Raw genomic sequence first — 72,089 nt, forward strand, 5'->3', positions numbered from 1 at the left:
TTTTTTTGGGGGCAGTTCCAAAAGGTGGAATGGGAATAGCCAGAAAAAGAAAAAAAAAAAAGAAAAAAAAAAGGAAATCTATCCATGAAATATGAACCAAGGTTTTTTTAAAAAAGTCTAGATCGAAACCAGCCGATCCAGATTGAGAACCAGTTAGGTCATCTTAGTTCTTATAACATATTGGGAACTGGTTGCTTCCCTTTATGAACGGGTGGGTTCAGAGAATCGGCCAGAACTCGCCTCACTTTTATTTTTAATTTTTTAATTTCTTATTGGGTGGTACACTTTGGTGGATCGTTCATCTTAACCACCGATCCGTCGAACTAGATCACTTTTCTTAGATGGCCGATCCAGGTCACTATTCCATTGTTTTAAATCTTATTGACCATGCAATTATAGTGTATCTTTTTTCTGGTCCCAGCATAAAATTCTCTATTAATGAACATCATGATTGTAAGGACATGGTTACTTTTAGTTCATGTAAAAATGAGTCCCCTCTTAAAAATCTATTTATGCCATGGATATTTTGACCCAATTTTTAAGGACATATATTTTTTAATATATTCTCTAATATGGAGATCATGAAAAATAAATAAAATTTAAAAATAAAAAATAATAATTTTATAAACAAAACATTGGGACGATAATTTCAATTGCTTTTATTGCTTTATACCTCAGGGGATGCATATGTAGAAATGTGTCCCCCCAAAACAATTTTCCTGATTGTAATATTTTTATAAGGAAAAGTATAGTGTGAGTCAGCAGGTCAGCAGGCGTAAGAGCCCGCTCATTGGCAAATGTCCATCCTAAAGATCGACGTTGTGCAACATAAGTACATAAGTAATGTATGGACAGTTGTCAAAATTATGCCAAAAATATATTTTTAATTTAAAAATTTTATTTTTCTTTTCATATTGATGATCACCTTGGCTAGATGATGAATTTATGAAAAATTAGTTAAAAAATCTATGTTTAAAATGGATTTTAGAAGGGGGTCGCATGTGTACATATGAGTTAGATGACTCATAAAAAAAGGAACAAATTACAGCTCACGTGATCCCAAAGGATCACATGTGATTTCTTTATGGGTTATATCTTTTCTTATGGGTTAAATCTTTTCAAGGCGCTTGCTTCCTGTTAACGAAATTCTTATTTTGCATCTAGAGTACAGTATTCCGCATCGTACACCCATCATCGGATCCATAATCAGGATTTCGCATCATCTACCATATGCTGAACAGTTGGGCTATTAAATTTTGGGATTCGACACTAGAAGACCTTTTTTTTTTTTTTTTTACCAGGTTTCTTTGCAGCCAAGCGCACACATGTAGAAATGCGATCAAGCCCACACAAGATAAATTTTGTTTTGCATATTGTGCTTAGTCAATGTCATATTCCCAACTATTCGATCTTACATCTAGCAATCAATAGTAGTGACCAGTGTTGGAAAAAATCCGGCGACCTGACTAATAATTGCACGATGTGTCTGGTTTCGGTTTTGGTGATCGTCCAGGTATTTTTCAATTTTTTTTTTAAAAAATATAAAATCCCAAAATAAAGGATTTTGTTTGTAATGTAATTTTTAATGTTTTCCATCATTATGGCAAAGATTGGAAATCACTAATACTTATTTAACATTTTTCCATCTTTCTTAAAAAATTTCAAAAATACCCCTTGGCACAAATCGGGTATTTAAAATCTTTTTTTCATCAATTTCCAAGTTTATTTGGATGTGCTTTCTTTAATTATTATTTAAATATATTATTCATATTTTATTAGATTATATATATATTTATTTATATATATTTTTTGACTGCCTGGGATTTGCTGGTTAGAACGCTTGAATCGGTTGGTTTACCGGTTAGGTCGTTTAAACCGCTTTCAGGCCCATGTCCAGTTAACGGTTTCGATTCGATTTTTCCTACATTGGTTGTGACCTCCTACACACGTAGGTATGGGAGGGACTCATTAGGATCATTACTATATATATATATATATATATATATATATATATATATATATATATATATAGGGAAACGTTTATATAAGGTTGCAACTTTAAAATGTAAAATCACAGATGCACCTAAAAAATATATTGGAAGTGTTGTTTTAATGTTGACAAAACACTCTAGTCGATCATCTCGACATCGAAACGTGTGACTATGAAAAAAAAAAGTTTTTGAGTCTCAGAAATAGTGCCTCTTGCAACAATTATCTAAACCATCCATTTTCAAGATTTTCATATATTTATAGATCTACTTGATTTTAACCATTTTTGGAATTTAGAATTTTCTAATTAGATATGAAAATAGATTTTAAGATAATATTAAGAATTTTTTACAACAAAATTACATGTTATGATAAAATTTTAAGGTGCACTCTAATTGGATTGCTTAAGGTTGCAACCTTATAGAAGCTGCACCCATATATATATATATATATTATTTTGAGAGCTATAAAGCTCAATTTCATATCTAATAGGAAACATCTAATGGTCAATAGTAATTGTGAATGGAAAACATCTAATGGGCAAATAGTAATTGGGACTTATATTATGTTTACTCAATTGTACCTTAAATGATCTACTGGAGGGTCATTTGACTTCCATTATAAAGGATGGATGGTGGAGATTAATTGTAGTACCCTTGTAAATTAGCGGACATACATCTAAACTGCGGTCCATCACCAGCATCCATCTTAGAGGACGTTGATGTTGGACAATAAATGGCTGATGTATATGCAATGATTCAATATAAAAACCATGGCCAAAGGATATTACACTCCCTTGGGGGTAATACTGTCCATCTACTCACCTTGGAATAATTTTAGGAACCCACGCTTTGGAGATATAACATGTTCAACCCATAGATTAACTAACCTCAACAAAAAATTTTTATCCGAATTGCACCCTCTGCACACATGAAAATAAAATAATGTCTCAAGATTGAATAGAAACCATCCAATTTTTAGAGTGTGAGATCTAAGTGTTAGAAAACTTAAATTTCAATTTTTTTCTTCTACTTTTAGGAATGCATGTGCCTTCCCCCACCTCCAATGCTTTTCATACACCCTAGTAACCTCAACACTCTATATTTTTGTATCCACACCCCCACCCATAAAAAAAAAAAAAATAGAAAAAAAAAGAGCGAAAAGTTGATTTTTTATAGACCAAAATACCCTTTTAAGAAAATCTCTCTTTCTGTCTCTCCCTAAAGGAAAAAGTTATACAAGGTTGACACCTTGACTTGTTGAATTAAAGTGCATCTCAAAAATCATAGGAAAATGCGGTTTTGCAATTGGAAAACTATTGAATTGATCAGCTCGTTATCAAGATTTATGGATATAGAAAAAAAAAAATGATTTCAAGTCCCAAAAATAGTGTATCTTATAATGCATTATCTGGACTATCCATTTTCAAGATTTTCATACATTTATGGGTGTGTTGTCAGATTCGCTTTGGAGCTAGTCCGAAAAATAAAGTAATTTGGTACTTTTGGTCAATTCGGAAGAAGACGTCAAAATTTTTAAATTTTTTAATATAAATAAAGTATATAAAATATGTTAAAATAATAAATTTTTAAAATAAAAAATTCAACGAAAATAAAAGAAGAAAAAGGCAATTTTGTGCTTGGGCTGAAGAGGCCAATCAGACCAAAGCAGACATAAGTCTTCTTAAAAGACAATTATGTGCTTCAGCTGAATAGGCCGAATCATACTGAAGCTGATGCATTGGAGCTTCACTTCGCTTTGAGTCTATGCCAAAAATTCAAAGACTTTGGCCTGTTTGGCTGAACTGAAGAGAATACGATAACATTGGATTTACTTGATTTAAATCATTTTTTAGTCTAAATTTTTATAATTAAATATGAAAATAGATTTTATGGCTGTCCTAAAAGTTTTAGACACCAATATTGCATTTTATGACTTAGTGTGGAGGTGCGCCCATTTCCAAACCTCACCCTTTTAGAAAACTTGGTTTTTCTTCCATCAGATAGGTCCCACATGTGGCCTCTCTCTCTCTCTCTTTTATGTCATGTGGACCTATCAAAAAATAATAGAAATGACCAAATTCCTCTTATGTAAGATTGGGAATTAGAAAAATTAAGAGTATTTTGGTAATTCTCCTGAGAAAATACTACAGATACCCCTCATTATTCAAGGTCAGTAACATAAAACTTCCGAATTATAAAAATATCCCAATTGTTCAGTATTTCAATTTAAATGCATATTTTATGTTGATAACATTGAACAACCAATTGTATTTTCATCATTTGACTCACTAGGGAGCCGATAGTATTAAAGGTAAGGTAGGCTCTAATTTGATTGTTTATGACAGCCGATACTATTAAAGGTAAGGTAGGCTCTAATTGGATTGTTAGTGCCTCGGCTATGTACAAACCGCACCCGTGTAAAAGAGGAAGGAAGGTCGCCAAAAGCCTGTGATTATGATTTGACTGGACATGGCATCCAGCTGCCGCATGGCTATTTATACTCGCCCACGTATTTCGCTTCACACTACCTCGGAATATGGCCCTCGTCTGCAATCTCCAAGTCCAAGGTACTCTCTCTCTGTAACTCTTTCTCTCTCTATTTTGTTTCTGTGATTTTTAATGATGTTCTTCAAAGGTTGTTCTGATTTTCAGTTATTTTTTGGATGGAGCTTCTGTGATTGTTCAAGTTTTGTTCTGATTGTTTAAGTTTTGTTGGGAGTGTACATGCGTATTGATTTATGTGCCTCTCTCTCTCATGCATTCAGCCAACAACGTTTGATCTTGTTTCCTGTGCCTCCCTCTCTCTCTCTTTTTCCTGTGCCTCCCTCTCTTTATCGCTCTCTCTTTCAGTATCTTTCTCTCTGATACACCTGCCAAAGACGCTGGGTCATGTATCTGGTGCCTCTTTTTCTCTGATATGAAGTTCAGTCATGGTTTCTTCCTTCTCTCTCTCTCTTTCTCTCTGATACACCTGCCAAAGAGGTTGGGTCATGTATCTGGTGCCTCTCTCTCTCTCTGACATGAAGTTCAGTCATGGTTTCTTCCTTCTGTCTCTCTCTCTCGTTCTCTGTGATAGACCTGCCCAAAGAGGTTGGGTCATGTTTCTAGTGCCTCTCTCTCTTTCTCTCTGACACAAAGTTCACTCTTGGTTTCTTCCTTCTCTCTCTCCTGCAGGCAGTTAGTTCTTCTGTGCATGTTATTTCTTCCGATTTCTGATGCTCTATGAGAGGTTTTTGGATTTGGATTCTTGGCCTGTTTCCTGCTGCTTCTGTGGTGAAATTTTTTCTTATAACTTTTGCATTAAATTTTTTTTGTTGTGTTGATCCTTTATGTGCAACTTGTTTGATAGCTGTTTCATATTTATTGAAACTTAATTATGTAGAATAATTTTGATCCTCTTTTTAGGACATTCCATTCAAAATGTTTTTACCCACGATTAATCTTTCTCTCTCTTTAGAAATGCCACACATCTGTGTTTTGTTTGTGTTTGTGTGTGAGTTAATGTTTCTGCATTGAGGTTCTGCTATTTCTCTACACCACTGTTTTTCAGAAAACGACGGTTTAGAGAGAGAGAGAGAGAGAGTTCACAAAAGGGTAGAAACACTTTTCCTTAAAAAAATCCTTTTGGGTGTGATTTCTATATAAGGTTGCAACCTTAAACAATCCAATTAAAGCGCATCTTCAAATTTTATTATAATGTGTAATGTTGGTGTAAAAAGGATTAGGATTGTCTTAAAATCTATTTTCATATCTAATTATAAAATTTTAAACTTCAAAAATGGTTAAAATCAAGGAGATCTAGAAATATATAAAAATCTTGAACATGGACGGTCTAGATAATGTGTTACAAAATGCACTATTTTTTATGGCACCAAATCGTTTTTCTTTTGATATTCATACATCTCAATATCAAGATGATCAATTGGAGAGTTTTTCAATATTAAAACAATATTTTTTATGGCACCAAATCGTTTTTCTTTTGATATTCATACATCTCAATATCAAGATGATTTTTCAATATTAAAACAATATTTTACGATAGATTTTTGAGGTGCATACCGTAATTCTACGGTTTAAGGTTGCAATCTTATATAAACTTTTTGTGCTTTTACCCTTTAAAGACACTCTCTCTCTCTCTCGTGTCTCTACGATGTAAGGTTTGTCCACCTTACCTTATACTATTAAAGCAAGCAAGATGCACCCCAATATTCTTTTATAAAATAGTGATATAAAATAGTGTTTCGATGTTTGAAAACCTTTTAATTTGATCATTGTGCTTTATTGATAATAATAAATAAAAAATAATTTTAAGTTTTAAAAATATTATATTTTGCAACAAATTATTTGGGAAGTCTATTTCAAGATTTTTTTTAGTGTTTATAGATATGTTCAATTCGCTTTTTAATTTTTTATTTTATAAATAAGAATAAAAATCGATTATCGTGTAATTACAAAATTTTTAACCAAGTAAATATGTCTCCAATAAAATTTAGAGATGCACATTACTTCTACCGTATAACCTTAAAAGGGTACCTTGTACAAACCTCACCCACAGTAAAATGATGCATTACATTTCTCCTCTCTCCATTTGTCATGTGCCTTCCCTAGTAATTATAAAATTAAAAGTTTCAAATGGTAATGATCAAGCACATCTAAAAACATTTGAAAAATTTAAAAAATGAATGGTCCAGATAATGTGCTAGAAGATGAACTATGTTTAGGACTAGAGATCCACTTTTAAAAATGAATGGTCCAGATAATGTGCTAGAAGATGAACTATGTTTAGGACTAGAGATCCACTTTTTTCATGTCCAAGAATATGGAGGTCGTGATGATGGATTTGAGGGTTTCTTCTCTAGTAGGCTTTTTAGGTGCACCTTACTCTAATGGGGTTTTTAGAGTGCATCTTACTCTTATAGTATAAGGTTGACACTTTATATAAACTTTTCCATATGAAAAATAAGGAAATATTTAGCATCGTTCATGAGATATGAACTATTTAGCATTTAACCCATTTGTTTGATACCCATCAAAAGACATGTGATCAAGAGTAAGAATAGTTACATATGTGTAAAATGTTGAATATTTTATCTCTTATATATAATTTGATAAAACTAAAAAACAAAGGGATTTGGGTGGTTTGGAAGTTAAGAGTTTCATGTTTCTAAAACACTTGGTATTCTTCATTTCTATTTTAGTTCGTTTGATAGTTGGAATCTCAAATCGCCTAAATACATCATTTTTTTGTGTTCCGGGAGGTTCAAAGTTTAGACTTTTAAAGCCCTCAAAATCACCCTACACATTTTTTTATTTTTTTGGGGGGCCAGTTCCAGAAGGTAGAATGGGAATACCCAGAAAAGGAAAAAAAAAAGAAATCTAGCCATGAAATATGAACCAAGGTTTTTTTAAAAAAAGTCTAGATCGAAACCAACTGATCCAGATTGAGAATCAGTTAGGTCATCCTAGTTCTTATAACATATTGGGAACTGGTTGCTTCCCTCTATGAATTGGTTGGTTCAGAGAATCAGCCAGAACTCGTCTCACATTTATTTTTAATTTTTTATTTTTTTAATTTCTTATGGGTGGTACACTTTGGTGGATCGTTGATCCTAACCACCGATCCGTCGAACTAGATCACTTTTTTTGGATGGCCGATCCAGGTCACTATTCCATTGTTTTAAATCTTTAGGACCATGCAATTATAGTGTATCTTTTTTTTGGTCCCAACATAAATTTCTCCATTAATGAACATCATGATTGCAAAGACATGATTATTATGAGATCATGTAGAAATGAGTCCTCTCTTAAAAATCTATTTATGCAATGGATTTTTTGACCCAATTTTTAGGGACATATATTCTCTAATATGGAGATCATGAATATGAAAAATAAATAAAATTTAAAAATAAAAAATAATAATTTTATAAACAAAAGATTGAGACGTTAATTTCAGTTGCTTTTATTGCATTTTACCTCAGGGGACGCCTGTGTAGAAATGTGTCCCCTGACTCATGAAACAATTTTCCTGATTGTAATATTTTTATAAGGAAAAGTATAGTGTGGGTCAGCCGTTTAGAAGGCGTAAGAGCCCGCTCATTGGCAAACGTCCATCCTAAAGATCGACGTTGTGCAACATAAGTACATAAGTAATGTATGGACAGTTGTCAAAACTATGGCAAAAATATATTTTTAATTTAAAAATTTTATTTTTCTTTTCATATTGATGATCACCTTGGCTAGATGATGAATTTATGAAAAACTAGTTAAAAAATCTATCTTTAAAATGGATTTGAGAAGGGGGAGATGACTCATAAAAACCTCACCCTTTTTCATAACTAGTGAATCATTTGCACTAGTCAGCACCTCTGGAGTAAAAAAAGGATCAAATTACAGGTCACGTGATCCCAAAGGATCACATGTGATTTCTTTATGGGTTATATCTTTTCTTATGGGTTATATCGTTTCTAGGCGCTTGCTTCCTGTTAACGAAATTCTTATTTTTGCATCTAGAGTACAGTATTCCACATCGTACACCCATCATAGGATCCATAATCAGGATTTCGCATCATCTACCATATGCTGTACAGTTGGTAGATCTACTAGAGGGTCATTTGACGTCCATTATGAAGGATGGATGGTGGAGATTAATTGTAGTACCCTTGTAAATTAGCGGACATACATCTAAACTGCCATCCATCACCAGCATCCATCTTAGAGGACGATGATGTTGGACAATAAATGACTGATGTGTATATGCAATGATTCAATATAAAAACCATGGCCAAAGGATATTATACTCCCTTGGGGGTAATACTGTCCATCTACTCACCTTGGAATAATTTTAGGACCCCAAGCTTTGGAGATATAACATGTTCAACCCATAGATTAACTAACCTCAACAAAAAAAATTTATCCGAATTGCACCTTCTGCGCCCGTGAAAAAAAAAATAATGTCTCAAGAGTGAAGAGAACCATCCAATTTTTAGAGTGTGAGATCTAAGTGTTAGAAAACTTGAATTTCAATTTTTTTCTTCTACTTTTAGGAATGCATGTGCCTTCCCCCACCTCCAATGATTTTGATACACACTAGTAACCCCAACACTTTATATTTTTGTATCCACACCCCCACCCATAAAAAAGAAAAAAAAAAAAGAAGCAAAAAGTTGACTTTTTATGGACCAAAATACCTTTTTAAGAAAATCTCTCTTTCTGTCTCTTTTTAAAGGAAAAAGTTATACAAGGTTGATACCTTGACTTGTTGAATTAAGGTGCATCTCAAAAATCATAGGAAAATGCGGTTTTACAGCTGGAAAACTATTGAATTGATCAGCTCGTTATAAACATGTATGGATATGGAAAAAAAGAAAATGATTTCAAGTATTAAAAATAGTGTATCTTGCAATACATTATCTGGACTATCCATTTTCAAGATTTTCATGCATTTATGGGTGTGTTGTCAGATTCGCTTTGGAGCTAGTCAGAGAAATAAAGTAATTTGGTACTTTGATCAATTCCGAGGAAGACCTCAAAATTTTTAAATTTTTTAATATAAATAAAGTATATAAAATATATTAAAATAATAAATTTTAAAAATAAAAAATTCAACGAAAATAAAAAAAAAAGAAGACAATTTTGTGCTTGGGCTGAAGAGGCCAATCAGACCAAAGCAAACAGAAGTCTTCTTAAAAGACAATTATGTGCTTCAGCTGAATAGGCCGAATCATACTGAGGCCGATGCATTGGAGCTTCACTTCGCTTTTGGTCTATGCCAAAAATCCAAAGACTTTGGCCTGTTTGGCTGAAGTGAAGAGAATACGATAACATTGAATTTACTTGATTTAAATCATTTTTTAGTTTAAAATTTTATAATTAAAGATGAAAATAGATTCTATGGCTGTCCTAAAAGTTTTAGACACCAAAATTGCATTTTATGACTTAGTGTGGAGGTGCGCCCATTTCCAAACCTCACCCTTTTAGAAAACTTGGTTTTTCTTCCATCAGATAGGTCCCACATGTGGCCTCTCTCTCTCTCTCTTTTATGTCATGTGGACCATAATAAGCAATTATCTATGCTGATATTTCCTGGAGTTTAAAATTTTGAAAACCATACAGTTGGGGTCTCTCTCTTTGCCTGTGTTGGGTCACTTGTCTTGCAGTTTGGTAATGTATTCTTTTCTGCATTTTAGTCGTTCAATCAATACTCTCTCTCTCACTCTCTCTCTCTCTCACTCAGAGCATGTGTTTGTTATCTGATTTTCATTGATTTAATCCCTTCTAACTCTTTCCCACCGCCTTCTCTCTCTTTACAAGTTTTGGAGTGCTCATTTGATCCGGCGTTTTCTTTATTTTATCAATCCCTTATTGACACAATCTTAATTTTTGTCTCCCTCAATTTCGTTTGATATGCCTGCTCTCGATGAATATCTGCTCTGTTTTATCTTTGCCTTGTTTCGATCTTTGCATAACTTGCTTTTCTATTTATTCTGAAATTTTCAGGTGAGCTTTCATGGAAATGTGCCGTCGAACTAGATACTGGTTCAACCTGTATTTACAGAGGTGTAACAGATGGTATAAATCTCTTGTTTGTCACTGTTCTCTCTCTAATTTGGTTGTTTTCAATTTTTCAAAGGCGATCAATCCATGGGGATGTACCCAAATCTCCCTTCTTCGTAGTGGTTTCAGCACTATGCTCTATTATAGCCATTGCTTATTTTGTCTTCGCGTTATGGCCTTTGGTATGGAAAAACAATGCACCCATGAATTTGAATTGGGTTGTTTTATTATTGAGAGGATTGGTTTGGGTGGTTTTAGCACTCTCTCTCTGCATTCAGAGGCTTAAATGGGCGAGAATTCTGAGTTTGGTTTGGTGGGTCTGTTTCTCTCTTCTTGTTTCGGCTCTAAACCTGATGCTCTTGGCGAAAAGACAGAGAATTCCAGTCTTGGAATTGGTTTCGTGGCCTATAAACTTTTTGATTCTCATTTGTGCTTCGAAGCTCATCAGGCACTTTCTCTCTCATAAAACAGTAGACCAGAGCTTATCACAATCTCTACTGAGCAAAAATGACCAAAAAGAAACAAACCCAAGTGGTGGAATTGGCTTTTTAAGCTGGCTAACATTTTCTTGGGTCGATCCTCTGCTACGTTTAGGCTACTCGAAACCTTTAGCTCTTGAAGATGTTCCCCCTCTAGAATCAGAAGATGAAGCTATTCTAGCATATGAGGCCTTTGCTAAGTCATGGGAGTCTCATAAGAAAGGGAAAAACACCGAGAATTCAGTCTTCAGAGTGTTAGCTACCTGTTATACTAGAGAGATGTTGGTAATTGGATTCTATGCCTTTCTTCGAGCCACCACTACTTCAGCTTCGCCCCTCTTACTCTATGCCTTTGTGGAATTCATGAGTGAAGAGAAGCATCATCCTTATGACAAGTACTACTTAGTAGGAGGCCTAGTTTTGGTGAAATTGGTTGAGTCTCTTTCGCAAAGACATTGGTTTTTCAATTCGAGAAGGGTGGGTATGAGGATGAGATCAGCTTTAATGGCTGCTGTTCTCCGAAAACAGCTTAAGCTCTCTAGCTTGGGTAGGAGGAGACATTCAACAGGGGAAGTAGTGAATTATATTTCAGTGGATGCTTATAGACTTGGTGAATTTCCATGGTGGTTCCACATGGCTTGGAGTTCACTTCTCCAACTGTTCTTTGCATTGTTGATTCTCTTTCAAACTGTGGGTTGGGGGGCACTTCCTGGCTTGGTTCCAATCTTCATTCTTTCTCTACTAAACATACCCATTGCTAAGATACTCAAAAACTGCCAATCCCACTTCATGCAAGCCCAAGATGAAAGGTTGAGAGCCACTTCTGAGGTCTTAAACAACATGAAAATAATCAAATTGCAAGCTTGGGAGGATAAGTTCAGGGGCCTAATTGAGTCTCTAAGGGGTGAAGAATTCAAGTGGTTGGCTTCAGCTCAAATCAAGAAAACTTTTGGCGTTATTTTGTATTGGATGGTGCCTATGCTTGTTTCAGCTGTGGTATTTACAGGCTGTGTTTTACTGGGGTCAGCGCCATTGAATGTTAGCACTATTTTCACTGTTTTAGCAACTGTTAGGATTATGTCGGAGCCCTTGAGAATGCTTCCCGAGTCTTTTTCTCTCTTAATTCAAGTTAAGGTCTCATTGGATCGACTCAACCGCTTCTTACTAGATGATGAACTTAGAGTAGTGGGTGTTAGGGGGCACCCAGTTCAGAGTTCTAACTACCATTTGAAGATACAAGGGGGAATTTTTAGTTGGGATCCAGAGGCTGCTAATCCTACATTAAAAGGCATTAATTTTGAGGTCATGAGAGGGCAGAAGATTGCTGTTTGTGGATCTGTTGGTGCCGGGAAGTCTGCACTTCTATATGCAATACTTGGAGAAATACCCAAGATAGCTGGAGTGGTAAGCCTTTAAAAACTTTTCCTTTGGTTTTTCTTTATAAGCAATATGTTGTTCATGAATAAAGTTTTATGCAATGGTATACAGTGTTTATTTGTCAAATCATTTATTTGGTTGGCAATCCTAGCATATCTTGTGGGGATAGTTTCTCAAGTAATATACATTGCTATTTGTTTTCAATGATGCTAAACAATTTGAGAGCCATATACTTGCTTTTATGGGATAGATATTCTGATTCATTTCTTGTCACTCACTTGAGGAAAAAAGCTACCAACTTCAAGAGTCCGTGTACCATAGTTTAAGCCCTTCTAATGCTGAATTTAGGAAGTGCATTCTACCTTTTGGACATAGATGCTGACATCCATGTGCTTTGAGTAGCTTTAACTCAAATTGTGCTATGATGCATTATAAATGGCCTTTCTTGTCAAAAAATGTGAACATGTTCTCTAAGTTCAACATTAGACCGGTGCAAGATAGAAAATCCCAAACTCCACAAGACACCATGGGTAGATAAACCCGATGCACATGCAGCTTGGGATAATCACTGTGCCTGGGTAAAGGAATCATCTGGAAAGTCTTAAGCATTTGCATGATGTGGTGCCAAGGGTTTAGATCCCACTGATCCAGATCGGGAATTGCTAATCCTGATAAGGAATTGGAGGGACCGAACTGGTTAGGGAGAAGTATCAGTACTGGTTTGCTTCCCCCCCACCAAACCCACCCACCAAAAAAAAAAAAACCCTATTTTATTATTTTGTTATACTTTTTCTAGTATTTTTCTGGATAGCCGATTCGTACCTATCTAGATTGGCAGTCTGGCGGTTTGACACATTTGTTAGATGGATGATCCACCCCACTGATCCGGGTTTAAAACACTGTGTGGTAACCATACATAATGGTTTTCATTATCTTTGATAAGCTTATCAGTAAAAATAAATGATAAGCTCCAATTGATATTATATTGACCATTTGGCTGTTTCCCTCTATAGACTTGAATTACGGACTGTGTTTTTTGTGTAAAATTGTAGGTTGAGGTCTATGGATCTATTGCTTATGTTGCTCAAACAGCTTGGATACAAAGTGGGACTATCCGCGATAATATACTCTATGGGAAGCCAATGAATAAGACCAGTTATGAGAATGCCATAAGAGCCTGTGCTTTGGATAAGGATCTTGAAAATTTTGATCATGGCGACCTCACAGAGATTGGAGAGAGAGGACTCAACTTGAGTGGGGGTCAGAAACAAAGGATTCAGCTTGCCAGAGCAGTGTATAACGATTCTGATATCTACCTTCTTGATGATCCTTTCAGTGCAGTCGATGCCCACACTGCGGCGATCCTTTTCAACGTAAGAAAACCAGTTCCCTCAGCGACAAGTATTCCTTTATTTTTTATTTGGTGGAGTCTTTGGGTTTATAATGATCCATACATGTGCTTCTTTTCATTAAAAAACTTTTGCAATTAGGTACAAATAATGATCATGCCATATCAAACCGGTCAAATATAACATAATAGATGAACTATATACTCATAGACATATTCCTTTAGGGTGATCAACATCAAATGAATTGATAAATGCTTATGGAGAGAATGGGATAAAACAAAGGAGAACATGATACCAATTGTGATTTCCACTCTCTCTCTATAACTGTATCATTTCATTTGAAGGTGATTACCCCCAATGGATTAGGGCCTTCTTGAGTTATTGCATTATAGAGTACAATCTTCTCTTCTTTCATTTGTTACATGTGGTGGTATTTGTATGAGTCACATAAGCTACTGCAGGATTGCGTCAAAAAGGCCTTGGAAAAGAAAACTGTGATTCTCGTGACTCACCAAGTCGAGTTCCTGGCAGAAGTTGATGAAATTATGGTAATCTTTCATTCCTTATCACTCTAATTTTACTAGTAAATGTTTTCAAGAGTTTTCTTATGGTAATTTAATAAAATGCAATATTTAAGTATTAACAAGTCTATCCCATAATTTATGACTAGAATTTCATCAGTTAAAATTGACTATTGTGTTTGAGACTTTCCTTAGTTATGATGTCATGGCTTAGATTTACTATTAAGTTTGTCAACTTTGAATATAAAAAATTGCATTTACTAGTAACTATATTCCAAGCTCTGCAAGTATACTTTATTGATTTTCAAACTGCCATAAGGTTTTGGAAGGTGGAAGAATCACACAGTCTGGAAGCTACAATGATCTCCTGAGGAAAGGGATGGCTTTCGAACTGCTTGTAAATGCTCATCAAGAAGCCATGACAGCCTTAGAAAATCCAAATAAACAAGATTTGCTTGAAACACATAAGCAAGGATTGGACCCACCCAATTTCTTCCCAACTTCACGAGGAAACAGTGAAGTGGAAATTAAAACTAGTGCATGCTCAACTATCCAACTGACCAATGAAGAAGAGAAGGAGATTGGAGATGTGGGGTGGAAGCCTTATATATATTATATAAGAGTTGCCAAGGGTTCTATTCTTATTTTTCTTGTTATACTTCTTCAAAGTGGTTTTCTTCTATTACAGTCCATAGCCACTTACTGGCTGGCAGTAGCTGGTATTCTTCCCCAGATTACAAATGTAATTTTAATTGGAGTATACACTGGGCTGTCCAGTTTGAGCATTGTCTTTGTTTACTTCAGATCTTGGTTCACAACACATCTAGGATTACGGGCCTCAAGGGCCTTTTTCTCTGGTTTCATGGACTCGGTGTTTAAAGCTCCCATGCTATTCTTTGACTCCACACCTATTGGGAGGATATTAACACGGGTAAGGAGTCCCTGACCTTGTGAATTGTTGTTTTGTGTGTGTGAGCGTGTGTGCATGTCTTTTGATTTTGTGATCTAATCGATAATCTGGCTAGTTTCGTAGTAAATAATTAATTGCATAAAAATAATCTCCTTGACTTTGCAGGCATCCTCGGACATGAGCTTACTAGACTTTGACATACCATATGCCATTGGTTTCTCTGTGTGCACTTTGCTTGAGCTGATATCGGTACTTATCATAATGTGTATTGTGACATGGCAAGTTCTGGTCGTGGCTATTCCCGTCATGTTACTTACATACTATCTTCAAGTAATCTCTCTCTCTCTCTCTCTCTCTCTCTCGCCCCCCCCCTCTTAATTTTCCTCTTTTCTTTTTGTGAGCGGGTATCTTGGATTTTCGATGGCCATCCAAGCATTAATGTGTGGGGGGAAGTGAGATAGGTATAGAATTAGTGATGAATAAACATCGTCTATCGAGAAAACCAAACCAATGCAAGATTAACATTACAGAAAAATTGTTTGGAGCTTATTTTATTATACCTAGGTTTGCTGGTTTGATTCCTGAACTCACTAGCAGAATGAAAATATCATCAAGCTGTTAGTTGCTTGAAACTTATTTTTGGGAAAGTTGAATTTTGAGTTTTCTTATTGCCCAATCTAAATCTCAATTTAACTTGGATTTACTTAGTATATATTTGGAAAATCAATTTATCATATATGTCAATTCGGTAAAGCTTAATTTTGAGATTTCTTATTGGGCAGTCTTCAGCATAGTTTCAAGACTAGGCCAAGTCAACTGAAGACTTGGCTGAGTTCACTTGAGACTTGGCCTAGTTATGGCTGAAACTGAATTGGCCCGAGTTTATGTACAACTCGGGGTGCATAAAAATATTTAAAAATAACCCCAAAAAATATAGAAAAATATGGGATTCCCTTACTAAATGTTTATATATGATTTGGATCTCTATTGGCAAAGTTTGGTGAGATTGTTTTTGCTATATTCCCCATTTTTTATTTTCCTTTTTTTTTGGGGATTATTTACTTGTAATCTTTTTCTTTTCTTTTTTTTTCATGGATTTTTGGCCGTGTACAGTACTTGGTTGCTTGGACTCACCTGAGTAACTCGCCTCGGGCTAGGACTGAGTACCTGGCCTGAGGCGAGTTTGGAAACACTGGTCCTTAGTTGATGAAGTGAAAATTTTTATTTGTACATAGCTAAGCTTTTTAATTTTGCAAAATCTATACTAAGCTTTTTATTTTTGCTAATGAAGAGGTACTACCTATCATCTGCAAGAGAACTAGTAAGGCTTAATGGTACAACAAAGGCACCTGTTATGAACTGTGCAGCAGAGACGTCTTTGGGTGTGGTTACAATAAGAGCATTTTCAGTCATGGAAAGGTTCATCCAGCGAAATCTGATTCTTATAGATACAGATGCAAGGGTCTTCTTTTATACAAATGCTGTCATGGAGTGGTTGCTTTTAAGAGTGGAACTACTACAGACTGTCACCTTATTCACTGCCACAATTCTCCTTGTTTCACTCCCGAAGGGTTCCATAACTCCTGGTATGCTCTCTACTCTGTGATATGTTTCTACATTTGCATGAGAGAGAGAGAGAGAGAGAGAGAGAGAGAGAGAGAGAGGGGGAGAGGGAGAGAGAGAGAGAGAGAGCTATCTATTATAACTCCTTTCATGCTTCTTGTGGTGAATTAGGAGTGATTTCTAACCCCTGGTATGCTCTCTACTCTGTGATATGTTTCTACATTTGCATGAGAGAGAGAGAGAGAGAGAGAGAGAGAGAGAGAGAGCTATCTATTATAACTCCTTTCATGCTTCTTGTGGTGAATTAGGAGTGATTTCTAATTACATTTTTGCTTTCATTTTACTTTTGTATATACGTTATTTTGGCTTTCATTTTGGACCCATTACCTGTTGGTGGGCTCGTGTTTACAGGATTTGTGGGCCTCTCTCTCTCTTACTCACTGAGTCTGAACACTTGCCAAACTTTCCTAACTAGATGGCAATGCACGCTCGCTAACTATATCATCTCAGTTGAGCGTCTAAAGCAATTCACGAACCTTCCTTCTGAACCAGCAGCAATTGTAGATGATCACAGGCCACCACATTCGTGGCCTGCCAAAGGGAGGATAGACTTCCAGGACCTCAAGGTGATGAAAACCTTTTGCCAAGTCCTGTATTAAGCACATTCCTAATCAAAATCTTGTTTCTCTCAAATTCTTGTCATGTGCATTGGCTGTTGTTTACTCTCGTCTACTGACTCGCTTTGCCAAAGATAAAGTAGTTTGCAAACATTGTAAATGTTTCTCTTTTTTAAATTCCTTTTATGGCCGCTCATTAACACGTGACTAATATTCTCTGCCATCTTCTAGCTTTCTTTGCTAAGTAAACAATACTTCTGATTTAAACTTGTAAACAGCCTAGCCATGGGAAATCTTGACACGGAACCACCATTATGTTTCTATGTTTGCTATCCATTTTATGATAATTGTGTTATGTATTCATTTGTCTACTTTCTCACAGATAAAGTATCGTCGTGATTCTCCACTAGTTCTTAAAGGGATTACATGTGCATTTGAGGCTTGCAAAAGAGTGGGAGTGGTTGGAAGAACAGGTAGCGGAAAAACAACGCTGATAAGTGCCCTATTTCGTCTGGTTGAACCGGCAAGTGGGAAGATCCTTATAGATGGACTGGACGTTTGCTCCATTGGTCTTAGGGATCTAAGAAATAAGCTTAGCATTATACCCCAAGAGCCAACTCTTTTCAAGGGTACTATAAGGAGTAACTTGGACCCTCTAGGCGTATACAGCGACCATGAGATATGGGAGGTGAGTTTAAAGAACTGCTGGCTTAGATACCAATCCTGTTCTGGAAAAAGATCTCAACATCGTATTCAAGCTGTTTCATTAAATCGAAGAGGATAATTTTCCGTATAATATTTATGCAATTCTGTTGCATATTAATAAAATAAATAGAAACAGACCTTCGATGGTTCGATGTACAAGACCATGATCAGACTCAAGCTTGCAAAGTCAGACTCGCCTTTACATCTTAATCTCCAAGCTAAAATTTAAAAATCTTATGCATTGCCCGAGTGATGTAACTTGTATACTTCTCCAAGCTGCTCTTTCACTCTACACATATATCTAAGGTGACACACAAACACACCACGGTTGAAAACACATGCGCACACACACCCCCCCCCCCAGTCAACAATCACTGGAGACCCTTAGAGGTGTTATTTTGGAAAGGACGATCTCGACTCAGAAGATGTGTTTCTGTACAGTCTTAACTGATGAATTTGAATTCATAATATTATAGGAGTGAGTACAATCAGCACCAAAATATGGCTGATTTTCAGTTTTTCAGGATATATTTATGTGTACCAACATTGGACGATGTGTTCATTTGGTATTTAATTGTAGATAGTTGAACTTATCATGTATAACTCTGCTGGTATGATTTGTTTCAGGCCATCGAGAAGTGCCAACTGAAGACCACCATCCAGGGCCTCCCAAACTTGCTCGATTCAACTGGTACGGTAATTTTTCGATGGGATCATGTGGTTCTTTTTTCTTTTTAGCTAGAGAATGCTAGGACCTTGAACTTGAGATTTACCCTTTGGGCCCTTTGCTTTTGATATTGACAGTGAGCGATGAAGGAGGGAATTGGAGTGCAGGGCAGAGGCAGCTCTTCTGCCTTGGAAGGGTCCTTCTAAGAAAGAATAGGATATTGGTTCTTGATGAGGCAACTGCATCCATTGATTCTGCCACTGATGCTGTTCTTCAAAAGGTCATAAGAAAGGAATTCTCAAACTGTACGGTGATAACAGTGGCGCATAGGGTCCCCACTGTCACTGATAGTGATCTCGTCATGGTTCTTTCTTATGGTATGCTCTCTAGTATTCTTTTCCTGTATATTCCACAGGCATACACACACATAGATAGATACATATCAATATTGGTTTAACATGCTTTTAATTATGTGAAGTATTCTGACCTTTACCAAAGATTTGGATGGCAGCTACCATTCCCCTTCAATGCAAATAAAAATTTGTTAATTTACCTATGCAAGTGTAAAAGAACACATTATAAAGTCCAATGAATAGGTCCTTGGTCTGCTTGCTAAGGGTGGCAGAGCCACATTTTGGCATCAGGAGTTCCATTCCTACCCCATTAACATGTCACCAAAAAACATATATACACAAGGCGTAAGCACACACTTTCGCCCAAAAAATGTTAGCCAGTCAGATGAGTTATTAGAACTCACAACATCCATGTATTATATTACTTCGGAGAGTGGGCACCTCAAATTATGAAACAGTACTAAGTCCTATAGTCACCCCAAAATGGTTCATTCATGAAAACTGTATGATCATGGTTGAATTGGATTGGCCTGTTCCCCAGTTTTCACTTGTTATCTACTTAGTTTTTCAGAATAAACTGATTTTTACTTGAGCATCCAATTTGATGCATATTGTGTTGAATTGGTGGGCCTCATCCAGTTTTTATGACATTAATTTGGTCATCATAGTAATGTTCTTACACAAATATAGCCACTCCCTATTCTATTCAAGGGACGCATTTTATTGATTTATTTGTTAAGAGTTTTTGGGGTGAATTTCTTGCATGAAAATGAGTCAAATTTTGGCAGTAACAAAAAGCTTTAATCTGTCATTCATTTGAAATATACTCAAAAGTGTCTAAATTTAGCTGGAAATGCGGGTTCGATCAAATTTAGTGGAAATTCATTTAAATTTTTGGATTGAAATATCTCTTCCTAAATTGGAGGTAGAATTATTGGTAGGGTTTCCCCAGTTTCCCACAACACAGCCTACCAATATTTTCAGAAATTTGGAACCTTGAGCTTGCTTTCAAAAGTACGATCATGTACGAAATAGAGCTGTCAACAAGCCCAAGAAAAATGTTTTTTTTTTTTTCAAAATAAGTTGGGGTAGATTTGTTATTTTCCTTTTTCTTTTATTTTAAATTTTATGGTTTCTCTATCTGCATAAAACTATTATGCTTGGTTGATAAGGACGACATAAACCCAGGTTTTTATAACTAAGTTTTGCATGACTTGTGTTGACAGGTAAGCTCTTGGAATATGATAAGCCGTCAAGACTCATGGAAACCAACTCTTCCTTTGCCAAGCTTGTGGCTGAATACTGGGCCAATTGTAATACAACCACCCATTAGAGAGAGAGTAGTATGTGAACCATGAGAGAGAGAGAGAGAGAGAGAGAGAGAGAGAGAGAGAGAGAGAGAAGTGTGTAAGTTTGGTGAGGGAGAGAGAGGGAGAGAGGTGCATTTGGAAGTTTGATGCATGCCATCGCGGGAATGCATTGTAAAATTAGGGTAGCGCAGGGTCTCATAGAAAGAATGGGTTTGTTTAGCATTTACAGGGTTGATATAATGTAGATAGCACTTGGCATGCTTCACTGGCCTTGAACCATCGCCTTTATTTCTCCAAATTTTGATATCAGTTGACTATATACTTTCTGCAACGTAATGTTTTTGAACCCCCTACCCCTCTCCCGCCCCCTCCCCCTTTCCGTTTAGGTTGGGCAATAGAGGAAGACTTGTACTAGGACCTGCTGAAGGTTGAGTATGGGTCCAATATTTGAATTTGGTAGGTTGGGTCCAGGTCCAAAACTTGTAGTTTGGGTCCGGTTGGATCCGATCGGTGCCTGTAAATTATTGGAGATAAAATATTTCAAGCTTTATTTGTTTGAACGTATTGAGGATCTTATACAATAAGAAGGTATAATCATCTTTAGCTATAAATGACATAAGATGGCTTGAAAGCAAATGGTGGATGATTGTTATGTTGCCAATAATTTGGGAATATGATGGTAAAGAAAGGGCCAAAAACAAAAAATATTCATAGTGAGGGTGGTAATGGACCCAACCATTGGGACCCGTTGGCTATGGGTATGGTTTTGGACCTTACGGGTCAGGTCTACGTCTAAAACCTCGATTCGATTACATTCGGGTCTGGGTCCGAGTCAGGGTCCAGTCGGTTTGACTCATGCCCGACTTGTTGCCACCCTTACTTGTCTCCACAAATTTTTTTTTTTGTTGTTATTTGGATGAGCGCATTTACAATAGAATAAAAGAAGAAGGTTGTCAAAGAAGAAGACTATCACGGAAGTTAAAATACAGTGATGCATCACGTGGTTATCACGGTATTTTAAGTATCGTGGTGCTTTTACGGTCATATGACTACCGTAAAGGTTATTTTGAAAAAAAAATTGTAAAAAAAAAAAAAAGGTATAGTGGAGGTTTAGAAAAGTATGAGGTTTTTTTTTTTTTTTTCTAATAAACCAATAAGTAAAAAATTGAGCAATATTTTTAAAACTCTTCCCAACGTTTATAGGTAAAATAAACAGTAATTTTGTCTACTCTCATCACCATTCAAATTTTATCGCACGATCATAGTTGTTCGTTAGTGTTTCAATTTTCAATTTTTTTTTTACAAATTTAAATTATTTGAAATTTGTAGCGTGAGTACATCTTAGTAAGACGTACTTAATAAAAATATTAAAAATATAATTTACAAAATATAATTTGATCAAAATACTCGTTAAAATTTTCTGAGGTATTTTGGTTAATTTATATTTTACGAATTATTTGTTTTATATTTTATTAGATGTGTCTCACTAAGATGTACACACGCTCCAAATTTCAAATCATTCTTATTAGTAAAAAAAGAAACAAAAATTGAAACACTACCAGACAGTTGTGACTATGCAATGAAGTTTGGATAGTGATGAGGGTAGACGAAATCAGTGTTCATTTTCGTCTATAGGCGTTTGTAGTATATATATATATATATATATATATATATATATATATATATATATATATATATATATATATATATATATATATATATATAGGTGTGGTTTCCATAAGGTTGCAACCTTAAAACAATTCAATTAAGCCACACTTCTAAAATCTATCATAACATGTAATTTTGGTGAAGAAAATTATTAGGTTTATCACAAAATCTGTTTTCGTATCTAATTATAAAATTTCGAACTCAAAAAATGGTTAAAATCAAGTAGATCTATGAACATATGAAAATCTTGAAAATGGACCGTTTAGATAATGTATTTCATGATGCATTATTTTTGGGACTCAAAATCCTTTATATATATATATATATATATATATATATATATAGATGTGAAAGCTTTCTATGTTTCCTCTACAACATAGAAGTTCAATGTTACCCCTGCCATCTAGCCGTCCATTTTTTATCAAGAGAGCACTCACCGTTTGATCGTAGATCCGACGTCTCAAAGTATTTTATTTTTAGTTTTTTAATACAATTCTTTTGAATATGAAATTTGGTACGTGCCATCTTCTCATTGAGGTGCACCTATAAAAAATATTAACAATATTTTTTCTATAAAAAATAACTATCAAAATACCCTTTGAAACTTTTAGGAGTATTTTGGTCATTTTATTTTATTGAAAATATTTTTTTTTATATTTTTCGTTAGTGAGAGTTTAATATAGGAATGAATGTCCAAAATTTGGTGTCAAAATAGTTTATAGAAAAAATTAAAAATAAAACAGTGTAAGACGTGACATTGTGATTGGGGCAATCGTAGCCTTTATTAAAAAATGGACGTTTGGATAAAGGGAACATAGAACTTCTGTGTTGTAGGGAGAATATAGAAAGCTTTCCCAGATATGTATGTATATATATATATATATATATATATATATATATATATATATATATATATATATATATATATATATATATATATATATATATATATATATATATATATAATCAAGTAGATCTATAAACATATGAAAATCTTGAAAATGGATAGTCTAGATAATGTATTGCAAGATGCACTATTTTTGGGACTCAAAATCTTTAACCATTTGATGTGAAATTTGATAGATTGGATGTCACAAAAAAAAGTTCAATTTTTTTTTTTTTTGAAGTTTGAGCTTGGTCAATAATAATTGCACCCATCCAATTTCACATCCAATGGTCAATATTGATGTGACCATCTTGTATCAAAGACAAATGGTCTCACTCTATACTTTCCCTAAAAAAAAAAAGAGTTAGAAAAAGAAAATACCAAAATACCCTTAAAACATGCATTAGTATTTGGTTAGTTTATTTTTTTACAAATTATTATTTTTTGTATTTTTACGTACGTCAAAGTATGGCACGAATACCTTCGAAGTTTCATACTAAAAAGTAGAAAAAAGTGAAAATTAAAATACTGCATTTGATCATGGCCATCTATTTTTTTTTCCTTTTAGTGTTACCAGTTAAATAGTTCTTGCGCACCGTTTAATTGTCCACATCATATAAGGGTAGCAATGGCCTGGGCTAGCCTTTGCCCTAGCTTGGCCCTTGCCCCCATCAGGATGGCCTAGGCCCTCTAGGCTAGGCCCAAAAAAAAAAAAAAAAAAAAAAAAAAAAAAAAAAAAAAAAAAAAAAAAAAGACAGCCAGGATGGGCCAAACTAGGCCATCACGGCTAACCCGCCCCTCAATAGTTTGTGGCCCCAAGCCTACTCTTTTAGGGCCGGGCCGTGTGACAAAGCACAATGCCATCTCATAATGTGGACACTACACCATCCTTGAAAAACAAAAATTCCCCAAAAAGCATGAATGCGTTTTTTAATTTTACACTATATCTATTAGAGATCAAAGTTTTGATACAAAACAAAATTGTCCCAAAAAATTTGGCCTTTTCTTAAGGCTCATTCTTCTCAAAATGTAACAAATTCCAAGGTGGTTTTAGTTTTGTCAAGTACTTGAGTAAAGTAAGGATAATCTATGGAAAGTCAAATTTTCAGGTTCCCATGTCTTTTATGGCGCTTAAGCAATACGATTTTATGAATTTCAAGAAAAAGATATTACTCTTAGATATTAATTTTTAGGGAAAGTATCTCTATATTCTATATTTTTAAGTTTTATTTCTTGATAAACTTAATGTTTTAAATGATATCTTCTAACCCCCCATCACTTTAAACCAATTTTTTAACCTAAACAAATATGAGAAAGACATGCTTTTTTTAAACCCAATCTTTCTCTTTCTTCACTTATATATCTGAAATTTATTTTTTTCTCTCTCTTCGTGCATCTCACACTCTCTCTCCTCTTGTATTTCTCCAAACACCTCTCTCTCTCTCTCTTATTGATAACCTCTTACCTATGTGAAATCCAACCCAATCATTTTTTTCTCTTCACTTATATATCCCAAGATAAGTGAAATATTTACCAATTACCACCAGAGAGAAGGGGAGATAGAAGGGTTGAAATCTTTTTGTCTTAATTCATATGATAATTGGCTTTCTTTTTCACAAGACAGAGAAAGAGCGATGAATCTTGGAAAATCTCCCTCTCTGCGGACAAATGGGAAATGAATTAGAGAGAGAGGTGTTGGCAAATCTGGGAATTGTGGGATCTTCTCACCAGAGAAAAAGATTGGGGTGTCTCTATGTATACGATGTATTTGGAAGGAGATAGAGGGCAAAAATAGAAAACATGGAGAGAGAAAATATGGGAGAAAGAAGGACTAAGACATCTTTATGTATACTGTGTATTTGAGAGGAGAGAGAGAGGGGAGAGAGACGGGAAATATGGAGAGAGAGGGAGGAGAGAGAGGGGAGAGAGACGGGAAACATGGAGAGAGAGAGAATGGGGGGAGAGAAAGATGGAAACATGGAGAGAGAATAGGAGGGAGAGTGAGGAAGAATGGGAGGAGAGAATGTGGGGAGAGAGATGGGAAAGATGGAGAGAGAGAAGGGGTGCAGGAAGGGAGGAGAGAGGGGAGAGATGGAAAACATGCAGAGCGAGAATGGGAGGACAGAGTGAGGGGAGAGAGATGGGAAATATCGAGAGAGAAGGGGTGCAAGGAGGGAGGAGAGAGGGGGAGAGATAGGAAATATGTATAGAGAGAATGGGAGGAGAGAGAGTGAAAAAGCTTGGGGCGTCTCTTTGTATATTATGTATTTGAGACGAGAGAGACGGGAGAGAGATGGAAAACATAGAGAGAGAACGGGAGGAGAGAGAGAACAGGGAAGAGAAAGAGTGAGGGGGAGAGATAGGAAACATAGAGAGAGTGACCCAGATGAGAGAGAGATGGAAAACATGGAGAGAGAAAACGGGAGTTTACTGTGTATTTGGGAGGAGAGAGAGAGGAGAGAGAGATGGAAAACATGAAGAGAGAGAATGGGAGGAGAAGAGAGAATATGGAGGAGAGAGTGAGGGAAGAGAGATTGGAAACATGGAGAGAGAGAACGAGAGGTAAGAGAACAAGGAGGAGAGAGATAGAAAACATGGAGAGAGAGAATAGCAGGAGAGAGAGTGAGGGGAGAGAGATGGGAGAGACGGAGAGAGAAAGCATGTGGGGAGATAGAGAAAGAGAGAAGTTTAGGATGATGACTTTTAGAAAATGTATGTTTTTTTAGATTTGGTTGGCTAAAAAAAAAACAGGCTTCAAGCTATTTTTTAAAACTTTGGGTCTATTGTGAAATAAAATCTTAAAAATTGAGGGTATGAAGATATTTTTCCTAATTTTTATATCCTTCACAATTTTCCTATCGGTGAATCTACTTTTTGTCCATTAACAGGAGACAAGAGTTTGCAAAAAATATCTTATGGATCACAATATTGGATTTTGAATTATTATTATTATTATTATTTTCAAATTGAGAAGCATTGGCCCCTCAAGCAATCCAACTTGTGTGCTCATATGCCAAAAAGTCTCGTTTTTAAGATATATTTGTATTAAAATGTTAGGGTAATGAGTCATTAAATTAATGATTTTCTTTTATGGTGTCGATTATTTTTTAAATATTTCTTTTTGTGAATATTGCTTTTCAAAAAATTATATCTAGTTAGTTTTATTACTTCGCCAAATAACCTCCCAAGAAACCTCCATCTTTCTTCTCCTCTAGGTAATTATTCTACTCAAGATTTTTTTTTTTTTTGGAGAATTTGTTTTTGGGTAATTCAGTGGAAAGACATGCTGCTATCTGTTTTTTCAAATAGATTAGGATTAACTTTTTGAAAGTATTAAGTGGTATCAGTAGGATTAGAAGCCACAATGTGATAATTAAATATAGGGATGCTGCCACCACGACCGAGCCCTTTCCCACTCAAGATTTGTTTGGCAGCTATTAACTTAGAAACAAAAACTTATAGAAAAAAAGTCAAATTTATGTTTTTTTAATTATTAATACTTGATCAACACAAGGGAAATTACAGCCTGTTCATATTACATGGTGATGAAATGAAATGGTCAGGGGTGCCAAATTATAAGCTTTGATAATATTGAAATATTGATGCATTCACGTGATTCTTCACATGGTTTTATTTACACAAAAAATGTCAAATTTCTGATTTGATATTTAAGAAGATTCTTCAACGAAAGCCACAGTACAGTACATGATTGTATTATATAACCATAGAAAAGCTATGGTCAAAGGTTCTATCACCGTCTGATCAAGGGATAGACCGTGATAATACAAAAATATTAGGACCTATTATTAGAATTATTATTTTTAATTTTTAAATTTTTATTTTATTTTTTCATATTCAAGATCTCCATGTTAGATATTATATGTCCTTAAAAATTAAGTCTTAAAATCCATCTCAAAAATAGATTTATTAATAGGCTCGTATTTCTACACATGCGGGCTTGTTCGCATGGAAACCGGGTCCTTTAAAATGTAGAGCTGAACTCAAAATCTTGCAGTAGCAGTTTTTGCGTATTAAATTATGTAATTGTATTATTTTAACATCGACAATTATGGATGTAAAAAAAGATATATAATTTAAGTCATAAGATACTATAATATAAAAAGAAACAACTTGCAAAATAATTTGTCTTGTAGGACAATCATAAGCTTTAAATTTCATGATATTGGGTGGAATTAATTTTTTATACCATGGTTTTTGCATCAAAAGTACTTTTTCCTTCGTATTTTGGATGTATAGGAGCATTCTTTTTTTGGGTTTTCTAGGCGACTCCATCTCATGGGTTATTTTTTTATTTTTATTTTTCTAACCTATTCAACATTCTCTATACAATACAAAGATCTTTTGAGTTTAAGAAGATCTATTGAGTATTAGACTTTTTACTTCTTAGAAGAGGGCAATATCATTTTATTAGTTGTTAAAAATGAATTAATGCCCCATATAATTGTGTTGCATCCCAAGTGATAATGTCACATTTATATGAGTTGTACGAGTGATGTCACTTCACACAATACATAATAGATATCTTTATTTGAATAATGTATTATTATCCTAATAGTGTGTATTGATGGAGTTGGACAATACCTATATTTCGTTGAATGCTAAGGACGAGATAATATGGGAGATCGAAAGTGACAATGTTTTTTTTGTCAAATCGTGTTATAATCTTCTCTTTCACGACCACTGGAGATAGTATTGTTCTCATATTGCTCAAATTTGGAAATGGCCAATTCCTCACAAAGTTCAAGTTTTTGGTTCGATACACGGAATAAAGTTTTGATTGTTGATAACTTGACTAATAGGGGAAAAGTTATGCCAAATGGATATGTTTTTGTTAATCTGATGGTGAAACTAGTGCTCACCTATTTATCCATTACCCATTTACTGTGAGAATTTGACATTGGCTGTTTGGTGTTTTAAGGATAAATATGGTGCTTCCTCAACCTATAGAGGGGATAGTTTCGCAATTGGCTCTACCTCATTTGCCTAAAACGGGTAATGTAATTTAGAAGAGAGCAAAACGTGTTATTCTTTGGGAGGTTTGAAAAAAGAGAAATATAAGGTCTTTTGATGAGAATTATATTTCTTTTGATAGACTAATTCATATCATAAAACTTTTTATTTGGTCGTGGTTATCAACTACAAAAGAGGGATGGGGTATCTCTCTGGTAGATGTCATGGTTAATCTCAATAATCTTTTCCTTCCTGGTATTTCTAGCAGTAGACTGAGATGTATCTGGAATGCGCATTGTCTTGGAAGTTTAAAGCTCAATTTCGATGGAAGCTCTTCTGGTAACCTTGGTTTAGCTGGGATTGATGACATGTTGTGTGACTGTTTTGAAAATATTTTATTTACCTATGTGGGTCCGATAGGTAATACAACCGCTAACTTTGGCGAGCTTTGTGCATTGCTTAGTGGGTTGAACATTTTCATTGATAGAAATCTTGGTAATAGCTACTGGATTTAAGGGGATTCTATGAATGCGATTAGATGGTGTAATAACGCGCAGAGAGTTTCCATGGAACTTCGGTCATTATGGTTGCAAATTATGGATTTCGTAGCTACTCTGTCAATCTCATTTTCCCATGTTTATCATGAAGCGAACAATGTGGTTTATGCTTTGGCTAAGGGTGGAGTCTCTTACCTTCACTTGATGTCGTCTCTAAAGAAATAATCTATTTTTGTAGTTATCAATAAATCTAGAAATATTTGTCAAAAAAGAAGAAGAAAAAGATATCTTTATTTCTAAGGAAAAAAAATACTTTGCTGTTGATAAATACATAGAATACCCCAAAAGAAATTCCTATATTAACAATAGGGTCGGCAATAGGCTGGAGTGGCTGAAGTGGCCGTGCTAGGGGCGTGACTGATTCATATATGTTTTATTTTTCACTTTTGAGTCTATTAGGCCGGGCCTAGATAGGGCCACGGTCGTGCTTGCGCTAGGGCACCTTTGGCCTGGCATGCGCTAGGGCACCTTCGGCCTAGTCTACACAGGGTGGGCTTGAACTGGCTTAATAAGGACAAATGATGGGTTTGAGCTAGGGCTGGCTCAGGCCAAAGTTATCCCATTGCCAGCTCTAAGAAAGGGAAAAGTAGTTTATTAGTCTAAGCCAGTGTAGGAAAAATCGAACTGAAAGGACTTATCGGAAATAGAGCCAAAAGCGGTTCAACTGGCCTAAGCAGTAAACTGGCTGTTCAACTAGCCTAATTAGACAAAGTTCCAAGCAGTCAAAAAAGTGTTAAAAAAATAATAAAAATGCAAAAAATTTAATAAAATATAAAAAGTATATGTAAAATACGATTAAACAAATCACATCCCAATCAAGTTGAAAATCAATGAAAAAGTAAATAATCGATTTGTGCCAAGAAGTATTTTTAAAATTTTCTTTAAAAGATGGAAAAAATATAAAAATAGGTATTAATAGGCAAAACAATTTCTAATACTTGCCAAACTGATAAAACTCATTAAAAAATATATTACAAACAAAATCCCTTATTTTTTTGGACTTTATAAAAATTTTTTTAAATATTTTTAAATTACCCGACCATTTCACCAAAATCGATCGAAACCAGAACCAGCCAGTTTCGATCTAATTGAGCGGTTTTGATTTACTTTGTCTGACTTTTCCTGATCTAAACTGTTTGATAGTATCTCTTGCCACATCAAACATTCCTTTACTGCTTTTAAAATTTATCTTTTGTGTTCATGAAAACTATCGTTCCGATTACAGCTCTTGAAATTTTGGATTGAAAAACAAAGAAAACATGTAAAGGAATGAGTTGGTTAACTCAAACCCTAATAATCTTGATAAATAACGTTTTCAAGTTTTAAATATATTGGGCAGGTTAAATAAATGAGATTGTATACACAATGAGATCATTTATCTCTAGTACAAAGAGGTCAAATTTGATAGATTGAGTGTATCACAAAATTTTAAAAAATTTCTTTTAAACTTTGAGTTCTGTCAACAAAATAAATACAACCATCTAATTTCACATTCAATAGTCAACATCAATTGTGACCACTTTATACCAAAAATAAAGGATGTCATTGCATATTTTTTCTAAATTATTGCACTAAAAGGAGTTTCCTAGCAAAGCACTCATTTTATTAACATAATTGAGCTCTATTTCTTGTGATTTTGCTAATAGAGCCTAGGCTCTAAACAATCAAATTAGAGCCTACCGTATAGTGTCGAGACATGCAGTTTTAGTATTGAAAATATTTGTGGTAGTCTTCAAATATATTTTCATTTTTATTTATAAGGTTTAAAGCTTCAAAAATAGTATTGATTGACATATCTATGAAAACTTGAAAAGTGATGTTCCAAAAATGTGTTAAGAAATACACTATTTTACAAACTTGAAATCCATTTTTTTCTCATGCCCATTCATCTTGTTAACGAGATGATCAATTTGAGGATATTTGAACATCAAAATAACATAGTGAAAGTTTTGAGATAGGCTCTATATTAAACTTTTTCCAAAAAAAAAATATCATAGGTAGAGTTAAAAAAGAGAGAGAAAAAGAGATCTAATGAATACATCTAAGAGAGATCTAATGAATACATCTCTCTCTTCCTTTTCTCTCTCATCGTGTTGACTATACAATATTTCGTTAATTTTTTCTCTCCTTGTGTTAACTATAAAATATTTTTTCAACTTCTCTCTCCTCATGTACCTCGTGTAAATTACAATATTTTTTTTTCTCTACTCGCGTCCCTCGTGTTGACCGTTTTAGCGCTTTATACTTTCCAATCTACACACGTTTGGAGAAAAGTCTATTAAGTGACACTAATTTTTACCATTGGATGTGAAATGGGGTAGACGCAATTATTGCATTGACCAAGTTAGAATTTTTAAATTATTTTTATGAATTTTGTGGCACATCCAAACCATCAAACTTCACATGATATGATTGTAAATAATGGTTGACCACCTTGTACTAAAGTAAATGGTCTCATTGTATACAATTCCAATAAAATAAAGATGCGGTTTGTATAGAGCCTAGGCTTTGGACAATCAAATTAGAGCCTCCATTTAAATAGTATCGAGAAATGTAGTTTTAATATTAAAAATATTTGTGATAGCCTTAAACGATATTTTCATATTTATTTATAAAGTTTAAAGCCAAAACTATTGTAGATTGACATATCGGTCTAAAAAAGCATTACAAAATACACTATTTTCAAAACTTGCAATTCATTTTTTTTCTCATGTCCATACATCTTGATGTCGAGAAGATCATTTTGAAGATATTTGGGCATCAAAACAATATTTTCTATTGAAGTTTTTGAGGTAGGCTCAAATTTAGTTGTTTAGAGCCTCGACTCTATATAAATTTTTCATATAAAAAAAGGGTGAGGTTTGTATACAGCCAAGGCTCTAAAAAATCAAAGTAAAGCGCACCTTCAAATAATGTCTTGGAATGTAGCTTTAATACTGGAAATCTTTGTAATAGCTGTAAAATATATTTTTATCTTTAATTATAAATTTTAAAACTTAAAAAATAGTGTAAATCAAGTAGATATATGAGAAAATGAAAATCTTGAAAATTGGCCGTCCAAAAATGTGTTACAAGATGCACTATTTCAAAAACTTGAAATCAAATTTTTTCTCATGTTCAAGCATCTTAGTATCGATATGATCAATTTAAGGACATTTAGACATCAAAACAACCTTTTCTAGTGAAATTTTTGAGGCAGGCTCTAATTTGATTGTGTAAAGCCTCAGCTCTATATGAACTTTTTCCATAAAAATTTGTTTAAAAGTATATTTACGGAGTAAAAAAGTAAATTAGTGTTTGATTACTCGGGGCGAGCCTATTCGGACTCGCCACCCTGGCCAGCTAGAGTACCCCATGTGAGGAAGACAATATGGGGATCTAATTTTTTTTTAAAAATAAATAAATAAAATAAAAAATTTATTTGTAATATATTTTTATATTTTCTAAAATTTTGGTGAAAATTTAAAAAATATTTTCTCCATGAATACTTATTTTTACATTTTTAGTTTTTAAAATTATTTCGAAAATACCCCTCTAAAGAATTGATTTTTCAAAATCTATTTTTTCACTATTTTTTCTTCGTTGTATTTTGTTTAATTTTACTTTAAACTTCTTTTTGGTATTTTATTTATTTATTTTTTTTTAGCACTTGTTAACTTAGCCTAGACCCGCTATCACAACAAAAAAGAGATGTCTTTCTGGTGGTTGAACCATAGTTAGCAAGTTTCCGTTTAAACACGATTTTTTGCAATCCATTAACTTAATATCATTGAAATTTGTTTTAAAAAATATTTTCCAAAAAAAAATTCTTATATATAACTTTATTTCTTCATTTTATTGAATTTTGATTTAAAAATAGGCACATTAACAATAGCAGTAAATTAAGAATCTTAAACAAAAAATTTCATCAAAAATTTCACCAATAAGTACCCTTAAAAAACTTGTACAAAATATACAAGCAATACATTTGTCAAAAAATAAGGTATCAAAATAATCTTATATGTCAAAATCAATGATTTAAAAAACGGATCGGTGACCCGGATCGGGCACCTCAAAAACAGATCCGGATCGGCGAATCGCCGATCCGGATCGAGAATCAGCTTACTCGGTAGGATTAAAGCTTCAAAATAATTCGAAAAAGTTATTAAAATTCATTATAAATGTTGTTTTTAGGAATCCAATAAAAAATGAGGGTACTACATTAATATTGAGATGTTCTTTCCTTGTATAAATTTATTTTAACTATTAAATTTGCATCACATAAAAGAAAAATTATAGAATTATCATGGAGAAAATATATAATTATATATGGACTATTATAAAAAGTAGACTAATCAATGAAAGAATGGCCATTAAAATCTCGTTTTGGCGAAAAATCCTAACCCGCTAAAAAAACCCAAACTATTACAGCCTAATTAACTATAATCCAAAATTATTACAACCTCACTAATTATAATATTATATATTGAAATTATAATTATTAGTTTACATTTTATAATTATTTTATTAGACAAATAATAACAAATTAAAAATATTTTATAATATTATCTAATTTAAAATGTATTATTGACAACTGTAAGAAAAATAGTACATTATATGATTTATAATGTAAAAATTCATAAATAAAATAAAATATTTGGTTATTAATGTAAAAATTAATAAAATACGTACAAATTTTGGAAATAACACTTCAATTTTTCAAAAATTTATTTTTTTAGGTTTCTATAATAAATTTAGTAAAAGAGATTGTTAGTAGAAAGATGGAGATTTCAAATAGAATAAACTTTTTATTTTTATTTTTTTTATACTTTTCATATTATTTACAAAAATAATTATACCACTATATACAACAAAAATTAACGGTTATATAAAAAATTAATTTTTTTATTTTTTATTTTTTTATGTCTTTTATATTATTTACAAAAAAATTTATATTTATACCAACCACTATATACACAACAAAAATATTTATATTTATACCAACCACTATATATACAACAAAAATGCAACACATGCCCAAAGGGATTCGAAAACAACAAAAATATTTATACCAACCACTATATACACAAAAAAAATGCAACACATGCCCAAGGGGATTCAAATGCAACACATGCCCAAGGTGGTGCCCAAGGGGATTCGACCTTGGGGCCTCAAGTAAAAAATTCAACACATGCCCAAGGAGATTCAAATGCAACAAGGGGATTCGACCTTGGGGCCTCAAGTAAAAGTCATAATCATCAAGCCATCTAACTACATGTAATTATAAATTGTTGATTAATAGACTATATTTACATTTTGTTTTCATTTAATGATGTTTGGGAATTATCCCACATCGAAAGATGGGTATTCAAATTTGGTATATAAATACCTATGCAATATGAATTATAAAATGTGTATAAAAATATTAGGGCAACCTCGCATGTGCGTTTGGACACACGTGTGCGCGTGTGAGTGTGCGTGCGGTACGTGTGCACGTGTGAGTGTGCGTGCGGTGCGCTCGCACGTGCCCTCGGACACATGTGTGCGCGTGTGAGTGTGCGTGGGGCACGCTCACACGTTCGCTCGGACACGTGTGCACGTGTGAGTGTGCGAGGGGACACGCTCACATGTGCGTGTCATGTGTTACGTGTGTGAGTATGTGTGGGGCAGGCTCGCACATGCGCTCGGACACACGTGTGCACGTGTGAGTGTGCGTGGGGCACACTCGTACGTGTGCTCGGACACACGTGTGCGCGTGTGAGTGTGTGTGGGGCACACTCGCACGTACGCTCGGACACACGTGTACGCGTGTGAGTATGCGTGGGGCACGCTTGCACGTACGTGTCATGTGTTACATGTGTGAATCGGGTTGAACCGGATGGGAAATGGCAGTTCCACTATAGAATCGGGCTGAACCGGATGGGAACCGGCGGTTCCACTATAGAATCGGGCTGAACCGGATGGGAACCGGCGTTCCACTCTAGAACAGGGCTGACCCGGATGGGAACCGGCGGTTTCACTCTAGAACCGGGCTGAACCGGATGGGAACCGGCGGTTCCACTCTAGAACCGGGCGGTTCCCGATTTTCGGTTGGAACCGGCACGAGCACGGGTGTTTCCGAGTCGAACCGGACGAGTCCGGTTCGACTCGCTGTTTTTTAAAACACTGATCAAAATAATAGGTAGTGCGAGAAGAAGAATAACCCAATGAAAAATCTTTTTTTTTTAAACCCAAAGCAAGAGAAAGAGAGAGAGAGAGAGGTTCAATAATACCGGCGGTTCCACTCTAGAACAGGGCTGACCCGGATGGGAACCGGCGGTTTCACTCTAGAACCGGGCTGAACCGGATGGGAACCGGCGGTTCCACTCTAGAACCGGGCGGTTCCCGGTTTTCGGTTGGAACCGGCACGGGCACGGGTGTTTCTGAGTCGAACCGGGCGAGTCCGGTTCGACTCGCTGTTTTTCAATAATACTAAAGATTTAGGCAGCAAGGAAATCATGGGAGCTTTGAATTTCAAAATTACTAAAGATTTAGGCAGCAAGGAAATCATGGGAGCTTTGAATTTGCTTAAGCATTTTGTTGCTTTCTCTATGCATGTTGCAATTTGATTAATTTTATATTTTATATTTCTTTAGTATACATAATATGACTCACAATGTTATATATTTGGGTTTTTGTATTTTATTTTAGTTAACTACAATCCTATACTAAGGGACTTTTTTTTTTTTTGGAACAATAATCCAATATCTTGGTTTATAATTCTTGTTATCTACTAATGCAATTTTAGTGCTTAGTATTGTTGGTGTTGTTTTATTTTATGCTTCCAATAAATCTGTTATATGTTTTGTTCCGACAACATCAACATTGTTGTTGGATTTATTGAAAATTTAGACAAAAAATTGTCAAGTATTACTTTAATGACACAAGCTATAGCCATAAAATTATTGTTCAATAGCTATAATACATCTATACAATAAATGCAAATCATAATCCTATATTGTGTCATCTTTGTATATTTATTTTTTCACTATGTTATTTTTAGCCAAATCCGAAATTTTCACAATTCTATAATTTATCTTATTTTTTGGTGAATTGTGTTTTTTATTCAATTTTTTTTTGAACTTTTCAAAATAGAATTGATATATTACTGATAGATTTGGTTTACCGATATATTATTATTTCCCAACTCGTTAACTATGGGTTGAACCAATCATCATTGTTTTTATGGGGGCCGCGCATGATGCATTAGTTTTTCCAATAATAGTTCAATTGGTGATTTCTTGCAACATGCGTTTAGCTAAAATGGTTCGAATGGTGCCAACTCTTAGAACTAGACTAAACGTTCCTTCATATTCAAAGCTATGTTCTCGGTTGTACCCTTTTGGCACTAAAACTCTTAGAACTAAATTAGACGTTTCTTCATATTCAAATCCATATTCTTGATTGTACATTTCAGTCACTTAGCATGCGTAGTACCTTTCAATAGTCCCATCTGTTTTGTACTCACCTTCATTCAACTAGATTTTAATGAGTTGGTGGTGGCCAAGAATTGAGTTGGAAGAGTTGACTCCTTCAAAAAAATGTGGAATTGTTAGGACAACTCTTGTTTTATGAGAAAGAGAGATGTACATGTAGTGATAATGGTCCTACAACAACCCTTCTAAATCCAACCATTATGATGATACCATAGCACCCCTTCCAAATCCAATCATTTACATTTTATTGATCCTCGACAATGCTATGAGATACCACGTTTTACCTAAAACAAGTCGTGCTTTATATAGTAAAGATCCATGACATCCAAGGTAGACAATGCTATGCGATGCCACGTATTACACAAGTTATATTTTAAAAAAATTGTTTCATGTGGCTGGACTGCATTTCTACAATATGCGATCCCAAGGTATGAAGCATCCATCTTAAAGATAGATGCAAATAGGTGGTCCATCTAAAAACAATTAAAACTAAGTGTCCAAATATTATATATTTAATAGAATTATTATTTCTAATAATAATTATTTATTTTCATATTCATGATCTCCAGAGATTACATGTCTTTAAAAATTAAGTCCAAAAATCCATCTTAAAAATAGATTTTTAAGAGGTGACTCAAAAATCCATCTTAAAAATAAAGGACTCATTTCTACATGGACTCATAGATATTGTGTCCTATGTTTTATAGAGTAAAGATTACTAGGGAAAAGTCATTTCTCTCCTCTCTTTTCTCCTATGTCTTCTTACTTTCTCAAAATAAATAAATAAATAAAATAAAAAAAAAAAAAAATCTCTCTTATCCTTTGGGTTTGGGTTGTAGTGATACTACTCTCTCTTATCTACAATTTCATGTCTATAATTTTAAGGGTGCGGTTTGTATGGAGCCTAGGCTCTAAACAATCAAATTAGAGCCTACATTCAAATAGTGTCAAGAAATGTGGTTTAAATATTGAAAATCTTTGTGATAGCGTTAAAATATAATTTCATATTTATTTATAAAGTTTAAAGCTTTAAAATAGTGTAGATTGACATATCTATTAATACTAGAAAATCTTGAAAATTGACGGTTCAAAAATGCATTACAAAATACATTATATCTAAAGCTTGAAATCGATTTGTTTCTCGTGTCCATGCATCTTGACGTCGAGATGATCAATTTGAAGATATTTGGGCATCAAAACAACCTTTTCTTGTGAAAGTTTTGAGATAGGCTCAAATTTGATTGTTTAGAGCCTCGGCTATATATAAACTTTTCCCTAATTTTAAACAATCAAGGTAAGACAACGTTGAATTTTTGTCCACAAAAAAGAAGAAGAAGAAGACATCTTTGAATTATTTTCGAAAATACAATATGGGGTTTGACGATCTGTATGCTGTCTTTTCCCTCTTAATTTATTTATAAGATACTCTAATTTCAAAACTTCAAGTGATACTGTTGATCGAGCACATCGAACATAAGAACACCTCAAAAATAGATGCTCCCAATAATTTATTTATAAAATACTCTCTAAATATTATATGACCATGCAAGGTCGAAAGAAGCGTTGGCAAACTGAACCAGTCCAATTGGAAACCGGAACCAGGCACTGCCCGATCTGGTTTTGGCCCGATTGGATATATTTTTAAAATGAAATAAAAATATAAACTGTCCATAAAAACAGAGAGTCGTTTGTAATGTGTTTTTACTTGTTTTTTATAATTTTAGCAAAAATTGGAAACTGCCTTGCCGTGAATACTTTTTTTTATATTTTCCTGTGTATTTTGAATTCTTTGAAAAAACCTCTAGGCACAAATCGATTTTTTAAATCCATTTTCTCACTACTTTAAACTTCATTTGGATATGCTTTATTTAGTCATGCTTTAAATATACTTTTCATTTTTTTTTAGATTTTTTATTTTTTAACACTTTTTAGACCGCCCGAGACCCGCCTGGTTAGGCAGGTTGGAATGACCGGTTTACCGATTACTTGGACCCGGCCCTTAGGCAGTTCCAAGGCTGGTTTGATTTTTCGAACACTAGTCGAGATAATGAACTACTAATTTTGTTAGCGGACTTTAGAGGTTTTATAATACAAAATTGGCTCTTAATCTTTAGGGTATGTTTGCTACATGTGAAAATATTTTCATAAAAATATCTTCATATATAATCGGGTCAGTAAATTTTTTCTCACCAATTGATGTGAAAAATACGTTAGGGCCAATTGATATGGAAAACAAATCCCGCACCAAATCACAAATAAAGGAGTTATTTTAAGTGAAAATACTTTCACAATAAATTTTGTTTTTTTTGGTAAGTCAGTGGGGGAGAAGACCCCCTACCCATTTATATTATTAAGCAAAAATATCCCCCCACTTGTTTTTCATTATAAAAAAAAAATAAAAAAATCTTATAACTCAAATTTTTTTTTTTTTTTTTTTTTTAAATGTGAGTAAGAGTGGAAGCCACAATGATATACAAACTACAAAGAGTAATACTACCGTTCCCGCAGGCAAGACTCTTTTTTCCACATAGTTGTACGTTTGTGCTCTACTCTCCCTGTAAAATGCTAATATTTTATGGGATGCGGTTAGCATACGGACTTGGCAATAAATATATTTTTTAAATATAATTTGATCATATTTTTTAGAGTTTATATAATCTTTAACATGTAGATGATGAATATGATTAAAATTTTCTTTTTGTATGGGTAAAGTCTAATGACAATAACTCCACAGACTCTCTCTTCTCCCTACTTGTGATGGTGAATGGACGTTGCAGGCAGCTGCCGCAGGCATACCCTATTTATACTCTTACCATCTTCTCTGCTTCACACAATATGGCTCTCACCAACAATCTTCAAGGTACTCCCTCTCTCTCTCTTTCTCTCTCTAATTTGCTCATGTGATTATCAATAATAATGATGTTCTTCAAATGTGCTTCTGGTTTTGAGTTATTGTTTGGATGGAGCTTGTGTGCTTCCTTAATTTTTGTTGGGTATTGATCTCTGTGCCTCTCTCTCTCACTCACTGATACACTCACTCAACGACATTGGATCTTCTTTCCTGTCCTCTCTCTCTTGTTTCCTTGTCCCTCTCTCTCTCTCTCTATCTCTCTCTTTCTCTCTCTCTCCTGCATACATATAGCTCTTCTGTGCATGCTATTTCTTCGGTTATCTGATGTACTACTTGCTGAGTTATGAGTGGTTTTTGGATTTGGATTCTTGGTCTGTTTCCTGCTTCTTCTGTTGTCGATTTTTTTTTTTCGAACCTTCTGTTGTCTCACTATTTATTATTTGATTCTGCAACGAGTAAAGAGTCAAATGATTGGCAACTCCTCGTCAGGGGATGAATTCATATGATTTTGAGTCAGTAAGGGTATGAATCCATATCATTTTGAATAAAAGCTTTTAAGTCTTTCTTTCTCCTTCGTAGTAACAAAATCAGCAACTTATTTCAGTAGCTGTTTCCAATTTGAGGAAACTTAGTTAGCTAGAATCATTTTAGGAGTGATTTACATACGATCCTAAAAAATTATTAAAAATACAAAATGGCTTCGCCGGATTATAGGAAAAAATTATAAAAAAAGTAGGTCTTTTTTTCTTCTCAAAATTACCTCTCGGTTCAAAAAGTCCATACCCGCACCAAAATTTGGCCTTTCCATTTTATTTTTTATTTTTAATTAGGTGCCCCAAGCTTTTGGAGCAATGCCCAGACGGTCCAAGGTTAGAGGCTTCTAGACTGAGCAGGCCTTACTTCCTAAACGGTCCGGGGCCCCCGGCCACTGGTTCCTAAAAAAACTAACAAATAAAGTGCGGTTCGAAGATAGGGACCTCGAACCTCCTACGTGCTGTCCTCTTTCTCTTGGTTCGTCTCTCGCTCAACCCTCTACCTCTTCAAACCCTCGAGTGCCCAAGCGTCAACCTGAAAAATTCCGGTTGCATTTTTTTTCATATTTTTCGATATTGATAAAATTTGTGAAATGAATAGTAAGTTTTAAACTAGAGTTTTTCGGAGTTGCATCTTTATAAGTTAGATTTCATTTTAAAGGTGATATGGGCAGTTCACTATTCCCTGTTGTCTTAAATCGTGGTATGGACCATGCGATTATAGTGCATCAGTTTCCTGGTAAACTTTTTGGAGTCAAATAGGTACAAATCACCGTTCATTTGATCTGGAAAGATCACTTGTGTATTCTACGTGCTTGCTTCCTTGTTAACGAAATTCTAAATTTTTTCATCTCATTGCGCATCGTACACGCATGCATCTATAGGATCCTTATTTAAGATTTCGCGTTATCTACCATGGCTATTAAATTTCGAGATTCTACACTATAAAGATCCAATCATTCTTTCTTTTCTTTATTTATTTTTATTTTATTTATTTTTATTATAAAGCCAGTACTCACTCCCAAACAGTGTATGAAAAAATCACGCGGTTTGAATTCTAGCTGCCTGGGTTACTTAGACCTGATTAGATCGGAGCCGGCTAGCTAGTTTCGGTCGGTTTTGGTGAACCAGCCGGTTATTTTAGAAAGAATTCAATTTTTTTAAAAGATATTATATCAAATCTCAAAAAATAAAAGATTTTATTTGTAATACATTTTTTAATAATTTTTTTTATCATTTGGCAAAAAATTGGAAATGATAAAATTCAAGGTTCCATTATTATTATTATTATTATTATTATTATTATTTATTTATTTTTTTTGAACTTTGAGAGTCATAAAGACTAATTTCATGTCTAATAGTCATCGAGCGTCCATTTGTGACTTATACTATTTTTGCCCAATTATATCATGCACTATACGATCTACTGGAGGGTCATTGAGCGTCTATTCTGAAGTACAGATGGTGGAGATTAATTATGATATCCTTGAAATTTAGCGGACATTGATTTCAACTGCTGTCCATCTTAGAGGCCATTGATGTTGGGCAATAGATGTCTGATGTGTATGCGCAATGGTACAACATAAAATCCATAGCCCAAGGATATTATATTCCCTCGGGTGTAATGCTGTCCATTTACTTCCTCGGGTTTTATCCACCTAGGATTAATTTTAGTGGCCCAAGCCTTGGAGATATAATATCTTCAATTATAACAGCTATAGGCAAAATTGAATAGTATTTTATCTCGCCACGAACATGCTATATCTATGGCAGTTTTTCCTTAAAGACCACTAAAGATCTACGGGTGCCGTGGCTGTTTTCTGTGTTCTTTTGCATGAAAAAATTCCGTTACGAACATGCTATGTTTGTTGCGGTACTACAACGGACATTATAAATCCATTGCGGTTTTTTAATCCATGCCATCCAATTGCACCTTCTACGCATGTGAAACAAATAATCTCTCAAGATTGAATAGAGACTGTCCAATTTTTAGATTGAGGCCTAAGCGTTAGAAAGCTCAAATTTGAAATGAGAATGATCATCTAGTGATTGTTAGGTGATTTCCAAAGTTTCAAAAGGAAAAAAATCTCCAAGGCAAGTCTTTAGACCGAGGGAGTAAATGTAGACCATGCTTATGAGGCAGCATAGTGTACGTGCCCAAAACCACGCATATGGTGGTGCTTCTCTTGCTGTTCTATCCGTGTATGTGTTAAAGTACAAATTGTATATCGGTGTTTAAGAGAGAGAAAATTATAGGTACCCTCCAAATTGGACTTTCTAGGCATACCTGTTCTCTTCAAAAATAAATATTTTTGATATCACACTATTAACCCAACACTATATATTTTGACATCTATCCCAAAAAAATTGGCTTTATAGACCAAAATACCTTTATTTTAACTCACATTTCTCACCTTATAAGCTGGTGCAATATAGCTTAAATACCTAATCCAGTTCGACATAAAAGTGCCACTATTTCAATATAAGCCAAATGCATTTTGCACTAGACTGGTAGAATTTAAAAATCCGGAGCCCGTTTTGGCATATTTTATATCTGAATGATATTTCATGTCAGAATTCGGTCCAAAATATTTTGTGTCAGACTAGCAGATATTGGGCGTCACATTTTTAGCAACATAGGTTGAAACAAAGGGTAAGGGTAAGGGTAAGGGTAAGGGTGGGGGTGGGGTACAAAAATTAAATAGTATTGCGGTTAATTGGGTAGTATCAAAGGTATTTGAGGGTATGTATAATTTTTCCTTCTCTCTTCTCGTTTTGGCTCTAAACCTGATGCTCTTGGCGAAAAGACGTACAATTGCAGTCTTGGAACTGGTTTCATGGCCTATAAACTTGTTGCTTCTGATTTGTGCTTCAAAGCTCATCACACACTTTCTTTCTAATAAAACAGGAGACCAGAGCTTATCACAATCTCTACTGAGCAAAACGGGCCAAAGAGAAACAAACCCAAGTGGTGGAATTGGCTTCTCAAGCAGGCTAACATTTTCTTGGGTCGATCCTCTATTACGTTTAGGCTACTCGAAACCTTTAGCTCTTGAAGATGTTCCCTCTCTAGAATCAGAAGATGAAGCTACCAATATCGAGAGTCTGTGTACCATTGGAGGGACTGAACTTGTAAACACACCCACCCAAAAACCAATAAAAAGAAAAACCCATTTTATTATTTAATTATTTTTTTGTTTTCTAATAATTTTCGAGATAGCTGATTCGGACCTATCTAGATTGGCAATCTGGCAGTCCGACACGGATCTTTGGGGTGGATGATTCACCCCACTCATTCGGGTTTCAAACAATAATCGTTTTTATTATCTTGGATTAGCTTATTAGTAAAAATGATGAGCTCCAATTGATATTAAATTCACCATTTGGCTGTTTCCCTCTACAGAATTGAATTACTGACTTTGTTTTTTGTGTAAAATTGTAGGTTGTATATATGGATATGTTGTTTATGTTGCTCAAACAGCTTGGATCCAAAGTGGGACTATTCGCGATAATATACTCTATGGGAAGCCAATGAATAAGACCAGTCATGAGAATGCCATAAGAGTCTGTGCTTTGGATAAGGATCTTGAAAATTTTGATCATATTGACCTAACAGAGATAGAGAGAGAGGACTCAACTTGAGTGGGAGTCAGAAACAAAGGAGTCAGCTTGCTAGAGCAGTATATAACGAAGCTGATATCTACCTTCTTGATGATCCTTTCAGCGCAGTCGATGCCCACACCGCAGCCATCCTTTTCAATGTAAGAAAACTAGTTCCCTCAGCAACAAGTAGTCGTTTCTTTTTCATGTGGTGGATTCATTGGGTTTATAGATCAATACATGTGCTTCTTTTCATTAAAAAACTTTTGCAATCAGGTACAAATAATGATCATATCATATCAAACTGGTGAAATATAACATAATTGATGAACTATATGCTCATAGACGTAGTCCATTAGGGTGATAACCATCAAATGAATTGATTAATGCTTATAGAGAGAATGAGACCGAACAAAAAAGGACATGATACCAATTGTCATTCCAACTCTCTCTCTATCGCTGTATCATATCATTGGATGGTTATTACCCCCAATGGATTAGGGCCTTCTGTAGTTATTGCATTATAGAGTACAATCTTCTTCACTTTTATATATTACATGTGATAGAATTCTTATGTCACATAAGCTACTGCAGGATTGTGTCAAAAAGGCCTTGGAAAAGAAAACTGTGATTCTCGTGACACACCAAGTCGAGCTCCTGGCAGAAGATGATGAAATTATGGTAATCTTTCTTCTCTTATCACTCTAATTTTACTAGTAAATGTTTTCAAGATTTTGCTTACTGTAATTCAATAAAATGCAATACTAAGTATCATCAAGATTCTGCCAAATGCACTTTCATGAATTACACTTATTAGCAAGTCTCTCCCATAATCTATGATTAGAATTTCATCAGTTAACATTTACTATTGCATTCGAGACTTTCCTAAGTTATGATATCATTGCTTAAAGTTACTATTAAGTTTGTTCTAGGCGTTGTCAACTTTGAATATCAAAAACTGCATTTACTAGTAATTCTATTCCAAGCTCTGCAAGTATACTTTATATTGATTTTCAAACTGCCGTAAGGTTTTGGAAGGTGGAAAAATTACAAAGTCAGGAAGCTACAATGACCTCCTGAGGACAGGGATGGAATTCGGACGGTTTGTAAATGCTCATCAAGAAGCCATGACAGCCTTGGAAAATCCAAATAAACAAGGTTTGCTTGAAACACATAAGCAAGGATTAGACTCACCCAATAGCTTCCCATTTCCAAAAGGAAAAAGTGGAGTGGAAATTGAAACAAATGGTTGCTCACCTATCCAACTAACCAATGAAGAAGAGAAGGAGATTGGAGATGTGGGGTGGAAGCCTTATATGGATTATATAATATTGCTGAGGGTTCTCTTCTTTTTTTTCTTGTTATACTTCTTCAAAGGGGTTTTCTTCTATTCCAGTCCATAGCTTACTGGCTGGCAGTAGCTGTTATTCTTCCCAAGATTACAAATGTAATTTTAATTGGAGTATACACTGGGCTGTCCATTTTGAGCATAGTCTTTGTTTACTTCAGAGCTTTGTTCATAACTCATCTAGGACTACGGGCCTCAAGGGCCTTTTTCACTGGTTTCATGGACTCAGTGTTTCAAGCTCCCATGCTATTCTTTGACTCCACAGCTATCGGGAGGATTTTAACACGGGTAAGGAGTCTTGTCAGTTGTTTTGTGTGTGTGCGCCTTTTGATTTTGTGATTTAATGGAATCTCTTTGACTTTGCAGGCATCCTCTGACATGGGCTTGTTAGACTTGAACATACCATATGCCATTAATTTCTGTATGTGCCCTTTGCTTGATCTGATATTGATACTTATCATAATGTGTATTGTGACATGGCAAGTTCTGGTAGTGGTTATTCCTGTCATGTTACTTACATACTGTCTTCAAGTAATCTCTCTCTCTCTCTCTCTGTCTCCTTGCTTTCCTCTTTTTTTTTGTGAGCAGGTATCTTGGATTTTCGATGTTTTTTTCATTTTTTAATTTTTCAAGGGCTTTTGGCCCTGTACAGTACTCAGATATGCTTGGACTCACCGGAATAACTCGCCTCAGGCCAAGGCCGAGTACCTGGCCTGAGGCGAGTTTCGAAACACTGCTCCTCAGTTTATGAATTGCAAAATTTGACTCGTACATTGCTAAGTTTTTTATTTTGCAAAATCTATAGTAAGCATTTTATTTTTGCTTATGAAGAGATACCACCTGTCATCTGCAAGAGAACTAGTAAGGCTTAATGGTACAACAAAGGCACCTGTTGTGAACTATGCAGCAGAGACGTCTTTGGGTGTGGTTACAATAAGAGCTTTTTCAGTCATGGAAAGGTTCATCCACCAAAATCTGAATCTTATTGATACAGATGCGAGAGTCTTTTCTTATACAAATGCTGCCATGGAGTGGTTGCTTTTAAGAGTGGAACTTCTACAAATTGTCATTGTATTCACTGCCACAATGCTCCTTGTTTCACTCCCGAAAGGTTCCATAACTCCTGGTATGCTCTTTAATATGTGATATATTTCTACATTTTCATGCTTCTTGTGGTGAATTAGGAGGTTGCTTGCATTTTACTTTTGTATAGATGATATTTTGGCTTTCATTTTGGACCATTGAACTGTTGGTAGGCTTGTTTTTGCCGGAACGAGCAGCCAAACTCCGCCTTTCTTCCTCAAAAATCTCAGAAGACTGCATATGGGACTTTTTTTACAAAATATTATTTTTACAAAATAATGCATGCGCCAATGGTTTTTATCTTCTTTGAATAGCAGGCTAGGCCTGCAACCCTAGCTTTGGCCTCTTCCTCTCCCTAAGAAAAGACAACAGCTGAGTTTTCCCTTTTACTCTCCTAAAAACTCAACAAATAGAGGCCAAAAACTCAACAAATTGAGGCAAGGCCTGCAACCCTAGCTTTCGCCTCTTCAGTCTCTTCTCACCCTCTACCTCTTCTGTTCTCTACAAAAACCAGCAACAAGATGCAATATTTCACATATTCAAAGAAGTGGTTTGTATAGAGCCGAGCATTACAGTGAAGCAAGTTGTGCTTGATTTACTCGTGAATCTCGAGAGATTATGATCTAAATAATATTAGGGTTATTTTAATTTTAATTTTAATTTTTTAATTTATCTCTTCAGTAATAGGAGAGGAGGTGCGCATGGATATTTGTGGGCATTGAGTTTGTATGTCAGTTGATATTTGTGGATTGAGTTTGTTAGTTTGGAACATAAATAGATAGGTTAAATTAGGGGAGGTAGTTTAGGAGTATACATAGGATCAGGTTGGATCTAAAGGGGGTTTATCTTCTCATCAACAAGCAGGTTGGGGTAAAGCGTAGGATAGAAGCAAATATTTGGCATGTGATTTTAAGAGAGAGAAAATAGAGAAGAAGAGATAAAATGATTTTAAGAGAGAGAAAATAGAGAAGAAGGATAAAATGATTTTAAAAAAGAGAAAATAGGGAAGAAGAAATAAAATAGAAAAAATGTAGAGAGAGTATTTTTTTGTTAATGTTTATCTTATTTTTTAATCTATTTAAAAGGATGTTTCTTTTGATTGTAAAACAGTGGATTAAGAGATGGTATATTATCTCAACCTTAGGGTGAATTCCCTCTCAGACCTTGAGAGAGGGTATATTCTCTTAATCTTTTATTTTTATTTTTTTCTGATTTTATTTTCTCAATTTACATCAATTGTTATCAGAGTAAGTCAGATCCTAAAAGCAAGTTAGATCCAAGCAATCAAGCTAGCAAGTTAGATTTAAGCAGAGGATTTTCGAACCGAAGTACGAGAAATGAATCAGAGGTTCTAGCAGTTGGAGAACAATCTTTCTCGTGAAGAAGATACTCACAACCACATTCATCTTGTACCAATAATTCCACGATAAATCCAGGGTGTTGATTTCAAGCATACTAAAGAAATTTACAAGTCAGATCTGTCGTATTCTATAGAGAAGCCAAATCCGTCACGTCCTATAGAACGACCACGAAATTTTGACATTAAAATCGATCTCCCAAAATTTCATGGTCAAGCGTGTTCATCGATTGAACTTAGTGTTTCTTTGGAACTGGATCCATTCTTGATTAGGAATAATTAGCTCAAACTCGTATTCAACAATCACTCTTGGAATACAGTTGCAGACATCGGTCTTGAAGAAAAAGTATCGAGGCCCATGGTGGGACTTCATCACCAACGAGCTCGAGGTCAAGCTTCTTAAGGGAGGTAGTTTAAGAGTATAAATAGGATAAGGTTAGATCTAAGGGGGTTTATCTTCTCAACAACAAGCAACATTGGGGTAAAACGTGGGATAAAAGCAAATATTTGACATGTGATTTTAAGAGAGAGAAAATAGGGAAGAAGAGATAAAATATGAAAAGTGTAGAGAGAGTTTTTTTGTTAATGTTTATCTTATTTTTTAGCCTATTTAAATGGATGTTTCCCTTCATTGTAAAACAGTGGATGAGTTAATAAAATTTGGTCTCATGAAGAGATTTTTGAGGTGGATTCCCTTGCACACCTTAAGAGAGGGTATATTCTCTCAACCTTAGAATGAATTCGCTTGCGGACCTTGACAAAGGGTATACTCTCTCAACCTTTTATTTTTATTTTTTTTTGATTTTATTTTCTCAATTTACATCAATTGGTGTCAGAGCTACTTCAGATTATTAAGGACCAATTTTGTTGGTTTTGGAACACAAGGTGGGTCAAGTCAATGGAGACAAGGCTATTCAGAATTTTTTGAGTATAGTATATAATCTTGACATATGGAAAGCCAGCGATGGCCATCAATAGATTTCTTAAAATTTAAGCCCTGTTTCTATTCAAACACAAACATTCTTCTCAATGCTCACCTCTTGAACCCCAACTCATCCTCTCTCCAACACTATCTCTCTAGCTCTTCCCTTCTCTGTTCTTGTTGGGGTGACCGGAAATTGTTTTCAAGCTGCTGGAAAAAAGGTTAGAGTAATATACAATGCCGGGCAAGCTGATGAATTAACATTCTGGTCCTAAATATCAATACTTTAGGGACACAAGATGGGGTAGAGGGTTTTTTGACAAATCAATGAAATTAGTCATCCAATCAGTCTACCAACATAATGAAATAAGACGAGAATGTCTTTCAATTTAGGTGAAAAAAACTTGTGTTTTTTTCTTTGACATCCAAACTGATCCTATTTTTTTTCAAATAATGATTTAAATCCTATTTGTTTTGGACAAGAGTACATTTACTAAATAAAGGGAAACGTTTCTATACTTCCCCTATAGCATAGAAGATCTATGCTTCCCTTACCATCCAGTCGTCCAATTTTGATCAAGAAAGCCACTCACTGTTTGATCTTAGATCCGACATATCAACGTATTTTATTTTTAGTGTTTTTATACAAATTGTACGAATTTGAAAATTCGTACATGCCATCTTCTCATTGGGGCGCACCTATAAGAAATATTAAAAATAATTTTGGATAAAATATAATAACCAAAATACCCCTTGAAACTTTTAGAAGTATTTTGGTCATTTTATTTTATTGGAAATATTTTTTTTCTAGTGTGAGTTTAATAGAGGATTGGACGTCCAAAATTTCGTGTCAAAATAGGTTATAGAAAAAACATTAAAAATAAAATAGTGTAGAGACGTGACATTGTGATTGGGGCAATCTTAACCCTCCATTCAGAATGGACGATTAGATAAGGGGAAATATATAAGTTTTATGCTGTAGGGGAAGCATATAAAACTTGCCCTACAATAAAATCAAAGAAGAAGGCCATTAGAAACCACTAGAGTGCCAAAATTGGCCCCGTTTTGCCAATGTATCATGTACTTCGTTAGGTGCTTCATTTCATTGGCTTCTCTATAAACATGTTGAAAAGGTAACTCCATACCGCTACTAATGTCGATATGCAGTAAAGTCTACGGTGGCTTACTCTTTTTATTGCACCAATTAATCAAGTTTAGGGAGCCACCTTTCACCACACAACAACTACCAAAATTTTCTCCTTTGCACTAGGTTCAAATCTTGTGGTACTGCACTTATTCTAGCGTTGTTTGCAATAAAGAAGCCAAAAGAACCTGCGAAGGAGAACAAGATTTCACCTTCTGAATTTTCTCAAAAGATCTCCAATCCCATATTTCCTAAAGAACTTTTATCAAAATTTAGTTTAATGCAACCTGGGGATGTTGCTTTCCATATTCCTTTTGTTTTCAAAAGTACTGGTTAACATTGTTCTTTAAATTAACCAAAATGTCCACCTTTGAAGTCCGAACTCCCTCCTTTGTCGCCACCAATTCCCAATCTATTTAGTGTTCTACTCTTAACAACTTTTTGATCCAAAAGAATACTTTCAAATGTTCTTTTGTTTCTTTCTTTCCAAATATACATTTGCTCTAAATATCCTCCACATCAATCGTCCACACTTGGCCAAACTTAGCAACTCCATTTGTAGCAAAATATTTTGATGTACTCCCAGGAACAACAATGAGATACCCATAAGGTTGAAAGCCCATTCGCAAATAACAACAACAAACAAATAATGCAGGAAAAAATGGTCCCCACTCTGCCCATCTTCCTTGCATAACAAACAAATATTGACCAAAGTTTTCCCTCTTTTCATTAGATTATCAATAGTTAGTGCGTTATCTTACAATACAATCCACAAGAAAGCCTGAATTGTGTGGGATTGGAACTTTCCAAATCTATCTTAAAGAGGGTTGTGTCCACCTACTTTGGTCATGATAGAGAAGCTTATTTGCTGATGTCGCATAAAAATTACCATCACTCTCTTTCTCCCACACCACATCATCTTCGAAGTTTGGTGAGATATAAACAGAATTTAGATATGCCAACAAATAAGTTAGCTCATTGATCACCACATCTACCACCCTGTTATAAGCACATTCGATCCTCCAAAGGCTGTTAGAGTACTGAGAAACATAATTGTAAGAACCTTGGCCAAAGGATTTACAATTTTAAAAAATAAATGAAGATAACAATTATTCAGAGAAACATCCCCTAACCACTTATAGTGCCAAAACTGAAGTTTATCTCTCATCCCTATCATCCATCTAACATTCCATGCAACGATATCCTTACTGCTCTATATACCCTTCCAAATGTGAGAACTTCATGCAACAATCTATAACCTTTAACATTCCATGCAACAATCTATAACCTTTTTACTTCTACCAATAACTTGAGAAGAAGATTCAAATCTCGCATTTAGCCATCATCACTTGCTTTTATAACTGATCATCACTTTTCAAAAGTTTCAGCGACTACTTTGCTAAAAGGCCTCTATTAATAATCTTCAGTCGTTTAACTCCCTGATCGCCTTCCATCTTAGGTGAGCAAACCATCTTCTAGCTTACCGAGTGATATTTGTTTTTAAGCAACTAATTGAAAAGTTTAGGGTGAAAGGAAAAGATCTCCACATAGTCTTCTTTGACCTTGAGAAAACTTATGCTAGAGTGCCTCAAGATTTAATTTGGTAGATGTTGACAAAGAAATGAGTTTCTAAATACTACATCGACTTAGTAAGAGTTAACTACTAGAGAATGCAAACTAGTGTGCGAATAACTAGTGTGATCGCCGCATTCCAATGAAACTGAAGGTGAACTTCTATAGGATACTTGTGAGACCAACTTTGCTTTATAGGATATATAACTAATAGAATTCTATAAGATAATTGATAGAATTCAAAATGAATATGATCATAAGAACTTAGATATGGCTCCAATAGGTGATAAGATGACAAAATGTAGACTTAGGTGGGTTGGGCATGTACAGCCCAGACCCAGTACAACACATATTAGGAGGTGTGAGTTGGTTAAAGTAGAAAGCTCAAAAAGGCTAAAGATAAACCCAAAAAGATATGGTTGAAAGTAATGCGATAAAATATGGGGACTTATAACCTCACTGTGGCTATAGCCATCGATAGAGCAGAATGTCAGACTAGGATTCATGTAGCTGACCCTAAATAATTGAAAAAAGTATTTGATGATGATGATGATGTTATGATTCGCTTTTTTGCTTACTATTACCCCATAAGAAATCTCTCATTAACTTCTCAATCTCATTACACACTATACTTCGCATGCATGACAAGTGTATCTGATAAATGGGCAAGTTGGCCAATGAAAACTTAATCAAAGTAATAGGACCATCTAAAGAAATGAACTTGGTCTTCCAAAAGTCAAGTTTCACCTGGAACCTTTTGAAGATTGGATCACACACCAATCTAGGCAGTCTTGAATCATAAACAGGCAGCCAAAGGTATTTAATCGGGAAGAATCTACCTGATAACCAGCTATAGCAGCAAACAAAAATAATATATCATTTGAATAATTCACCCCAATCAAAGAAGCCTTCCAACACACTTACAGCATCTCCGAGAATTTTGTGATATATGAGATTTGTTGTGCTTGGGCATCACAAAAAAAAGTATTATCATTGACGTATCGTAAATGTGAGATAGATGGACCAGCATTAGACACTTTGAAGCCACAAAATCTCCCAACTTCTCGATCTTTATGAGCATCAAACTGAAAGATTCAGCTATTAAAGTGAACAAAAAAGGGGGATAGGGATCACCTTGCCTTATTTCTCTTGATGATTTAAAAAATCCTATAGGAGAGCCATAAATAAGCATTGAGAAGTGAGCACTTGAGAAGCAACCCAGATCCATTTTCTCTACTTATCCCTAAAGTCCATCTGTTCCATTATCTTTTGCAATATCTGCCATTCTACCTTGTCATAAGCTTTTTCATGTCTAACTTAAGCAAAATTCCAGTTTCACCCCTTCACATTCTAAATTGAACACATTCTTGTGAAATAAAATAGGGAAAAATTTATATAGAGCCGAGGCTCTAAACAATCAAATTACATCCTACCAGAAAAATTTCACTAGAAGAGGTTGTTTTGATGCCCAAATATCCTCAAATTGATCATCTCGCCATCAAGATGCAAGGACATGCGGAAAAAATTGATGTCAAGTTTTGGAAATACTGTGTTTTTACTAATACATTTTTAGACCCTCATTTTTCAACATGTTGAAGTTTTCATAGATCTGTCGATCTACACTATTTTTGAAGCTTTAAACTTTAAAATTAAAGATGAAAATATTTTTTAAGGCTATCACAAGATTTCCAGTATTGAAACCACATTTCTCGACACTATTTGAAGGTAGGCTCTAATTTGATTGTTTAGATCCTGGGCTCTATATAAACCACACCCATAAAAATTATGTCAACGATTATTCTTTCGCTAAGAAAAGCTAATTGGGGCTCCAATATCAGCATTGGTAAGACCACTTTTAGTCTTTTAGCAAAAACTTTGGCAATGCTTCTTTAAAGAATGCCTAGCAAACTAATTGGTCTCACATCACTAATACTTGAAATGACGCCCATGGGGATTGAAGAAATATAGGTGGAATTAATTCTTTTATAAATAACTCCCCTTTCGATAAATTATTCCTCCATAAACATAAGTTCATCCTTAATAACATCTCAGAATTTATGAAAAAATACTAATTAAAATCCATCAGGATCTCGAGATTTGTTTCGAGGCAAGGAGAAAATAGCCCTCTTCAACTCTTCCATTGTCAGTGGCCCTTCTAATTGACATGCTGCCTGATCTGACAATTTTTTGAATGGTACCCCCTCCATATAAACCTGAAATCCTATTTTAAAGAGAAAATATTATAGAAATGCTTTACAAATTCATCTTCCCATCCGTGAACAACATCTTCTTGGACCCCCTCAAAATGAACGCCGAAAATATCATTATGCCATTTTCTAGCCTTGATAATGAAATAAAAAGACTTGGTGCTTGGTCACCCTCTTTCAACCACTTTACTTGAGATTGTTATTTCCAATAGATCTCCTCCAACCTTAATAATTCATGCAAATTATTATTTTGCTGCCTTTTTTTCCCTTCTTGCTTTGCTGTGATCGTGTATGTCCTGGATTTCCTGATCGAGGGGGTCTATAAAACCAACATATCAACAACTGAACATTTTATCCAATTGTCAAAGCACATTTAAAATGTCAACTATTGTAACTAGTAATTATGCATTATTGATGATATAATCGAGATGTTTAAATAGTTTACCTCTTGAGTACTTTTTGATAAATTGCCCAGAAAAGAGTAGAATAGAAAGCATACTGCTTTTCGGATTAGGTGTGCATTTTATTAACAACTCAATCCTTTTTTAAGAACAAGAATAAAATAGTCTGGTTCGTTAAGCCACTCAATGGGCCTCTCTAGCGAACTCATTTTTCACTTATTCTCGAATATCTCCATTATTTAATAGACTTTTAGGGCTGTCAAACAACGCCTAATGATTCCGACTTCGTGGAGAAACACCTCAGGACTTGGCCGAGTCGACTCAGATGTTATCTAGCGTGAGGCGAGTTAAGCCCGAGTCTGGTGTACATAGTATGGTGTACCCTATTGATTATTTTAATCAAATTTTTTTTATTAATATTGATCAAAACTTTCACTTATTCCCTTCATCAAAGTCAATTTATCTTTGATCGATTTAGATCAAAACTTATGATGTGGGGATCTATTCATTGATTTTTGGTAAACAACAATTGTATTTTGAACTTATCTGCTTAAACATAGTTTTCCCTCATTTTTCATTCAAATCTTTGATCGATTTAGATCAAAACTTATGATGTGGGGATCTATTCATTGATTTTTGGTAAACAACAATTGTATTTTGAACCTATCTGCTTAAACATAGTTTTCCCTCATTTTTCATTCAAATCCATTGAAATTTGGTGCGGTTTATTCTATATTTTTCGAACTACAAGAACTCTATACTTATTTGTTGGATAAAAGGCTAGAGATTGAGATATCTGGCCTGAAAAATCTTGGTTCTAATGAGAAAACAGTTTCTCAAAACAAGCCCCAATCAATCGGCCTTCTATTGATTTCTCCCTCATTTTTTTGGCCAAATCTGAAAATTGGTTCCATTTGATCGTGATTCAACCCCCTTCAATAATCCCATGCTGATTTGTTTTATTAATTGCTATAAAATGATATTTTTGGCTTGAAAGTTTCTTGGCATTTTTTAGAGAATGCATTATTTTTCCAAATCCTACTATTTTTTTGTGCGAACAAAGAAAATTTCATCTTTTTTATTAATATTATTTTTTTCTTTTTTTTTACTAAGTTTTTTTTTTTTTCTTTTTTTTTCCTGATTTTCTCAAACATAAATGATATAGGTCTTCACTCGGGTGACTCCACTCGGACACACCCCGAGTAACTTGGCTTGGGCCAATGGTGAGTACCTGGCTCGAGTCGGTTTCTATAACACTGTCGGAGACCATCTGAAAACTTAAAATCACCCTACCAATCAGAAAATAAAAAACCCTAACTAAATTTCAGTTTTGGCCTCATTACTACTTCCATCCCAAAAATTATTTTGAAATTTAAAGGGCAAATTCGCATATAATTATGTAAAGCTATTCCGCATAAATTGCAGAAGTAGCTATATTAGATCCCGAGGTCTTTGAAATGAGAAGCACGAACTTAATCCTAATCCTTAGGATAATTGCCCAACTTAAGCATGCTATGCACTACAAATTCAATAGAAGTATTAGTGTTCCATGGCTCTGGAGTTTCGAACCGTCAAAGGCTTCTTGTGGATGAAATGCTAGTTGGAAAGAGTGTATCAATATTCAGCGACTCGGCTGAGTTACTCAGACTCGCCTCTTTGTCTAGCCGGATATTCAAGGATATATTAGATATAAAAAAGAGTAAAAATTATTCACCCCAAAAAAATATAAAAGTTATAACAATTTGTAAAATTATTTTAAATATACACGCACGTATTCCATCTTATTTACACTTTTTAATGTTGTTCTTAGTTTAGTTTGATTTTTATTAAGTTTATTTTATTTTTAACAATTTTCGTATTTTTGCGGATTTTTTTACCTGTACAATAAATACTTAGGCAAGTCATTTCGGACTTGCCTAAGTTACTCGGCTCGAATAGGAGCCAAGTTCATGAATATTGGAGTATGTACACTCCAAAATATTACTACTATAAGGAGTTAAAGAGAGAATTATCCTATTCACAAGGAAAAGGTCTATATAAGCGTAAAGCCCTAAACAATCAAGTTAGGACGCACCTCAAAAATTCACTAGAAGAGGTTGTTTCGATGTTGAAAAACTTCAATTAGATAATCTCGACCACTACATGTATAAATGTGAGAAATAATAGACTTAAGTCTAAGAAATAATAAATATTGTAAGCTATTATATAGACCGTCATTTTTCAAGATTTTAAGAAAAGAGCCTGGGCTTAATTGGTTAACAGTTGACTATTTGCAATGCTACGTCCTGGGCTCAATTTTTACCAAGGGTAAAGGCCATCATCCCATTGACTCACCCAAATGTTTTCCCTCACCCAATTTGTTTTTTCAAGATTTTCAAATGTTTATAGATTTGTTGAATCTACATTATTTTTTAACCTTTAAAATTTATAATTAAATATAAAGATAAATTTTCAAGTTATCATGAAATTTTTTGATGTTGAAATAACATATTTTGACACCCCAAGCTATCAAATTTTACATCGTGGCTAATAGTGATATAAACATTCTTATACCAAAATAATATAATTTTACGATATCATATCCCATAGTTATATTAGTCAGTCAACTCTCTCTTTCGAAAAACCACTTTTTCTCACTCCCCTGTCAGTTCTTTTTCCACCATGTCTAAGCTTTTCACTCTGCCCACACAGAACTTAGAAAAAAAAGCCAAATAATATTCTACTCTTAAAGGCGTAGAATGTACATTTAGTCCCTCCGGTAAAGTCCCACCTAGACTTAATTTTAAGACCTCATATTTTGGGGATGTGATGTCTTAAATTTATAGAATAATCCTCAATTAAAATATGAAGCCTAATTGTACCTTTTATGTATTTGAATAGAGACTATTCAATATTTATTCAATATTTAGATGGTGTGATCTAACAGTTAAAAAACTCAAATTCCAATTTTTTTGAGAATAATCATCTATAAATTCACAAGTGGTTCCCAAAATTTGAGATTTCACAAGTGGTTCCCAAAATTTGAGATTGAAAAATTCTCCCAAATAGGTCTTATGACCGAGATATAGACTTTAAATAAAAGGGCCAAAAAATTTCATGCTTCCACAATAGTATACTGTTCATCTACTCCTTTGAGCAAAATTCATCCTAGGAATATTTTTTAGATCCCAAGTTTTGGGGATGTAATCTATAGAACCCATGAACCAATAATAATAATAATAATCCCAAGTTTTACGGTTTGGATCCGAAACCCAAATTTTATTCTATCTGGATCCAAGGTGGATCCAAGATTTGGATAATCCAAATGCAAAATTTGGATATGAATAGTAATTTGGATCGGATCAAAGATCAGGTGGATCCGATTCGAATCCGACCAAGTTATTAATATATATATATATATATATATATATATATATATATATATATATATATATATATATATATATATATATATATATGTGAAAAAAGCTGGAATTAGCCTACTAGCTCATATGAACATATGAGCCCAACGGCCCAAATTGAATCTAGGCCAATCTGACGATCACGGATGTCTAGTAGTGTTTAAATTTTATTTTATTTTTCTACAAATCCAAATCACTTGAAATTTTAGGAGTGTGTTAATCAAAACATAGTTGAATCTTTGAAAAATATCAAAAAAATATTTTACATGAAATAAATTGACTAAAATACCCTCGAAATTTTGGACAAGTGATTTGGATTTGTATAAAAAAATTAAAATTCAAACACAAAATGAAGTCGTGACCGTCAGATCGGCTCAGATTCAATTTGGGCCGTTGAACTCATATGTTCATATGAGTTAGTGGGCTAATGCTTTTTCCTATATATATATATATATATATATATATATATATATATATATATATATATATATAGTATTGTAATATATTATTTTATATCTATAAAATAGTACACAAATTTTTTTTTGGACCCAATTGGGTCCGTATTTGAATCTGAATCCTATGTATACTTTTCAAATCCAGATCTGGATTCAAAAATTCTGGATCCGATCTACTTTGGATTCGAACCTCATATATACTTTTCGGATTCCAATCCAGAACATCCAAATCCGATCCAACTCATTCTTTGTGCCACCCAGTCACTGAGTAGATATCATACTTATGAAGAATTGACCGGACTACCTAGTCCGACTGACGAACTGCTGACTAGGACCTTGATGGCCCGATGTCTAAAGCAAAAACCTGATTTACATGAAAGTCATCAAAACAAGCGTCTTATGGGTTTTGGCCTATTGGGCATTTTGATTTTGGCCGGCTAAATAAAGTTGATGAACTTCTTCTCGTATGTTTCATATTTTTAAATTATTAAATTTTTGTTTTAAATACTATAGTCGCACTAATTTAACCAGTCAAACTAGTTTTGATTGAACGACGCTCAATAATTCAATGGCCGATCCAATCCTAACAACTATGGTAAAATGTGTTCTAAGTTGGCTCAAATTCTGGTAATTTGAAGAACTATTATCGAAATTTATGCAGAAGGGAAGTGAAATTGATGTGTCCTCCACATTCTATATAGTTACATTCATTTTCTACATCAATATGTACCTTTGGATATGTAAATGCAAATTATCAATACATGAAGAATCTACAAATTACCACTAGGCGAAAATATACAGGAGCATGAATTTCTAATTTCTCATCATGACTCAGTTTCCCCTCTAATTTCTCATCATTGGATTTTCTATTAAAGGTGCAAGAAAAAATATAATTAGTGAGAATAATCTTCATTCGACACCTCTTAATTTTCTTTTTGGCCTTTTCAATTACAACCATTACATATTTGAAAAAGAATAAAACTATATAAGCCCTTGGGCTTGTACTGGAGTGTAAGCTCATTAGAGCTAAGGGTGTTTATTGAAACCGACATGCTCATCTTATCCAAACCATCAAAAATCAAAAGGGGCTGTATACTACGATATTATTTACTTATGATACAAGAAGGACACATTCACTCTTAAAATTCGTAAATGATTTCGCCTCCTGAATAGTAAATCCATGCCATCTATTTCATGAATACTTGATGTAAGCCTTTGAAAATCCTTTTTCTTTCGTTGGATTCTACGAGTCAAATGTGTTGTACAAAATTTCATCCCAAATAAGTCCATGTACTCATGTGGTACTAGGGGTGGGAATGGGTCGGGTCCGGCTGGACCTACACTCAGACCCGAATAGATTCGGGTCTAGCTTTTGTACCGGGAAAATTGGATTCATACCCGTACCAGCCAGGTCTCGGGTCCATTGTCACTCTCACTATGAGTTTTTTTTTTTTTGCCACTTTTTTACCATCATATACCCGTATGATTGGCAACAAGGTCACAATCACCCGCTATTATATTTCAAACCGTGTGATTTGTAGTTTAAAAGCTAAAGATGACTACTAATTTTAATTATATACGATTTACACCCAAATGAATAAGGTTTAAAGTAAAGTATTTTATCTCTAACAGTTTACAGGGTATAGATTGGGTCCAGCTAGGCCCGGACCCAGACCCGTATAGTTTATGAGTCCAAGTTTTGGACCCAGACACGACCCGCATGGATCTAAATGCTAAACCCCTACCCGACCCGTGTCGGATACACCCAGCGGGTCGGGTCCTGGTCCATTGCCACCCCTACGTTGTACAGTCAACGAGCTTCTACTGTAGCACAAACCCATTAGCTTATAGAATGTTTATCCATGAACAAAATATAGACACACATATACCTATATACCCATTGGCTTATAGAATGTTTATCCATGAACAAAATATAGACACACATATACCTATATAGCAACTACACCAGTTTTTTATCTTGTTTCCTCTACCTCTAGGAACGGAGTAGAGCTCTTGGCTCGGTAGTCAGGGCGGTAAAACAATAATGTAATACGGAGACTTGTAATCCCACCACTATCCTACCGAAAATTTATCCATTAACCATCGACACAGCAGTAGGCCTCGAGCATTGGGTGAGGGAGGTCAATGGTTTGAACCCTTGAAGCTTGATCCAAAGCAAAAGTTGTTAAAATCGGACAGGATTGGTAGTTTAATTGGTAGAACCGGTAATAGAGCTCTGTTCGTTCCGATGCATGTACTCAATTGGGAGTTGAACCGGTTCGATAGCCATTTTGCCAGTTCTATTGGTTCATCTGGTTTGGAAAGTTGAGCTTACCTTTATTTTTTCAAATTTATTACGAATTGTTTATATGATCTTATTGTTTTTTTCCATATTTGTTTTTGGGGTTAAGTAGTTTTTTTCCATTTTTTCATATTGATTGCACAAGAACTTTTTATTGCCAAAAAAAAAATTCATGATAAAAATAAAATGTATCTTGCTTTTATTTTATTGAAAAATAAAAGATCAAATTTGTCAAAATCTTACTTTTTTTTTTTTATTGTACTCTCTCTCTCTCTCTCTCCCCCAGCGTTTGTGCATTGCCCATATGAAAAGCTTTTCCATACGCACCATGCTATTAATTAAACAAAGTTCAATTTTAAATAAATAAAATACTATGCTTAATTATTTATGAATATTTAATTTGAATATTAATTAAACAAAATGTAATATGTAATTAAATAAAAGATAATTATTAATTACTTATTAATATTTAATCATGATAATTTACTAATTTTTAAAATGTAATGTTTAATTATTAAAATGAGTTATTTTTTCACAATAATTTTAAGAAGTAATTTCTTATTTTTACTAATTTCCCATTATTTAACTTGTGTTTTCCTAATTCTAAATGAACTTTTAATATTTTGGTAAATTTTATAATAGCTTTATAATTAAAAAAAAAAAAAGTTATGACCACCGGTTAGACCGGTAATCATTGGACTTGCCGCTTAACGGGTGCACGATCCTCATAACACTGCCAAAAACACCAAGAAGTTGAACTACCCTTTTTTTCATGGAAAAAATTTCATACAGACCCCAAAAAATTATATAATTTCATAATAAATCCTCCTTTATTTCGATAAATTTCCTTTGTGTTTTTTGTCTGAATTCAAAATAGTAAGCCCACTCAAGAAAAATGTGAATTTGCTAGAAGGGAGGTGTATACTCTACGTCATTTTCAAGGGTAAGGTCCTTGTTTCCTTTACAGTGAAGCAACATAATCAGCCAAACTAAGAGTCCCTTTCGATCAAACTCAGCTTCAAATTAACCCTTAGTTACACCCCAAGAAAGTACTTATCAAATGTCAAAGAAGATTAAGAAACCCTACAATTCGGCCTTTGTTATGTCGTGCTCATCGTGGGTCATAGATCATACTCAACAATCATTATCACTCACAACTGTGGGACATGGTTTGTAATCACTTATTTGAAGACAATTTACAATTGTATTTTTTAAAGTTTTTATTTGAGTATTTTTTTAATATACTTAATATTTTACTCAATATTTTTTAATACTTGAAACCATTATTTCATAGTATAGTGGTTTTTTATCTAGGGGTATTTTTAAGTTATTAATCATAGATAAAGTAAAAATTATTGAGAGAAATAAATTATTGATTAAATTGAAGAATGACGTTACTTATGTGAAGTTTGACATCATTTATATGGAGCATTAATTATTTTTAGCAATTAAAAGGCTCACACTATAGACCATTTTATAATTATATTCAACAAATTTTGGACACTTATATACTCTTATTTTGTACTTAAAACATTTTTTTAATAATAGTAGTTTTGGTTATTAGGAGGGATGTGACATCATCAATATGAAATGTGACATGACCCACATAAAACATTAAATACCACTAATGTCTTTTTTAAACATGTGTAGGGCAGCCTAGCCCTAAGGTCTCAGCTAGATAACCCACATTGGTCAGGGGGCGAGTTCCTTTGTTGAGGTGAGTCTTGGCACACTGTGCATTATAATCTTTTTGGCCAATTGATAGAACCTTTACTGGCTTTGTTTGGGACAGGAAGCTTGGTTTTCGTTGAACTTACACGCTACTTTAACATTTTGTTTTACCTGGAATAAAAAAAAACTTACTCGAAACGATGGCCTAAACCCTGCAATGTCTTCAAGTATGTTGGCCTCTAGAAATATGTAGTAGGTGGTGGCACATGCAATGCACCAAGAAGCCTATAAAAAAATACAAATAATTTTAATAAATTTTACCAAAGGAGTTTAATATCCCTTGAAAGTCTATCTTTGCTCCTTTCTTTTCTACTTGCCTTGTCAAACGTCAAGTCAAATTCATGCACCTCATTGATAACTTCTGCATTTGATGGTTTGGATTCTTTGTTTTTGTTTTGTTCTCCATGGTTTGTCTCCTCCTCATTCACCAAAAACATAATGAAAATGCTCGTCTTCTTTTGTGGTGCGAAGAAATTCTAGTTTTTCAGTTCACCAAACGATTTTGTCCAAAAGTGAATAATGGTTGATGGCTTGGAGGAAAAGTTTGGGCATTGTCTTAAATCTTAATTGTTTTTTAACCACGCCATTGAGTTCAAATATTAAATATTTTCTTTGTGGGTAGAATGCGGACTCCAAATTGGGAATTAAAGTTGGAAAAATATATAATAATACCATTTATCTTTCATACAAAGTAGTCACAATTAATCTTTACCTTAGATGTGAAATTAGGTAGATCTATTTATTCCATTGATCAAGCTCAAACTTTAAATGAAACTTTCTTGAACTTTGTGACATATCTAAGCTATCAGATTTCATATCAGATGGTTGTAAGTAATTGTAACCACCTTGTATAAGATTTCACATCAGATAGTTGCAAGTAACTGTGGCCACCTTGTATAAAAAATTAATGGTCTCCTAGTATACAATCTTATTAAATTTTTTAAATTGAAAGTGTATATAGGAAATAAAGCTGTAAATATATACACAAGGAGGTAACAATCATTTCTAACTATTAGATTTGAAATCGGAAGGTTGTACAAGGAGGTCACATTTCATGGAATATTTTTTTCAAATTTTGTGACATAGTTTAAGTTGTCCAATTTGACATTTGATAGCTAGCATTAGTTGTGGCCACCACGATGATGATTTTATATTAAGGTGTGGTTTGTATAAGGCCGAGGCCCTAATGGATAGTTTGGGAACCTAGGATATGCAAATCCTTCATTTGCATATCTAAATTTTGATGGACTAAGGTCATTTAGGTGTGTTTTGGAGATCATATCCTGGATATTTAAATCCTCAAAATCTCTCATATTTAGCGTTTTTTCATTCAAAAAAATAATTAAAAAAAACTTGGAGCATTAAACTTTCCCGCGCAACCAAACGCGGAACAACTACAATATTTGGAACATTACCTTTCTCAAAGTTTTATTTCCTGCAAACAAATTGAGAATTTGAAGTTTGTAAATTGAAAGTGTGTATAAGAAATAAATTTGGAAATATATACAATAATACTATTTATCTTTTATGCAAAGAGGTGACAATCATTGTTGACTATTATATTGGAAATTGGAAGGCTGAGAGTATGTGATTGATCAGGTTCAAAGTTCATAGAAATTTTTTTCAAATTCTTTGACATAGTTTAAGTGATTCGATTTTATGGCTAGGATTAGTTGTGGCATCCACGATGTGGTTTTATATTAGGGTGTGGTTTGTATAAGGCCGAGGCCCTACTATCAAAGTAAGGTGTACCCTCAAATAATGTCGAAAGATGGTGTTTCATTGATGAAAAACTTTGTGATGATCTAAAATTTTATTTTATTTTATAATTATAAAATTTAAAATTTCAAAAGTAGTGTATATTCAGCTGATCTATGAACACTCAAATTTTTTGAAAATTGGCGTCTCGAAAATGCGTTACAAGATGCACTATTTCAAAGACTTGAAATTCATTTTTTCTCATGTCTATGGATCTTGAGGTCGAGGTGATCAACTAGATGATTTTCTTTTTTTATTAATAAGATTGATCGTTGGAATGAATAGATATGATTTTCAAAAGTTTAGTACTGTGAGGGTGTTGTAGCAAGTAGACATGTAGTAAGTCAAAAACCGTCCAAGAATATCCGTTCTTTTTCAATTTAAATTTGAAAAAGGAAAATCATTATACCTATTAATCAAAACTCTATAATTATTTAATTAAAAACACTTAATGTCCATTATATACGTTGTGACACTTCTCATTTCCGTTGTTTCTTAGAAAATCATCATTCAAGTTGTGGACACGGTTAGCATGTGGCCAAGCCGCCCGTACATGTAGAAATGCAGGCTTGTTTTAAGATGGACCACCTATTTGCATCTATCTTTAAAATAGATGGTTTACACCTCTAGACCTCATATTGTACAAATACGGTCTAGCCTGCATGAAACAATTGTTTTTAAGTTATTTCTTAAATAATGCAAATAAACTATGATAGAATTCATGAAGGAATTCTATTGATTTAGGGAAAGTATGCTATGATCCATATGATCGTCAAAAAGCAAGAATATCAGTCTTATACTATTTCATAAATTGATGAATACTATGATCCATATGATCGTTAAAAAACAAGAATATAAGTCTTATACTATTTCATACATTGATGAATGGTCGCAGAAAGAGTGGACCACCAAGAATATGACATGATCCAAGTATTAGGCCCATCACCATCCATCCATTAATCGGCCTGTGAGGACACTTATGACTATAGAATTTCTATGATCATGTGATCGTACTGTACTTCTCCAATTATTACCATTGACGTGAAAGAAAAGAAAATGTAGGGTAGTCTTATTATGATCCAATGGACTAGGAACAGTAGTTTGGGTTATCACTCACCACACCTCTAAGAGGCCCATGGATCCCATTTCAATGTTTTAGAACTTGTTCCGGACCTCTGACTCGGCCATGGCATGAGGCGAGTAATTTGGCTGAGCCGGAGTGAACTCCGCCGAGCCTGAGTGAATCCGGACAAGCAATGTACATGGAAAAATGGCCTTTAAAGGAAAAAAGAAAATAAAATATATTTAAAAATGAAATTACAATTATAAAATCAAAACAAAATCAGATGTAGGCCCAAAAAAGCTAACACAATACGTTAAACACCGGTTTAGAAAAAAAAGTGATTTATGGTTGTAGATATTAGAGAAAAATATAAAAAAGAAGAAAACTTTAAAGTAAGACATAACAAAAAGAAAACTCACAAATTATTGGAAAATTCTAAATTATATAAATAATTTTAAGAAAAAAAAGTTTATATAAGTGAGAGGAGCTAAACAATCAGATGAGGGCGCAACTCAAAAAGTTCATTAGAAGAGGTTGGTTTGATTCTTAAATATCCTTAAATTGATCATCTCGACCTCAAGATGCGTGGATATGACAAAAAAAAATGATTTTTAAGTTTTGGAAATAGTGCATCTGTTAATGCATATTTGGACTGTCAATTTTCAAGTTCTCATAGATCTGCTCGATCTACTCTATTTTTTAAGCTTAAATTTTATAATTAGACATGAAAATATATTTTAAAGATATCACAAAGATTTTCAGTATTGAAACTACATTTCTCAACACTATTCATTATTTGAAGGTATATTTTACTTTGATTGTTTAGAGCCACAACCTTATACAAACCGCACCCTAATTTAATATATTGATAATATATTTTTATATTATTTTTAAAATTTTAAATTATTTAGTGGCCAGAATTGGACCCTAGTACTTGGCTCGCAAGGGAGCCCAGTCCGAGTGGACTCCGACGAATTGATCATCCATTAAGGTTATGTTATTCCCATGGTCCGTTGAATTTTCATATATACGATAATAATAATAAAGAATAAATTGTAGCAGGGTTTACAATTGATGTAATTGTAGAAGTCATGGATAACTATCTTTATTTTGGTGTAAAAGTGCAATAAAAAAAGAAGAGTTAAGTGGTTATTTTTGTCATATTAAAAAAAGGGCAATCATCTTGTGAAACCCTCTTACACCTATTCGGGTAAAACCCCAAAAAATCATCATTAAATTTGACACATATCTCTAAAAAAATAAGTTCAATATCCATGTGATAACTTTTTAGATATTTGTACCAAATTTATGGTGATCCTTTAAGATCCTACACATATAGATGTGAGAGGGTCTCATAAGACCATTGCTCTTAAAAAAAATACAAAATCTCTTGATTCTAAAGGCTATCTCATTCACACACTCATAAGAGAGAGTAGTTAATAGGAGTGATTCAAGTACGGACTATAAATTTTATCTTAAAATACAAAATACTCCATTTATAAGTGGAAATTACAAAAAAAAAAAAAAAAAAAAAAAAAAAAAAATCGATTAAGCCATCTTTTATTATTTTTTAAAAATTACTCCTCAGTCCTCGGATATCCTTGGACTTAATTTTAATATATATATATATATATATATATATATATATATATATATATATATATATATATATATATATATATATATATATATTATTGCTATTATTGTTATCAGTAGGTCACTACCCTAAAGCTTGGGGCATTGCCCTCGAATAAAAAAAAAAAAAAAAAATTCGAACTGAGGATTCCTTCCTTAGACCGAATGGCAATTTTGAAAAAAAATAAAAAAAAGGCAGTATGATGGATTTTCTTTGTAATTTCTACTTACAAATGGAGAATTTGGTATTTAAACAAACATTTAGGATCCAAACGTAAATCACTCTAATAGAATATTGTAAGATTCAAATGCTTTAGAAATGGGAAAATTCTACATTCCTCCCATGACTACGCTTTCTACGCATGTCACCCCCGATATTTTTGATACGACACAACTAAACTTGTCTCTATTAATTTCTGTGTCTAACCAGCTCAAACAAGAAATTAATTTGTTAGACAAAAATGTCCTTTATATATTGAAGATTGTTTCACTCTCTAAAAACTTAAAATTTGACAATTTGGAGACATAAACTATCCAAATTTTTTTTAGAGAGACAAACTATCTCAAATTTTAAATTCTTATAAAGAGAAACTATCACAAAAATTTTAGAGAGAGAATCTATCTAATTTCAACTTTTACAGGGAGAAACTATCTCAATTTTTTTTTGAGAGAGAAACTATAGAAAATTTTAAGTTATCTCAAATTTCAAGTTTCCAGACAGAGAAACTCTCTAAAAATTTGAAGACCTTAAGAGAGGGTAGAAGGACGGGATAAATGTGGTTTATGTATTTTGGGGTAATTTCATCATTAGAAAACCCAATTTTTTACTTGGGGATTTAAATGTAAAACTAAATAGTATTGAGTTTAATGATGTGGTTATAAAGTATTGGGAATGAACATGCTTATAAGATATGATGATACACGGTAGTATTTATAATTTTCCCGTTAAAATTTGACTAAATGTACCCTTGGATGGAATTTCCCTACTGACTTAATGGTTTATGAGATAGTTTAGTTAGTACATATACCACATTCCTGTGAGAGATTATTATAGATTTACTCCCTTGAGTGAAGCAACTTGTTGGGAATATTTGTTTTTAGTGATGAATTATATAAATATTTTTCATTTACAACTATTGTACCTTTAGACCATGCTGTTTATAGGTATTTTGAAATGAAAAGAAAAGATATGAGTAAATTGTTAAATTATTCACCTCTTGTGAGTAATTTGATAAATTTCACTTTTTATTTTATTTTAATTTTTGGCATCCCATTCGGGTTTTCCCCGAGGTGGCATGCACCGTAGGAGCATATAACTTTTTACTTAATTATTTGATAGTGCAAGATACAAATGAGAGGTCCTACGTGGGAATATCTACCTTAAAACTAGGGATTATATATAGTAAGGCCATGCACTTTTAGTACAAAGAGGTCATGGTCACCCTTAGCATGGATGAGAAATCCGTCCATTTAGATGCCGCAAGGTTCGAAAACTTTTATTTTGACTTCTGTGCCCAATCAATCACACACCCACAACCACCTAATTTCGAAGATAATGCTCAATAGTAGTTGTGATTTTTTTTGGGTAGTTAAGTGGGGAAGGAATTTCCGACATGAGGTAGAATGGAACTTAATACATCATGTTGTAGTGTCCTATCACCTTAACCACTTAGCCTCGAGCTCATTACCAATAGTGGTTGTGATCTCTTTGTGCTAAAAATAAATAATATTATTGTATACTTTTCTTTAACACTATTGCAAAAATATATTTATATCATTCATCTCTATGTTTAAAAGAGCGGCAATCATTTTTAGAATTTTGCATGATCTCTATGCTTGATTGATAATGTTAGAGGCAAATTGTAGAGATGCATTATAAAACTCTATGCAAATGAGATGATTTTGAAAACCGCTAATTATTTTTAAAAACAGGTAGGGGTCTGTATTCGCCACTTTTCTACCAAAAAAAAAATTAAATGTTTTAACTAGAAGTTTCGTGTAATCGTTCAAAAAATTAAAACAAAATTCAAGACTACATAACAAATAGGAAAACCTACTTGGTGAGTTGGCCAATTCATGCACACCCATTAGTTTCCAAGGGAACTAGGGCTTGAAATACTCTTAACTTAAATTTATTTGCAGTTAAGTTTCATGAATTTGGAGCTTAACAGACGGTGGAAATAGGAAAGGAGGCCGGGCTTATTTGGTTAGTGCTTGACAATTTACAATGCGACACCCTAGAGAGCCCAAGCTTATTTGGTTAGCACTTGACAATTTGCAATGCTACACCTTAGGCTCAATTCTTATCAAAGATAGGGATCCTCTCTCCACTAATTCACATGGAAAAAAAACGACAGTGGAAATCATAATATTTGATAAATTAAAATAAACATTCTCGAGAAAAATACAAAATAGACTACTTTTAAGGCTCAAAACATAACATCTAGGTTTGGAAATACGAATAAGAGGTGCCATTTCAGCATATAAAAATGATGAAATTAGTTAGGCCTTTTTCAGGTTCCAAAAAACCTAGAGCATAATAAATTAATTTAATCAAGTGATGAACCTATATGAGTTTGGAACCCAAAACAGGCAGAGGTATTTATATCATTTAGTTCGGGCCACTTAACATATCAAAATCCCCTCCGTCGTTTCCAAACCCACCAACCAAACCTCTAATCCAAACATTTTTAACACCCAACAGTTGAAAAGGTATTCCAAAAGAGTGATTCTCTTAGGTAACTATTGAGTTCCTAAATTAATTGATTTAACCACATCAGTAAATTCAATAATTCTTTTGAGGTTGTCTGGCCATTTTAATGGGGTTTCCCATTTATTTAATGGAAAGCATATTGTCATTTGGATAGGCACACACAACAAGGTGATTTCATGCATGAGCTCACACAGTTTGTTTCTATATCTTCCATGTTTTACCCTCAAGAACCTTTTTTGTCATCTCTCCTTTTTGGTATCCATGGAAAAATGCTTGTTTCTCTTTTTGCCCCTCTCTTAATCCTAAAGGTGTGGAAGCCAGTGGATACTTCCAAAAGGCATAGACATGAAAGCCCACTTGGTACGAATTGTCCCAATAATGTCAATTATTAGCAAAAATAATAAAAGAGAAAACTGATGATAATAAAAAAAAAAGTACTCTTTAATATTAAAGAAGAAAACTGATGATAATAAAATAAAACGTGCTCTTAATAATATTCATTGTCTATTTGTCTTGAATTTAAGATAGTAATATGGATCACCTCATCTCCCACCTTAATTTTGAGTAAGTTAAGAAGAGTAATCTTGTTTGATTACCTAAAATTACCTATTTGACTATACCACTCATCCCCTGTTCCATAGAAAATTAGTACGTCTTGCTTTGGGTTTAATAAATGGAATATATGTTTTCATAGGGGTGCAACTGTATAAAAAATAAATAAAGCCTCACCACAAAACTCATCAAAGATTGTAATTTTGGCGTTGGAAAATTTGTTTAACGATAATCTCGGCCTTGACCATTATAGTTGTGAAAAAAATTTAGGATTTTATTAAAACATATTATCTAAACTATCTATTTCGCCATAAAAATAAGTGGTCACGGATCTGTGATATATGTACCATTTTTTTTATCTTCAAATTTCTTAATTGATGTTGAAAATTGATTTGAGTCATCACGGCCCAAAGTACTTTTTGGATGAGAATTGGTGGTGAGGCTTTACTTCACTTTCATAAAGCCTAGGCCTTATAGAAAATGCGTCCTTTATACATTGTTATCACATGCACATGATTTCTCAAGAAAATTTTTTATTTAGGAATATTTTCACGATCTTAAATTTTGGAGAGCAACCAACCTCAAAAAAAAAAAAAAAAAAAAAAAAAAAAAAAAAAAAAAAAATCTAACTCAAAATCTAGTTTTCTTTATTTTATTTTTTTAAAAAATATTCAAGTAGCGAACTTATAATGGATCTCAAAATTTTAGATCAACAAAACATTCCTAAGTAGATCTTTTACCCGAGGAAGCAAGTAGACATTGTTCACCATGTTAGACGACCTCAATAATTCGAAACTTTTTCTCTTTACTATTATTGTGGTGAATATCACAATACGAGTACGACATGTCAAAGAAAGAAAAAAAAGGAAAGAGCATCACTATTATTGTGGTGAATATTACAATACGATTATGAAATTTCAAAGAAAAAAACTAAAAAAAAAAAAAAAAATGGCAATATTTGATCCTTACTTTTTCTTCCTTCATGTTTTTATTCACACATTAAAACTTGATGGTATCTCCATCATTGTAAGCATCCCATCCCTTGTAACTCCTCCCTCCTGGTCCCTCCATAATTTAATTTGTGGAGTGGAGACAACTTATTTACAATACCAATTACATGATATATGTGAGTGTCACGTGAGTACTCCTAATTTTTTATGGTGTCGCATGTCGTCACGTAAGTTTCTACTATTATTATATTACATCAGTTTCTACTGTTTTTATATCATTATCAATACTTTGTTGCTTTCATGTGTCTTTAGTCTGGTGATTTCTTTCTAATTCTCCAATCACATTTGTGTCAAAATCATAGGGCCCTCTTGGATGGCCCAACAAATCTTTTCAAGGAAGAAGTCATTAAGGGCATCATTGATTTCAGAAAGGTGAATTTTTAAAAATTACATCTTCCAATGAAGTGGATACCCAAGTTCCCCATAAAACTGGCGGTATCCATTTTTTAGCTTTAAACACATGTGGATACCACTTTATCTGTTTTATTATAAAATTTCCCATTATCAAATAGAGAAGTGCTACAGTATTGGAAGATGCAGTTTCTAAAACTGTGATTTCTAAAAATCAAACACATCATGAAATATGTAAAACATTACTCTTTTATGGGGGCTCTCGAGGGGCTCTAAATGTATGTCATCCATGAATGTAAAAGCCGATCTCACCAAATGAGAGGAGAGCAAAATGGTTTTATTACCAAAACTTTGAATAGGATCTTAGTAGATGATTGAATCATTATCTTTAAGAGTGGTGCATTGAATTGTAAAGAGAAAGAGCCAAGCATTTTGATCCCCTTTTCTTGACTGAGGCACTGATCGTCTTTAGCAGCACATGTTTGGCAACTTGATCAAGCAGGGTAGCTGCTAAAAGAAGACTAAATGCTTTTACTACCTTTTACCCATGAAGCTAAAGCCAACATGGATTTTACTTAATCTTAAAAGGAATGTAGTTTGTAACATCTGAGGTGCATGTGATACTTGCGGCATGTTTAGTACACGTGAAGATATTTTTATGAAAGTATTTTTACATGAAAGAACCCTCATCTAATTAGATGTGAGAGTTTTTTCACACCAATTGGCCCCAGTAAATATGATATTGAGTAGGACACAAGCATTGAACAATTTAAAAAGTGGCTTTGGCTTATATACCTTCATCTAAGAGTTGTCCTAAGACAGCCTTAGACAATGAACTTTTTTTTTTTTGAATTAGTTTTGGACATTGCCTTAGACAATGAATTTTGAATCATTTATAGTTTTCATTTTTTCAAGTGGGTGGGAGTGAAAGTTTACACCCATGATGCATACTATTTTGTCTTATACTTGGGTAGGTGTGTTAGAGAAATGGTTAAGCTGATGCCAAACGTTTCTTTTATGAAATTTGGAGCATTCCAATTATTTATGTCTATTCAATTCACTTTCCGTAGGCAAAGGAGTGCTTTTTTTTTTTCTCTTTATATTTATAAATCCAAAGCAATAAGTAGACCATGCTATTCACATATATGTAGATATATGTACGTATCTGTGTTCAATTAAAAATGGTAGGAATTGGACATTTGGATTCAGACAAAAACAGTTGAAATAGATTTTTGTGGCTCTCTTTGGCTCTCACTTTCTATATTTTGTATTCTAATAAAAAGTTTGATGGTCCACATAGAGGACTATGGTGTGCATATACCAAATCCACATATGGCCTGTTTGTCTCTTGTTTTGTTATCTTGGCTTGGAATTGGGTGCTATCTTATGTCTCCTAGTACAAATGTGAGTTTTTCTAAGTTTTGGAGATTCTGGAAAGGGAAACCAATAATTTGTATGGCTTTCATTTACTCGATGAAATATATGTTAACTGTTTCAAAAAAAAAAAAATCATTTTTATTTTTGTGGGTGCAATAAAGGGGGGCTGGAGAAACCTTTTCATGATAAAGAACAAAATAAATTAGGGAGCACTTTGAAAAAGAAATTTTTTTTGAAGGGAAAACTGCTTGTGTACTAGAATTGTATTGGGCATGTTTGCTTGTTGGGAAAACGAATTCTCTAAGAAAGTTTTCTCCACCTGGATTACCGCTTTCTCTTTCTCATATCCGTTTCATTGGAAGGCTGTAGAAATTGTAATGGCTGAGAAAGCTATTCCTAGCATTTCCTAGTGTACTATATAGTTGTGAGAAAGCCACTTCATATTTATTGAAGTATGAATGTGCTTTCCCAAGTGACATACCACGCTTTCCAAATTCGGACTCCCCTAAGGCCCCAAGAAAGCACTTTCCGAAGAAATAAACGTTGCCTAATAGTTTCCTCCGATCTTATTTTCTGACCATTTTGATTGGAACTTATGGATATATCTAGAAAGCCACCCAACTATTGCTGAAAAAGGAAAGGAGTTTTCTCCTATTTGAAGTGACTACTCAGAATTTAAGAAACATATTTCATTATAATTAAAAAGAAGCGAACATGGGCTCAGGGTTAGGAGGTCAGAGTGACGGGATGCTACAATATGACGTTTTGAGTTCTATTCCTACTATAGGTAGG

The 72,089-nt window shown here is 34.0% G+C and overlaps 1 protein-coding gene across 11 annotated transcripts; it reads left to right on the top strand.

The window, feature by feature from the left end:
* Positions 1-4,336: 4,336 nt before the first annotated feature.
* On the top strand, positions 4,337-21,006 carry LOC18437182 (ABC transporter C family member 8). 11 transcript variants are annotated; one of them, XR_016055823.1, is made up of 14 exons: positions 4,523-4,558; positions 5,166-5,264; positions 10,488-12,427; positions 13,453-13,773; positions 14,211-14,297; positions 14,590-14,989; positions 15,075-15,201; positions 15,346-15,510; positions 16,472-16,766; positions 17,155-17,369; positions 17,743-18,048; positions 18,693-18,756; positions 18,870-19,109; positions 20,312-21,006. XR_016055823.1 is itself a non-coding variant. In XM_088867283.1 (13 exons), the coding sequence occupies exons 2-13, from the start codon at positions 5,207-5,209 to the stop codon at positions 20,416-20,418; spliced, it is 4,410 nt and encodes a 1,469-aa protein (XP_088723409.1). In that variant the 5' UTR covers positions 4,523-4,558; positions 5,166-5,206; the 3' UTR covers positions 20,419-21,006. The 11 variants fall into 11 exon arrangements, 8 of the variants coding, with proteins under 8 accessions (XP_088723411.1, XP_088723415.1, XP_088723409.1 ...); XR_016055824.1 differs by lacking the exon at positions 14,590-14,989; XM_088867283.1 differs by having other exon boundaries at positions 14,590-15,201.
* Positions 21,007-72,089: the final 51,083 nt, after the last annotated feature.

The sequence above is a fragment of the Amborella trichopoda genome, chromosome 5 (genome assembly GCF_054954075.1).
Source record: "Amborella trichopoda isolate Santa Cruz 75 chromosome 5, AtrichopodaSantaCruz75HAP2 v2.0, whole genome shotgun sequence".
Lineage (NCBI taxonomy): Eukaryota > Viridiplantae > Streptophyta > Magnoliopsida > Amborellales > Amborellaceae > Amborella > Amborella trichopoda.

Excerpts from the sequence above, each read along its gene's own strand:
- LOC18437182 (XM_088867283.1), top strand. The coding sequence starts at position 5,207 with ATGCTCTATGAGAGGTTTTTGGATTTGGATTCTTGGCCTGTTTCCTGC. Across the intron at positions 14,298-14,589 it reads CAGAAGTTGATGAAATTATG|GTTTTGGAAGGTGGAAGAAT; the intron begins GTAATCTTTCAT and ends AACTGCCATAAG. Across the intron at positions 19,110-20,311 it reads CGTCATGGTTCTTTCTTATG|GTAAGCTCTTGGAATATGAT; the intron begins GTATGCTCTCTA and ends TTGTGTTGACAG.